Here is a 69,551-nt window from a genome sequence, read left to right as displayed (position 1 = left end):
TAAGGTCTGAGGGCCTGTTATACCACAAGTGCCAGGCACACACAGGGTATATATACATATAGGCAGGCAAAACACTCATATACAAAAATAAATCTATTGAAAAGATTTTGAGCTACCTTGTATCTCATCTCCATCCAGCAAATTATTTGGGGGGGGGATGGTAGGGGGTGGAAGGACACAACAAATGTAGTCTACCATTCCAGAGCTCAGTCTTACCCCTCCAGCAAGGGGTCAGCCACTTTTCTTTGTTCTTTCTTTCAATGGAATTGACTAGTTGGTTGGTTGTTGGGGGCACATGGGTATGAGTCTATGCACACAGGTAGAGGGTATGTACCCATGTGCACGTGGAAGCTGGAAGAAGGCACTGGGTAACCTCAACTGCTATTCTCTACTTACTCCTTGAGGAGGAGTCTTTCTCAGGACCTGGAGCTCCCATTTACTTGGCTAGACCAGAAGCCAGAAAGCCCCAGCAATCAACTGTCTCCACTTCCCTCAGACCAGGGGAGCTGGGTCTGGTGGCTCACACCTCTAATCCCAACACTTGGGAGGCAGAAGCAGGCAGATCTCTGTGAGTTAGAAGCCAGACAAGGGATCCTCAGAGGCATCTTGCTGGCTCCATAATTGGACTCTGTACTTGTGGAATATCTCTTTTGATGGCACACCCAGTTATCACCCAAAGATATCACAGCCTTTGAATTCAGTGAATCATTCCAAAGAGCAAGAAGCTTCCCCCTACCCCTGGAAAGGTCTGTAAGCCTTGAAGATATGACTAGGATCCCAGCTTGGTGGTGCCTCCCAACACTTGGGATGTGGGAGCAGGAGCATCAAGGGTTCAAGGCAAGCCTCCACTTCAAAGTGAGTTTGTTGGCCAGTCTGAGCTTCATGAGACCCTATGGTAAAGGATGACAATGATGATAACCAAGACCTGTGAGATGGCACAGTGGTAAAAGCGCTTGCCATAAAATCTTGATGATTTAAAGTTGATCCCCGGGACCCACAAAATGGAAAGAGAAAAGACTCCATGATGTTTTGTTCTATGATCTCCACAAGAGCACTGTCTCAGTCTCTGCCTGTCTCTGTATATCTCTGTCTCTTTTACACACACACACACACACACACACACACACACACACAAACACACCCCAAAATAAAATAGAACAAAACAAAGCTGGAGAAATGGCTTAGTAGTTATCTTGCGGAAGACCAGAGTTCAGATCCCAGTACCCCATGTGTAATTCCAGTTCGGAGGGACCTGACACCCATTTCTGGCCTCCACGATATGTGCATATACATGCATGCAAGTGAGCACTCAAACACATAAAATTTTTAAAAATATTTTTTAAAACTAAAATTTAAAAAACAAAGAAAAAAAAGCTTCTAGCAAAACAAAATTGTAACCAGCGCGAAGTGAACTTTCCAACCTCCTCTCTGATTCCAGCCTCACCTGCCCCTTGAGGATGCTCTTCCGGTTCTGACCACGTGGAGCGCTATAAGCAGCACTCCCAGAATCCCCCACGGCAGTCCAGGGATGAATGGGAAGACACTCCCGTAGCGCGCGTGCGCACACTCGGGACCTCCTAGCCCCAAACGCAGGCGCGTGCGCACCGTACGCATAAATCCGACGGTGGGCGGCACCGTGCACATCCGTTCACCATGGAGGGCCAACCCGGGGAGCAGCGAGGTAGCCCGGGCCGCGCCGAGAGGCTGAGCGAGCGGATGCTGGACGAGTTCGTGGCGCTGCACGGTCCCGCGCTGCGCGCCTCGGGAGTCCCGGAGCGACTGTGGGGCCGCCTCCTGCACAAGCTAGAGCACGAGGTACGGGGCAGCGCTGGCTGCGAACTGGCTAAGCTAAGCGGACAAGTGGGGATCGCAGCTCAATGGGTCCAAATGGGAGCCACTTACAAGCTCAGGAATGGGGTGTCTCTGGAAATCATAGGAGACCGGCCGAGAGCTGTGCCAATTCCTGCAGGAACAGGGGGCCCTGCCAAGGATGAACTGGGATCTGCAAACTGACATGCACTTGGCTCTCGGCATCCCAGCACTTCGGCTGCGGTGTAGAGAGTAAGAGTTGCTTCCCATGGTTTGAGTCGCCGGTCACACCCTTTGTAGGTTCAGGAGAATAGAGGCCCGAGGAGACGCTAAAAGAGTGTGAAAGGTGGTCATCGTCTTTCACCTAAGCTGGGCCTCTGCGCGGCTTCTGCTTGAAAACGAAAACTGGACCGTGGGTTTAGGTGTTGAAGACAGAGCAGCTGCTGGCCTAGGCAAAGGGCCTTTTCCGAAGCTAGAGCTTGGTTTCACTTCAGGACACCACCTTCCAACTGAGACCCACCAGGACTTTAGGTGACTAGGAGAAGCCTAGAACTAGGAGTCCCCTGAGCCTTGCTATAGAACTAACTCTCTCTCTTTGATCCAGTTGCAACACTATATATGAGCCAGATATTTCCTTCTTAAAGCCTGTACATAGTACTATGGTGCAGCTCTGTGTAGAATGCTCACCCAGGCTTGAGGGGAGTGGGCTCCATCCCTAGCCTTATGGGTTGGGAAGGGAGGTGCGAAGTAGTCAATGGACTAGCGATACAATACAATGTAGATGGTCCTGAGAGGTGTCCTGAGGCTGTAGCTCCTAGTCAGCCCAGACAGCAGGGCAAAGTGAGTGTGATGACCTGTGTGGTATGTCGGGGTATTAAATGTTTCTTTCCACTTTCAGTATGGTTTCAGGCATTACCACATGGTAAATCGAGGCTCACTGTCAGAAGTACATCCTTACAGAATGGTACTTTGTATAACTGGGTTCCCTCTGCGTATGTGGTAGGGCCCTCCCCTGTTCAGCCACTTTTTGCAGACTTGCCTTAATCCTGAGCCAATGCTGAGGTAGAGTCCTGGGCCCCATCTGTTAGTGAAAGGACCGTTTTTTGTTTTTGTTTGTGTGGGAGGGGGTTGGAATATCCTGGTCCAACTCAGCCAGCCTCCCAGGGCACTCTGATTTGGAAAGCAGGGAGAAAGCAGGCACCTGGCTCCCTGGAGGGAAATGATGGCAGGAGGAAGGAACTTCATCATATGTCCTGTCGTTTCTCACTGAGGCTACTATGGCCTAGCCACGAACAGCTATCTCCCCCCTCATTCCCGCAGGCCCTTCTGAGCCATTCCAGACAAAGCTGAGTCACCACAGTGCCACCAAGCCCAGAAGGAGCCCTCAGCTCAGCCTCAGCAGGACGATGTACCTGCCTGCAGAGAGCCACCCTCCCCCACCAGGCAGTCAGCCCTGGTTCCTTACTTGATCAATCCCACAAAAGAGACACTCCCTCCCACTTGGAGGAACATCCACTGCCCATGCCTCCTTAGGGTTACAGCTAAACAGGGCAGGGCTGCCCCCTCCATACCCCAGCACAGGAAGATCTGGGGTGAAAAGCTAGAGGTTGTCGAACCAATTGATACTTGAGTTGTGGGTTCCAGCCCACAAGTCTTCAATGAGGGCAAGCCTCCCCAAGCCCAGGGCATCTTCAGGGATCAAAAGAGGACTTGGTTGAGACTGTCCTTGTTCTCCATTTAGAGCTCCCCTTAGTGATTGCCCTGCCAGTCTCCACTCTGGATTATAGTAATCTTCCTGTTCCCCACACTTTTTCATACATTGATTTATTTTGTATGTGTGAGCTCTGTATATATGTGTACGTGCATGCACACACGTGTGTATGTGGAAGTCAAAGGGCCATTTTCAGATCATCAAGCTGGGTCACAATCACCTTTACCCTGTGAGCCATCTCAGTGGCATCCCCCACCCTTGCCCCTGTGCCCTTCTTTCCTTCTCAGCCTATGGTTACTTCCCTCCACACTCTAGAACTTCAGGCCTGAATCTTTCCCCACGTGTTCCTTCCCGTAGCATAAAGAGTCGCCCCAGCAGAGAGCCCCTTCTCCTCTGGGCTCACAAAGCTTGTCTGCCTGAGCAGGCTGTGCCCAAAGTGGTCAGGATGTGAGGGACAAGCTCACTGTTGAGTCCCATTTCATCGGTTCTTGCAGCTGGCCTATAAAGTGGGCAATAAACCCTTTCACAAGTGAGGAAACTGGGGTCTAAGAAGTGTAATAGTGTGCCTGGCCTGTAAGAGCCTTTGCCATAGCCCAGGCCCCAGTCTGTGCCTTGCTTGTGTTAGTAATTTAAGCATCCCAACAGACCCAGTCTTTCCCACCATACAGATAGGGAAACTGAGTCACAGAGGGGTTGAGTTAACTTTTCCAGGATTACATATGTAAGATGTGGCAAAGCAAAGATCTCACAAGTGGGTCTCAGATTTCAAAGGTCCTCCCACCCCCACTTTCTCGCTTATGAAGGAAGGCCTGAGATGCCTTCATGATGGGAACTGGGAGAGCGTGGGAGAAGAGGCCAGTTGCATCTCCAGCTGTCCTTGACTCCCAATTGTTACTGGCCTGGGAAATCCAAGCCAAGCTCACATCCTACAGTTCCACTCTCCCTGGAGAGTTGCCTCAGCACCCTCAAGCCACACTTTCTGCTGCGCTAGTCTGGTGAGGTGCCTGTGGGCTGCTTCAGCTATCCTGTTATCAGAATAGCTCCCGTGAAAAGGAAGTCAGAGTACTCCCTGCCAACCATCATCCTGGTCCCCCACACATCTGCCTCCAAGGTACCAGAGCCATCCTCTACCTTTGGGGCCTCATTTCCCTTGTAAAGCAAGGGGTGTAGACTAAGAAAATTCTGCCATAGATATCTTGTGCCTTTTTCAAAGTGCTGTCCTATGGATGGTAGCATGGGAGAAGATGGCATAGATGACATCCTGGGAGGTCTCAGTTCTTCTGTCCCATATTGCTAAGGTGCTGTGTAGTAAATAGGGCTTGCTCCTTGGAGGTGACAGGGTTGAGGTGCAGTCTCCTACCCACACCCCTGATTCATTATGCTCTGGCCCTAGGTTTTCGATGCCGGGGACATGTTTGGGATAATGCAAGTGGAGGAGGTGGAGGAGGCTGAGGACGAGACTTCCAGGGAGGCTCAGAGGAAGCAGCCCAACCCTGGGAGCGAGCTGTGCTACAAGGTCATTGTGACCAGTGAGAGTGGCGTCCGGGCTGATGACCCCAACAGGTAGGACCCCATCTGGACATTAGTTTTTTTAAGTTCCTGACTTCATTTTGAGAGATTTCACCCAGACTCTTTCCCTGTGTCGTATGTGGCCAGTGATGTTCCCACAGGCTTTGGGGGAAGTGTGTGAACCTGTGCTGTTGACAGTGCTGGGATCATGCTGAATGCCCCTAGAAAGAACATCCTGGGAAACTCACCACAGGGTGCTCTAGCTCCTGGTTCTGCCGAGGACAAGCAGACTCAGGGGAAGACCTTGCATGAGGTTATCCAGTTAGCTAAAGATGTGGCTGCTGAACCCAGCTAAACCTAACTGAGCCTGGCTTTGCTGAGGGCCCTTGTCCCCTCTCCCCAAAGCCTGCTGACTCAATCCTGGGAAGGTTCCCAAAAAGCAGAAAGACCTAACCAAGCCTGGTGTTGCCCAGAGCCAAATCTAGAGTCAGGATTTCCCATCTCCCAGGGAACCGGGCCTGTGGACTACTCTACTAGAAGCCTTGTCACAACCTTAAGGAACTTCGTGAATTTTCCTTGGCATCTGGTGTCTTGTACCAAGCTTTAGTCTTCTCCTTCACTAGCCCCCAAGTGAGCTGTAAGGGCCACTCCACTGATGACAGAGTAGCACCCCCCACCTGGCACTCAGATCTGCCTACAAGTCACTTAGGTCCAGGACTACCCCCATAGCTGAAGCCTCACTCAGCCTAATGCTGTCCCACACCGCAGCACTAGGAAGTAGCTGGGGATGGACCACCACCCCCACAAACTTTGGAATCTGTCTTAGTCGGGCTTTCTACATTTTATGAAGTCCAAGATTTCTTTCCCAGGGAATGGCCCCTCCTACAATTAAAATATGTCTTCCCACATCCGTTGACATAATCAAGACAGCCTCTCACAAGCTACCCAGAGGCCTGTGTCCCAAGTAACTCTATATTATGTCAAGTTGACAGCTCTGGCCTTCACAGAGCACAAGTGTCCATTTCAGCCCCCTCTACTTTAAGGACCTTGTCTCTTTGAGTAGTCCACATTTGCCAGGCCCCAGTTCTCTGTCCTCTGTACCCACACCCACCTGGGTATGACTGTCACACTTCATGGTAACCCCATGTGCATACCTAGGAGGCATGGCTCTGTACCCCACACTGCATCATTTAGGAACAAACCAGCCTTTGAGGATATGCAAACAGACTGGGAGACTAAGGACATAGTAAAATATTCCTGGACTTGAGGTCTCCTTTCATTTTGTAGGGACTGTGTTCGGGAGAGGGGCCCAGTGAGGAGCTCCTTGTTCATTGGGTACCTGTATGTGTGGATTCCTCTAATCCGGCAAAGCTGGGGCCAGGGTTAGAAAGACAGGCCTGGTTGGGCGGTGGTGATGGCACACGCCTTTAATCCCAGAACTTGGGTGGCAGAGGCAGCTAGATTTCTGTGAGATGTTCCAGGACAGCCAGGACTACAGAGAGAAATCCTGTGTTGAAAAAAAGAGAAAAAAGGAAGGCAGGCCTGACCTCTCCCGTAGGAGGCTCTTGGTGCCCTTGGGTCTTGGGGTACACATGCATGCATGTGCATGTGCCGTGCTGTAGCTCTGTCACTTGCCTACTGCCACTCCCAGTATGTAGAGCCTTTGCTTATGTTGAATGTCTGCCAGTGCTAGATCTGCAGGGAGCAGGGTAGCAGCATGAACCTTCGCCTGTACCTGTAGCCAGTCTCTGACGTTTACCAGAGTGGCTGCAGTGAGCCCAACCACATTTGTTCCATGTGATGCTCATGTCCATCTGGGATTGGAAACGGGGACCTCCCGCTGTCTTCCTGTAGAGTTTGGAGGAGATCTTGCTCCCCAGAGCTACACTGAGGGGGTGGCAGAGCAGTGGCATTGGGCCAGGGCACCATAACTGAAAGCGGGTCTCAGTAGGGCTGGGTACCAGAGCCTGGGCCTTTTCTACATTCTGCTTCTAACCCCCCCTTTCCTTCTTTCCCTGACTGCTTAGTGCAGCAGTTCTCAACCTATATAGATCATGACACCTTTGGGTGCCGGGGCGGGGGTGGTGTGGTGAATGACCTTTTCACAGGGCTCATCTGAGACCATTAGAAAACACAGAAATCTGCATTATGATTCATAACTGTAGCAAAATTATAGTTAAGAAGTTGCAGTGAAAGTAATTTTATGGTTGGGGTCACCACAACATGAGGAGATGTGTTAAAGGGTTGCAGTATTAAGAAGGTTGAGAACCAAGCCTTAGTACTCACGTGAGGTTTGTACCTGCAGCATCTTCCTCATCGACCATGCTTGGACATGCCGTGTGGAGCATGCACGTAAACAGCTGCAGCAGGTACCGGGACTCTTGCACCGTATGGCTAACCTGATGGGCATCGAGTTCCATGGTGAGGTGCCCAGCCCAGAAGTTGTGGCTCTGGTGCTGGAGGAGATGTGGAAGTTCAACCAGACCTATCAGCTGGCCCACGGGGTGAGTAAATTCACTTTCTCCCAGGACTGGTAGGAGCCCTACTTGGTCCCTTGCCTTTACCAGAAGTATGCACTTCTGGTACATAAAGTACTAAAGCAAAGCAGTCGAGTTACAACTAAGTATGGAGGAACACCCCATTATTCCCAGTTCTTAAGGGAAGAGGCAGGTGAGACCCTGTGAGTTCAAGGCCAGCCTGGTCTAGCTAATTGTAGGCCAGCCAAGGCTACATACAAGACTTGGTACCTGGAACCAACCAAGGCTGGGGACTGAGGTACCTCTTCTGCTTTTGCACTTAAAGGACACAGGCCTCACTCAGTCCTCTAAAACTGAGCTCTGGTGACTCAGCTGCTGCTTCTAAACGTGTTGCCCTCCATGGCTCTCGCCACCTTTGATAGGAGAGCAGAACCCCTTGACATACCTTCAGGCCTTCATCCACCACCCTGTCACCCTTCCAGGCTCATCCTCCTGGCTCAAACCCCTCCCTGAAATCAGCTTGGGGAAAGCTATGCTTGTGTCTTACAGTCTGACTCCTTGAGTCTCCCCACTCCAGCATAGCACATGGGACTTGTTCCTGCCATTACTGTGCCTAGTACCTTGTTTCCACAGGCCTGGGCTGGTTAATGGGGTTGGAGGAACCTCCAAGCTCAGAAGTAGGCAGAAGTGAACAGTGGCTGATGTTGGGTGCACAGGTCGGGGAGAGAGAAGGTGGGTGGACATGTGGGCGAGGACTGTTGTATCCCACCCACAGACAGCCGAAGAAAAAGTACCAGTGTGGTACATCATGGATGAGTTTGGCTCGAGGATCCAGCATGCAGACGTGCCGAGCTTTGCCACCGCTCCCTTCTTCTATATGCCCCAGCAGGTGGCCTACACACTGCTGTGGCCCCTAAGGGACCTAGACACTGGCGGTAAGTCAGGTGCACACATACCCCAAAGGATGGGCCTTGGGCGGGCCTCCTGCCACCCCCACTGATGGGCATGCGTGTCTTGGCGCAGAGGAGGTGACCCGGGACTTTGCCTACGGAGAGGCAGACCCTCTGATCCGGAAATGCATGCTGCTGCCCTGGGCCCCTGCCGACATGCTGGACCTCAGCTCCTCTACGCCTGAGCCTCCTGCCAAGTACTATCAGGTGTGGCCCTGGGCCTAGTGTTTGGTGGTTTCTGGACTGTTCTCTATCCATTCACCAAATGTTGATGTCGGCTGGATTCCAGGCTCCAAACCAGCGACTGGGATGGGGGAATCATTTGGGGAACACCTTAGGGACAAGGGGCTTAATGCTCGCCTACCTGAGCCACACAGTTTGTCATATGACCTACCCAGGTAGCCTGGGTTTGGGAAGGGATGACCTATGCAGCAAGATCTGGCTGTACACATTACTCTCCCTTCTCATGTTGCTCCCTCACAGGGTACAGGAAGACACTAGTTGTTTCTTGGTATCCATGGTGATGGTTCACAGGACCACATGGATACTAAAATCTGTGGGTTCTCAGGTGTGTCACAGAATTGCCAGCACTGCCCCCAGAATCCTTATCGCTTCTGCATTGTTTGTAATTCTCCGTACAGTAGCAGTGCTCTGTAGACAGTCATGTGGTTTGGGAATGATGACACAGATATATGCACACATTGACTAGAGGACTTTTTCCCCAGAAAACACTTTTGACCTACTGTTGGTTGAATCTGAAGTAGTGGAGCCCACAGGCACTGAGGGTGGTCTGTATATAGTACATTTCACAACATAGTAGGCTCTCAAGGAATCCTTGCTGTCGCCGGGCAGCCTACAAGTAGGATCCTGTGGGTTCACTCAGAAATTCCTGGCTATGATGAGTCCATGCAGAGGTTCATCACAAATCAGGAACACAGCCCCTAGCAGCTAGAAAGATAGCTTAAGGCCTGGCTATGGTGAGTCCATGCAGAGGCCCAATACCAATCAGGAACACAATGCCTAGCAGCTAGAGAGAGCGCTTAAGTGGTAAAAAGTACTGGCCACTACTACAGTGGTCCTGTATTTGGTGCCCAGCACCCAGGTCAGACAGTTTCACACCATTTGTAGTTCAAGTTCCACGGTCTCCAACACCCTCCTCTGGCCTCTATGGGCACTACACATGTGTGATGCATGTGCAGGTAAACACTCCATGCACATAAAATTAAAAATCTTTGAGAGGGGGATGGGGCCGAAACTTGGCCCCTGCAAGAACCTCTCCCTTTTCCACCAATCTGTACACACAGGAACCTGTGCCTAGTGTTCATAGTTCTGTTGATGGTTCTATTGATGGTAAACACAGTGGGAAGTAGAAAGGTAGAGTTCAAAGCCAAGGAACCACAAGGAGTCAGCAGAGGCCAAAACCCTTGCCCTGCTGTGTCTGAGTCTACTCTGGCATGAAGACAGCTGATACCACTGAATGCCTGTGAGGGTTGAAGAAGGATTAAGCACATTAGCTTGGGTTGTAATGGAAGCTCTGTGAGTTGCTGATTAGCAGAGGCAGACCACAGTCATGGTCTCTTGGCACCTTGCTGAACCCAGCATGACAGAGGGATGCCATCCTGTATGTTGGGATTTCAGAGTTGGCTTCACAGTCTCCTAAGTGCTTGTATCCAGTTTGGTGAACATGGAATTGGATGCTATAAGTGAGGTGTGAGGATTAGGGAAGGATCCACCGGCCTCAGGCTGTCTGTCAGTGGACCATGAAGAATTGGCATGCTCCTTAGGAAGCTGCTGCAGACAGGAAAAAGAGGGCCAGGAGTTCAGACACTCCTTACTTGAAACCTTGTTTGCATAGGACCATGCTCCCAGGCTTCGATCTGGCCTTGTGATGACCTGTGCAGGTGACAAGTGACTCCAACAGCTTAGAACAGCAAATACTTATTGCCTCCTATAGTTTATGGGGGACAGGAACTGGAGACAGTGCTCAGCAAGTGCTTTTGGTTCAATGTTTCCTGGGCACACATACTGTCCCCCAAAGCTAAGGAGTGAGCCTTCCTGAAGCTGAGGTGTTCCTGTGTAGGACCTGGCGAGTCAAGCTGTCTGTCACAGGTGTCAGTCTGCCCACACAGGTGCCTCTCTGTGGGCTCCTGAGTGTTCCAAAGGCATGGCAGCTAGCTTCTCTTCCCAAGAATGATCCAGGAGCAAGAAGGAGGGAGTTGAGGGGCCTGTGATCTGGGCTCAGAAGCTCATTACAAGTAACTCCTTGGGTCTTGACATGGGTGGATTCTGCCTGTCAAGCGAGTGTCAGAGTATGTGGAAATGTTTTAAACTGTTAGCCAGCCTAGTCCAGAAGCCCTTGGGGGCTCCTTTCAGACCAAGTGGCCCCTCCCAGCACAGGTTTGGCGCCTTTCACCACCTGAGTCTGGAAGGAGCATGGAGAATGAGAACAATGTGCATGTTGTTTTTTGCCCAGCCTAGTCTCTTGTAGACTTGGGAGGCCTGACTGTAGAGCCTCAGGTCAAGTAATGGCGGGCTGCCACTCAGAGTAAGGATGTGAAGGGTGTGACCTGACCTGTAGGGCTGGGGAAGCTCTTACCTGCTGCCTTCTTTGAGGTCTGTTTCTGCCTCTGATTCTAGGCCATTTTGGAGGAAAACAAGGAGAAACTGCCGCTCACCATTAGCCCAGTGGCACGTCCCCAAGGCCACATCTTCAGGTACATAGCCCTTGTTCTCTGCTCTCACTGAGACTTTGCTTCAATCACTGCCATTCCCAGGTCCCAGAGCAAGTCAGTAGCCCAGACAGGCCTTGGAACCCAGGCATGTTGGTGATGGTACTGGCTATGGAGCTCTGAGGACCACTGAGGGAAGTGAGAGGGCAGGTGAGGTTGTCCTTGTCCAGAGAGGCAGCTGTTGATTTTGCCTTGAGAAGTTAGAATAAGCCAGGCACGGTGGCATATTCCTATAATCTCAACATGAGAGATGGAAGCAGGAGGATTACCACAACTTCCTGGCCTTGCTGAGCTACAGAGTGAAACCCTGTCTCAAAAAAGAAAAAGGTTGCCAGACAGTGGTGGTGCACGCCTTTAATCCCAGCACTCGGGAGGCAGAGGTAGTCAGGTCTCTGTGAGTTCAAGGCCAGCTTGGTCTACAGAGTGACTTCCAGGACAGCCAGGGCTGTCAAAGCCCCATGTCAAAGGGGGAAAAGGCACCCGTACTTTCAGGAGATCCTGTCCAAGGAGTCCGAGGGTATGAGCAGTGATGGGGAGAAGACACCACTGTACTTCATACCACAGGGCCTGGGTACAGAGCGAAGCCCACCTAGTGCTAACTGAACAGGGCCTCTGCCTTCCCGGGAGCCCTCTCTCCAGGCCCCCAATGCCATAACCATGGCTGCTTAAAGTTGGTTCATCTAGTGGACTCCATTCTGTCCACTTCTGCCAGGTCCTAGAGATGACCTCTCTCTACTGGGTCCTCCTTGCTTGAAGCCAGAGCCCTGGCCCAAGCAAAGGGGGTGTCCTGAGACACAGATCTGGCTGTGAACCCCACTCCTACCACACCTCTACCCTCTCTGGAATGGACTAGATGGGGACCCAGTCAGAGTCACCCTTGCAGCCATCCTTCACACTTGCTGTCCTGACTCGGGCTGGTTTACCTGCCTGGTTCCAGCCCCTTCTCAGAAAGCTAGTGCCTCACTTTGAGCCCTCCCACTGCAGCATCCTCCCCCAGCTGCCACCTACGTCACCCTTATACCCATGTCCTCTTTGCCTTCACACTCTGTTCTTCTGAAATACAGCCACCTGTGGGCCCCATCCTCACGTCTGTGCTGGGTTTGAAGTGTGGCATAAGACCTGTTCCCAGACACTTGTCTTAACAGCACACCCACAGGAGGCCTGAAGATTCAGGAGAGCCCTCTGGGGACACCAGCTCTCCTCACAGGCTAAGAGCAAGGGAGATTGGGAGGTTGGTGGCATCTGCCTAATGGCAGCAACTGAGGTGTTTCCAGGTTTTTTACCTCTTATTAAAGAGGTCAGTGAGAAAGCTTGGCCAGTAAAGACACCAGCTTCCATGTCTGTCAACCTAAAATCAGTTCTTGGGACCCAAATGGTGGAGGGCGAGAACCAACTCCCTATCACAGGTTGTTTTCTGACCTCTGTACATGCATAAATAAATAAATATAAGAAGGGAAGTTCACAGAGGTTATAGAGAGCAAGGAAACATTTAGAACAAAGTGAAAGTAGAGATTAGAAAGGAACATACTCTCAAGACTGATGGAGTGGGCCACAGACTAAAGAAACTCAAGGGTCCCAGTTGTTGTTTGGAGTTCAAGAGAAAGTTTCTAAGGGTATAACTTGGGTGGTTCTCCCTTTGTTTTGTTTGTTGGTTTTTTTGGTTTTGAGACAGGGTTTCTCTGTCTGACCCTGATTGTCCTAGAACGTGATCTATAGACCAAACTGGCCTTGAATTTAGAGACCTGCCTACCTCTGCCTCTGAGAGCTAGAATTAGAGATGTGGGCCACCACTGCCCGGCTTCTCCATTTTGACTAAGAGGCTTAGATTACTCTTTCCTCGATGTGCATGTCTGTTCCCATAATGCATCCAACCATGATTTACATGTTGCCAAATCATGCGTGGGCATACAGTAGTAAATGAAAGAGTCTACCTAAAAGTTGAGGAAAGTTTTGGCTTATTATCCATGTGCCCTAAACCCATTCAGGCCAGATTGACCCTCCCAGGATGTATTTTTGGATAGAAACTATCCAGGTTTGGTGTCATTACGGGGAAGAGAAATTTGCTCCATCAGCCATTGTTCAGAGTAGAGGGATGTAGCCAGGGCCAAGCCAAGTCCCAGGATGCTAAGCTCTTCCTGTGCTGGCCTGCCTCATAAGAAACCAGTGTCTATGGAATACCTAAGCCATCCTGTTGGCCTGATGGCAGATGTGAGGCAGGCTCTATGGTCTTATCTTCTATGGGGCCCTGGAGGCATACATCTGGGCAGGGGAAATGGGATTAGGCCCAGACTGCCAACACCAGGAATTCTCAGGGACTCGCTGACACAGAGCCAGGGTGGGCTAGAGCTCCCCCCTGCGGTTGGCCCACTGCTCACTCAGGTCTCTCCACAGGGTCCACTCCGACATGCAGCAGGTGCTCAGCCACCTCACCCACCCACGTTTCGTCTTCACTGAAAACGAGGCTGACGCCGACATCCTCTACCACTTCTCACACTTCAAGGACTACAGGTGGGTTCTTTCAGCCCACAGAGCCTCATACCTGGTGTCTCTGAGTGCCTGCCACCCTCCCCAGGACCTCAAGCCTTCCTCTTAACTCCCCACACCCCTCTTGGGGATACTAAGCTGACCTGTGAGTTGGCTGTACCCACCTCCACCCACAGGGCGCTCAGTCAGGAGAGGCCAGAGGTGCTACTCAACCAATTCCCCTGTGAGAACCTGCTGACCGTAAAGGACTGCCTGGCCTCCATCGCTCGCCGGGCTGGGGGTCCTGAGGGTCCCCCTTGGCTGCCCCGAACCTTCAACCTGCGCACTGAGCTGCCCCAGTTTGTCAGTTATTTTCAACACCGGGAGAGGCGGTAAGTCCACTAGACTCAAGATAGGACTGGCACTCCTGGGCGCTTCTGTTATAATGCTGCAGGTGTGCTCCTTCCTTATCCCCATCCTTAACCTACTGCCTCTCTTGTTGCTTCTGTGTAGGTAGGGGTGGAAGTGGGGAGTGCAGCTTCCACCCAATACCATTTCTTAGTTTCCAGAAAACTCCTGATTACTCCAGTGCTCTGTGACACCACTGGGTTTCCTGAGAGACGTTAGCTAGCCAGTCTGCCTCTAGATCTGTGGGACACATTGGCTAAAAAAGTAGATATGGCTCAACTAATTCCTCCCCCAGGGGTGAAGACAACCACTGGATCTGCAAGCCCTGGAACCTGGCACGCAGCCTGGACACTCACGTCACCAACAACCTGCACAGCATCATTCGGCACCGAGAGAGCACCCCCAAGGTGGGCTTACAGCTCCCCCTACCTAGGTATTCCAAGCACAGGCAGAGACACCAAAGAGTAGACCTCAGGACCTCTGGTTAGGTCCAAGATTGGAAGAGTCGGCTGTGACTCAGGGTCACCCAGCTTGTGGAGTTCAGAACACGCCAAGGCAGCTGATCACCCATGGAAACCCTGGGTCTGGTAGTGATCCTGTAGGGATGAGCCACCCAGTTACTGTGTGGGAGAGCTGCCTCAGACGCAAGGTTTTCCTGGGCCATGGCTACAATGGTTCATTTCACAGGCTGGAAGGAAATGAACTTTGTCATTGTGGGGACTTGAGGCAGTAGGTGAGAATGGATGGAATTATTGGTGAGAATTCCTTTTAAAACCTGGAAACTAGGGCTAAGAAGATGGCTCAGTGGGCATGAGAGCCGGAGATCAGTCCCTACAATCCATGGAGGGTAGGGGGGACTCAGAGTGCGGGAGTGCCCAGGTACTCTGTCCTGCCCAGGTGAGGTGGGAGCTATTGGCAAGTGCACATCTGTCCTTCAGGTTGTATCCAAGTACATTGAAAGTCCCGTCTTGTTCCTTCGAGAAGATGTGGGGAATGTCAAGTTTGACATCCGCTATGTTGTACTGCTACGCTCAGTGAAGCCACTGAGCTTGTTCGTGTATGACGTGTTCTGGCTACGCTTCTCCAATAGGTAAGCGGGACAGGCGAGGGCCAAGGTGCTGGGGGCAGGGTGGGGAAGGGGCTAGACAAGAAAACCCCTCCTTCACTATGCACCTGAAAGCTTGCGCTGGACTCCGTCCACCACATCAAGTAGCCCACAACTTCTCAAGTGTTCAGTGACTTCATTGCTATAACGAATGTGACACTCTGGTGAGCTGGACATTAACACAGAATCATGATGACGTATGTGGCTTGCAGTGAATCTTCACAGCACACTAGTGGTCTTGACTCCCACTTGGGCTGAGGGGCTGTCCCAGCCCACAGACAAGGGGAGCAATGTACTGTGCCCCAGCCAGCAGTATGGCTGCTCTCCAGGAAGCTTATCTGTCCACTTGTTTCACAGGCCTTTCGCACTCAATGACTTAGACGACTATGAGAAGCATTTCACCGTCATGAACTATGACCCGGATGTGGTGCTGAAGCAGGTAGGGCCTAGTGGGGCCCAAGAGCAAGTCTCGGTTCTGGCTATCACAGTCAGGTCCTGTGTCCTCTCAGGAAGTCTTTCGCACGGTGCTAAAGAACACCTGGAGTAGAAAATGGAGGAACAGGGTTTCCTGGTCCTGAGACTAGTCAGTGCAGTGAGATCTCCATGGGCTCTGCCACACAGTGGGCACAATGGGGGGACGGTGCCATATGCATGCCAAGGCTGAAGAGATTGGGGCAGACAGAGTAGGCAGATGTGCCTGGGACAGTAGGGTGTTGACACCAGGTCCTAACTCTGGGTATGGGGAAGAAAGGGAGATAGAGTGCTGGACTTGTTACATCTGGGACCTCTCTGACCTGGTGACTGGCTAAGGAGTGTAACCTCATAGCCCCTGACCCTGTCTGACAGGAGACCGGGAAACCCTGTACTGTACCTCACTCCCCTCCCTTCCTAGAATATGTGATTTTCTTTTGTAGGCACACCTTGATTCTTTTGTATTTATTTCCAGTTATTTGGGTTTTTTTTTTTTTTTTTTTTTTTTTTGGTGTTTTTGAGACAAGGTCTCATGTATCCTGGGCTGGCCTTGAACTCTCAGTTTCCCTGCCTCATGTGAGTCCTGGGTACGAGGCTGGTGGACTTCATAGTAACCAGGGTCTCACTGCAGATGGCTCTCAGAGGTGCCTCTGTGCCCTGCCCAAGCATCTTCTAAGTGGGTTTGTGAAAAAGGAGCTGCCACAGCAGAATGCCTGTGCTGACTCCACCCTAACTGGCCCTGTTGATTCTTGACCCTTTTGCTTTTGATTGGGTTGAAAGCCAGTACCCAGATTACCCATGAAGGCATTGTTGGAAGCCAGCCCTGGGGACCCTGGGCTCTTTACCTCTGCCTCATAATTGTGTTACCTGAGAAGCCCCTTGTGCAGGGACATGCTGGCTTATCCTCTGGGAGAAATCTGAGCCGCTTCATTCAGAAGTTTGGGGTGCAATCTTGGTCTAGCGATCTTGTCCTAGGGTGCTTGGGAAGGGGGACCCTAATGAATGGGGCTGGGCTCTGCTGCCAATGGGCTGAGCTGAGCTAGCTATGACAGCCGTGCCCGACAGCCTCTTGAGCCCCTGACCCTCTGTTCCTCGCTGGACTGCAGCAGCCCTGCAAAGTCAGTGACCTGAGCAGGGAGTGTCATCTTTTCATAGAAGAAGAAGAAGCTGGAGCTCAGAGTGGTTATTCTGCCTGCCTGGAGCCTAACCTCGGTCTCCTGGCCTCTTCTGTATCCTGTGGGCCAGAGCTGGACTGAATCCTGTCCTCTGAAACTGATGTCCTGCTTCAGTCTAGAGACAGCTGCAGCTCCGTAACTGGCTCTCATCTGTTGCAGGTGCACTATGATGAGTTCATCCCCCAGTTCGAGAAGCAGTACCCAGAGTTTCCTTGGAGTGGTGTCCAAGTGAGTCTTGGGCTCTGCCAGGCTGGGGCTGTGGAAACCACTCCCTTTCCTTATAGATAGAGGAATCACCCTCTCACTGAGGTAGAGATGGCAGGCTAAGACCATTTGGGCTTGTGTACTCTGGGTCTGTGTACAGTGCTTCTGGGAGCTCTTCAGAATGTTCCTCAGCAGGAGAGGGAATTTGGGGCATCCTGAGACAGCCCAAGAGCAATAGTCTCCACCAGCCCCAGAAATCCAAGCCCTTGGAGCCACAGGGAGTGGCAGGGGGCCTAGTTATAGAATAAGAAATCAGCAAATGTGCCCGAGATGGCTTGGTGATGAGTGCTTGTCTAGAGTGCATGACGCTCTGGGTCCCTTTCTTAATGCAAAGCAGAAATGGACTCCAGGAGTATGGGGACAGGCAGACATGGCCGTCTCACCAAGCCTAGAGACAAAGAATATAGGCAGGATGACCTGGATGATGGGGCTCAGGCAAGGACAGTGGGCTTTGTTAGTCCCAAAGTCAGGGTTGAGTCCACACTGTGATGGATCATTCTATGTCCCCAGGCTGAGATCTTCAAGGCCTTCACAGAACTGTTCCAAATGGCATGTGCCAAGCCACCGCCCATGGGCCTCTGCGACTACCCCTCATCTAGAGCTGTATATGCTGTTGACCTCATGCTCAAGTGGGATAGCCATCCAGATGGTAAGGGGGCTCCCCATGCCAAAACCTCCACCCATTCCACCTAAGCCCAGCCCTGCCAGCAGCACCCAGGAATGGGTGGGGTTTTGGTTTTATGTGTTTGAGAATTTTGCGTGCTTGCATGCACTGTGTGCATGCCTGGTATCCCCAGGGTCAGAGGATACAGGACCCCTGGATCGTGAGTTAAGAATGATTGTAAGCCACCATTCAGATTCTAGAAACTGAATCCAAGTCTTCTGCAAAAACATCAGATGCTCTTAACTGCTGAGCCATCTCTCCAGCCCCGTGGCTGTCTTTTCACGGAACAATTTCTCAGGTGGTCCAGCTTGGGTACCCTGGCCTGGTCCACTGAGAAAGGGAACACCTGCATCAGAGTGCAAGGGGAAGGTGGCAGACTGGGAACCCCGAGAACTCATAGGACAGGAGAGCTGGAGCCGCCCTCCCAGCCCTGCATGCTGCTCCCTCTGACCAAACTGGTCACTGAAGCTTGAAGCCATGTGCCCTCTCTGCCCTAAGTAATGAGGTTAGAGGCAGCTCAAGTCTTTCTTTGGGGAACAGGTGTCGAGCCAGGAAATCCATACTCTAAATCATACCCTGTACCCACACACTGAGAACTGGGGCCTAAGTCTGTGCCCCACATCACAGTCCCCATCCCACAGTTTTCCCAAGACAGATGTGTACCCTGCTTGCTTGCTGCCATCAGTCTTCCTACCTCTCGGTTTTGCCAACAGGAAAGCGGGTGATGCAGCCCCAGATCCTGGAGGTGAACTTTAACCCTGACTGTGAGCGAGCCTGCAGATACCACCCCACATTCTTTAATGATGTCTTCAGCACCTTGTTTCTGGACGAGACCAACGGCTGTCACGTCACCCGCATCATCTAGGTGCACAAAGCCCTCCTGCCTGTGCTCATAGCTGGTTCCCAAGTCCCAGCCTTCTCCCTCCTCCCCTCTCGTCCTCCCCCTCCCCTTGACCTAAGTTAAGCTCTGCCCTCCTGAGCCATGTTCCTGCGTCATATATAGGACATCAGGTCCATACCATGTGGCAGAGCTGAACAGTAAGTGGTGTCCCCAAGGGTGGGTACTACCCCAGACATTCTGCACACCTCCCAACACTCTCTGTCCTCTGAGGAGCCTCCAGCTCAGCCAAGGACTTTTACTCCTGGCATCCAGAGAGTTTGTACAGAGGAAGAGATGTTCTCCAGAAATAGGGTTCCCCAGGGTTTGGGAACCTTGTATCCAGCAGGGCCAGAGAGTTCTCCCCCAGAGTCTCTGTCCTTCTTTCCCATGGCTGGTGTTATCAGGGTGTCAGCACCCTGTGTTGTACCACCGGCCCCAGAACAGCCAGGGGAAGACATTTGCCAACCCAGCCTTATGCCTAGGCATCCTCCACCAGAGCCTTCCTTCACCAGCAAACCCCCCAGCCATGCCTGCCCTTGATGTTTCCCTTCTGGGAAGCTGGACTGTTAGAGCCCCATGGTCTCTGCTCTGCAAGCTGGCATCTCACTGGGTTGCACTGTCCTCTTGAAGTGCTCAGGGGACTCTGGGGTTGTGAGGCTCCCTGGCAGAGTCCAGGCAGAGGTGACAGTGGAAATGCCGAGGCTGCTAACATGGCTGTGGCTCTGAGGAGAGCTTCATGTGCAAGTCAGGCTGCCTCTTGCCAAGGCCTAGAGTCAAAATGTTGAGAGAGGGTGTGTGTGTGTGTGTGTGTGTGTGTGTGTGTTAACCTACAGAAAAAAAAATGTAAAATCTAGTTCTTAAATTTTGTTGCTGGAATGCTGGAATTTGAAGTCAGTTGTCATTGTTTCTGTAAGTGCCGGGTACCTGGCTCCAGCCCACTAGTAAGTGGGTCTGGTTAGAGTGGGTGGGACTGCTTCCAGGGTGATCTGCTGCTCAGGAGGGTGGAGCACGGTGGTGGCTGTTGTACTTTTGAAGATAAGACTGGATATGGTTCTTCCTGCCTATCTCTGAGCTACTAGTGAGCCTGATCATCCATGTTGGGTCTAGCCACTGCCAGGTGTAGGAGAGACACTTGTGGTTTTTGTCTCTGAAAAGCTGCTGGCCTCCCTGCCCTTTTATACTGCAATAAAATATGCCTCCTTTTCACCTGGTCTTTTCTCTTTGGGGCCTTAGAGGCCTGGGCTGGTATGGCAGGTCTGTTTCCCCACTGTATGGGCAGAACCCAACATGTCACCATGTGTGCTTTTGAGAAATGGGAGAAAACAGAGAAAGCCAGTAGACCTCCAAGCTCCCTAACCCAGTTTGACTTCTAGTGACAGTCCCAGTTCCAAGCTGTAGAAAAGCTGTGACCTGTGCTGTCTTCACTTCTGATCCTTTGGAGCTTTGGGGTTCATGGGTCCTGAGGCTTGGCCCCAACTGGTGGTCTTGGAAAATGGCATTTTTCTCTGTGTTGTCTACTTGTTCTGGGATGGGAATGAGAGGCCCAAACTTATGGATGTCCAGAGGGTATGGGGGCTAGTGAAGGACACAGGCCCTACTGAGTGGCACCACGATAAAATGCATAAGTCAGAGCTGTCCCAAGAATAAGACTGAGCCCAGATCCAATGGCACACTGCTTCTGAGAAGCCACCCTACAAGGCATCATCTGCCCTTAAGGGCAGAATGCTTGAGATGCCAGGACATTTGTTGAGCATTCTTACAGAGGTGGCATTGAATAGAGGACCAGCAATGTAACAGCACCTGCTGCCAAGCCTGAGGACCTCTCTAGGACCTACATGATGGAAAGAACCAACTCCCACAGGTTGTCTTCTGGCCTCCATGTGTATACCATGGTACATATGTGAGTAGGCATGTATGCGTGTATGTACACACAAAAATATAATTTAAAAATTTTCTAAAGCAAAAGGGTTCTCTCCCCACATGTTCCAGTTGGCACAGCAACGCTCAGGCTTAACCATCAGCCAGCTGTAGAGACATCCACACCCTAGCACTCTGATTAAGGGCTCATTGAAGACCGGCGCATGCCCACCTTGGGCATATGGAGTTGGCTGGGAAGCCCAGGCAGCCACAGCAGTGCTGCAGATGAAGGAAACAGGAACTCTGGAGGCCTTGCTCAGGCTCCAGGGAGATGCCAGTTGCTGACCACAAACCAAAGTCTACCAACCTTCTCTTATCCTACATCAGCGTGGCTTCCCACCAGCCCCTCTCTAGTCAGGTGGCAGGAGACATAAGCCAGAAGTTTTCAGGCCTCTACTGCAGGAAGGAACACAGACCAGAGAGTGATTTAAACCAGCAGATGCGGTCCTTCTCATTAAAGGCTGCAGAAAGCTACTGTGATGACAGCATACAAGAGAGGCACCTCTCGTGGACAGGGGAAGCACATATGTAGGTGGCAGATGACCCCCATTTGAGCAGAACTGCTTTGTGGCTGGCAGGTACCTTGCTGTGGAGCACTGCTGATGCTGTATGACCTGCATGCATGACAAAGCACTGCCAAGGAGCCCCTCCGTCTCAGGGGCATTGTCCCTAAAAGTGTCCAGCATGGTGCCCTGTAGGGACCATATATACTCATGAGGGGCTGAGACACTGCCTGTGGGAAAGGCACCTTGTCCTGCCTCCCAACTTCTGCATAAAGAGGTTATAGGTCACCCAAATGGAGCCCTGGGTATGGGTAGGTAACAGCTCCTGATCTGGACCGGCAAGATGACTCTGTCTGCTGGTCCTAGGACTCAACACCCTCTTCTGCCAGTTGAGTGTTAGAGAGAGCTACCCTAGGTGTAGAAGCTGGGTGATACAGCCCAGACAGGCCCAGCCTCAGCAGCAGAGCCATGCTGCATGGCCATAGCCTCTGCTGTCCCGCAGACCAAGTGTTCCCCTATGTACACAGTCTGTTACACATGAAGTTTAATGACTTTATTTAGCTTTAAAAGCCCATGCTTGTAGGGCATTCCTGGAGCAGTGCAGAAAGGCAGATACAACTGTCCCTGGATGGGACTTGGCACTGACCACCTTGACCAGTCTGGTGGCTCTCTGGGCCAAGACCCAGGTAGACCAGCAGGCCCAATGGTCATGAAAGCATGATGGCCACCATCCATGGTGCCTGACTGGCAGTGCTGTGTCCTGATGGACAGGGTGTGATCACTCTGGGAACCGTGAGCCACCTCGCTGACCAGGGTTATCACGCCATACATAGTAGTTGAGCATGGTTGCAAAGGCCAACCAGGCCAGGTAGGGGTAGAGCAGGCGGGCAGCTGGCGGGCTCACTCGGTGCCAGGCTAGGGTCGTGGCTGTTGCTACCCCACTGACAAGTAGAAGGTCTGCCAAGGCCTGCAGAGACAGAAAGTGGGGAGACTAAGGTCCTGCAGGGTCTAGAGGATGGAAGTCTCGATTCGCCCTACTGCACCCCTGAGGTGTGATGGCTCACCTGCTTTCTGTTCTCAGCCTCAGTTGTTAAGTCCCTGCCTAACTGTGCCATGTATGGAGACAGCCCCAAGGGGACGTAGCATGTTAAAGAGTAAAGCAGCAACTGGAAGGCCTCAGACCTGAAGATACCAAGTTGTCAAGTGTTGCCGCAATAGGCCAGTGTGAGGGGTTAAGCTGTTGTAGTGTGCACACCCCAGGTTCAGCAGTAACTTTTTTTCAAGATGGTCTCACTATGTGGTCTTAGCTGACTTTGAATTAGCTTTGTAAACCAGGCTGTCAGACTTAAAGCAATCCTCTAGCCTCTGCTGGGATTACAGGCCAGGCATGTATCACAAATCCTGAACAAGAACATTTTAAAGAAGTTTTGTCCCCGTGTCAGCATGCACAGCCCCAGATGTAATGCTGGTATCTCACATCGTGGGTTCTATACCCAAGATCACAGCCCCACCCACTTCAACCTGGCCTTCTGAACTTTCTTCATGGAGGGAAGATGGATTGAGGCTGTGTTAGTGTACAGGTCACTGTCACCTAGGCTGGCCTAGCCCTTTCCTGGGCTCAACTGATCCTCTCATTTCAACCTCCAGAGAGCTGGGGCTCCAGGGACCCCACTGCACTTGACTCATGGAACTTCTAAAGGGGCAACAAGCCACAGGCCTCCCCCGCCACTTGGGATTGAATTTCACCTGCTCTCCCAGGGCCATCACCAATGACCCAAGGGTCAAGCTACGGCCATACTTACCCAGCCCATCTGCCGGGCACCAAAGAAGATGGGGGGCCATGCCCAGTTCAGAGCCAGCTGACCAGTGTAGAGACCCAAGGGAACCACGGCCTCTTCTGTGAAGCCTCCCAGCTCTTTCCAGATCATGTAGGAGCCATACCTGAAACAGACAATGGGTCACTGGGCAAGGCCAAGTCCCTCCCAAGTCCTCCCAAGGCTCCCCTCCCAAGTCCACTCGGTGATGGCTCAGGTATGCCCTGCCACTGACTTCTGTGTGATCTCGGGACACTGCTTGCCCTCTCTGGACCTTGGTTTCTTCTAAGATTGCTATGGAGATTTGAATTGAGACCCTGAGTCAGTGTGTGGTTACAGGATGAAGGCTGGAGGTAAGGCCACAAGCAAGTGGCAGCTTGGTCATGCAGGCTCTTGGGGCCATGAGGCAATGACTGCAGAGGGCTTCTGGGAATGAATCACACCAGGCTCTGCTGTCGTACAGACAAACCAAAGGATGTGGCTGCCACCTATTTTTCTTGGCACGTGTTGCTGTTGTCCACACTGACCTTTATACATGGGGCAGCCTCAGCAGTGTGTAACCAGGCAGGGTTCCCAGAGGCAAGCAGGAAAAAGTTCAATCTTGCAATGCATAGGTTGGCAGCCTCGCCACCCTCCCTTTCCCAAGAGGGAAATGATGCTACTCTGTCCTGGGGCCTCCCTCTGCTTGGGGGCTCAATGCCTAGCCTGATTCCATGGGGAACAGGACACTCACTGCAAGGTAGTGCCTGCAACCACCTACCCCATGGCTGAATACAGCGTGCCCCAGATAGGAGCCAGTGTCCAGCGAGGGGGATGCCAGGAGGGTTTCTGGAGTCTAGCATACCAGCGGAGGCCCTCACCACGCACAAAGTAGGCACCCATGAAGCCCCCAAGGCTGGGTGCGAGAGTGAGACCTACGGCAGGCACCCAGGATGGAGCCATAGCTACTGCAACTGCTGTTCTGGAATGATCTGAAAGAGAACACAGGGCAAGTGAGAGAAGTTCTAAATCATTGCCTTCAGCATCTCTGGAGTCCTGTACCCCAGGATCAGCTAGCCCACCTGTTCCTGATGGGTGAGACAGGAGCGCAGAGTCCACACTCCACATTCATACCCTGGCCCAGAGATGTCCCCAGCACGAAAGGCCAGCCTCTGCCCTGCTCACAAAGCTATGCTCACATGAATGCTTAAGAAAAAGTTTATGGCTGGTCTTACAGCTGGTCTCAGGCCCTCTGCAGACAATCTCTAGGCTAGAGTCAAGACCCTGTGAGCTAGAAAATGGGGGCCCCTACTGTGGACATCCAGGGTCCACTCTGCCTCTGCTTGCTATGGGAGTACTAAGCAGTCAGTACCCTGATTTGAACTCGGTTTCCCCATCAAAAAATGGTTCCCAAGAACATTCAACACTGATAGTAGCTAGAGAATTAGAGGTGTCTGCATTAGATAAGCCATGCTAGGGAAATGTTTCAGTGGATCAAGCATTTGCTGGGCAAGTGTGAAAAGTGGAGTCTGGATCCCTGATATCCGTATGAATTCTGGGTGGGTATGGTGATCTACCTATAATTCCAGTGCTGTGGAAGTAGAGATAGGATCCCCAGAACAAGGCAGCCAGACTTGCTGGAATTGGCAACCTCTGTGTTCAGCAAGATTCTACCTCAGAAAATCAAGTATACAGCTATTGAGGAAGACATTGTCAACCTCTGGTCTCACTTCCATACACCAACATATACAACACACACACACACACACACACACACACACACACACACACGGGGGGGGGGGGCTTCTAAAGGCTGGAGATATAGCTTGGTGGTAGGTAGACTGAAGTGGTTTTAATGAGAATATCCCCCATAGGCTTAGATATTTGAATATTTGGCTCCCGGTTGGTGCTGCTGTTTGGGGAGGCTTCGGAGATGTGGCCTTGCTGGAGGAAGTACATCACCAAAAGCCTCTCCTACTTCAGTGTGCTTTCTCTGCCCCATGCTTGCATCTGAAGATGTGAGCCCTTAGCTTCCTGCTCCTTCCACCATGCCTGCCTGCTGTCATGCCTCCCCACCAGGATGGACTCTTACCACTCTTAGAAGCCAAATTACTTGCCTTGGAGATGGTGTTTTATCATAGCAACAGAAAAGTAGCTAGTCCTGTGCCCAACAACAGGGGAGTCTCAAGCAGTCCCTCCATCAAGCTTCAGAGGACTTTCATTTATTCATTTGTTTATAAGTGCCAGGGATCCAAGCCAGGGCCTCTCTTTTTAGGTGTACGAAGATACTGTGTAGCCCAGACTACCCTCAAACTGAAACTCCTGCCTCAACTTCCCAATCGCTTAGTTAGATTACAGGCAAGTACCACCACCACCACCACCAGCAGCAGCAGCAGCATGTCTCATTAGCTGAGGTGAAACTCCCCAAATTTAAACTGACAATCTGCCCGGCCAACACCAAGTTCACACCAAGTTCCAAACATGTCCATCTCCCACAAAAAAAAAAAAAAAAAAACTCCTGCTGGCAGTTGCTCCTTGTTCCAAGCCAGCCCTGCCCATCCCCACAACCAAGAACCCCCCTTAAGTCCCCCAGCACCTTCTATGAACATTCCCTACCAGGTCAGAGTCTGTGTAGCTGGCTTCCTTCCTGATACACCCTGCCTACCCTGCCTGCCCCGCCTTAGAGGTTTGCCAGCCTTAACACCCGCCCCATCCCACCCCTGCAGCAGCACCTCTCCCCTCCTTCCCTCTTTGCAGGCAAAAGTGCTCCTGTCACAGCGCCCAGTGGGAGTAGGGGACGGTAACAGGTCCATACTCTGTGCCCAGGAAGTCTCCAAACAGGATCAACCAGTGTCTCTATTGATGGGTTTCAGAGTCCATCAAGTCTCCCATTATTTGTCCATTATATAGAAAAGGGTGGTGGCTATCCCAAGGACATACCATGAGGACAAGATCTGGGGACAGAACGCTGAACCCTAGGCTCCTGCTGCCACCTTTAACTGTCCCCAAAAGGCCAGGCAGGGTTTATACTCTTCTGCGCTGAGATCAGCGGGAGGACCCCTATTCCCATCCAAGGTCACAAAACAGGACAGTTGCCCACCCCACTTGAAACTACAGGAGAAATCTGGGCTAGGGACCTTCCAGGGGCCTCTTGAAGACTGCCCAGTTCCTGAGTCACCCGCCTGGAGGGGTGGCAGACGGGTGGGGCCCATGAAGCTGAGTCACCCTGGGCTAGGCTGAGCTGGGTAGAAGCCCAGGGTGGAGTGCCAGAAGGTATAGAGGGTCTGCTCAACCCTTTATTTCAGTCTCTTCCAGAAGACACAGAACATCCAAAGCTTCACCCTGCCACCAGCTTGCTAGGGAGCCTTGGGATGTTCAGGAAAAAAGACGGGGAGGGGGGAGACAGGACACCAAGATCTCCCCAGAAAACTCCACACATGGCTGTGACTATCAATTTCTTCCTCTTGGAGAGGAGGTAGCCACCTCTCCACTTCTGGAGAACACCTTGGTCAGAGGACAATAGAGAGCAGACCATGGTTGTAAGCCTTCTCCACTTTTGCTACTCCAGGACTCCTGGGAAGGAACCAAGGCATCACTCATGTTCAGTGGCCTAGGGCTCTTCCTTCATCCTGTCAAAGGTCTGTATTCCTCACAGTGGCCACAAAGCAGGGGTCAGCCGCCTCTCTTTGATCTACACAACCTGCTCAGTACCTCGTGGGGGCTCATTGCTAGTGCCACTTTCCCGGTGAAGAAACTGAGGCCCAAGAGATTGTAGACCATTCTAGGTCTGTGCCCCTAAAGGCCACAAGGACGCACAGCCACTCTGGGATAGCTCTGCTTGGGATATTGTGCCCTGGGCAAGGATCAAGCCCACAGGCTGACACTACCCTCTTCCCAGTGTCAGAAAGGTCTCAGACCACCAGCTCCACCCTCTCCAACCTTGGTACCATCACTCCATGGAGCCCCAGCTCAGGCATCCTATCTGGTTGTGCCAGAGGGCTCAGCCAGATAGGATGCCTGAGCCCTCTGGCACTGAGGCTGGAGTCAGCAGCCTCCGCAGTGTTTCACTTCTGGCTAGACAACCCCAGACTCAGGGCATCAGTGTCCCAGTCTGTGAAGCTAGGACAGGGCCAGTGCCTCTGGAGCACCTGTTGCTCTGGGGACTCCCGAGAGACTGTGACCCAGAAACAGAAAGGAGCCAGCGATCTTCCTTCCACTCCCTGAAGCTCCTCCCCATCCCTGAGCTTTCCTTCCAGCCATCCATTGCTGTCCCGAGGAGTTTTACGGCTTTTTATTCTTAACGAACCCGGAAATCCTCATTATACCCTTTACCAGCCTTTCTCGTTCTGAAAGTAAACACAGTGCCAAGAGCGGGTCGGTTAGGACTGGCACGAACTGGTCATCTTGAGGCGTGGGGTGTTGGGAAATGGCGTTGCCGAGTGGCAACTTTTTCAAACAAAGCAGGCTTTTAGGAGCCGCTTGCACAACACCTAACAAGGGGACCGCGAACAGAAGAAGCTGAAAAGTCCAATCAGGGAAAAACGGAAGGATAAAGTAAAAAGCAAGCCTAATGTCTGTTGGTCCCACCCCTCAGGAACTCACTGTCAGGAGTTTCTGAACCCCAGCGGATCTCAGTTCAGCCATGGCCAGGCACAGATGGGCAAACGCAATGCCCGAGTGCACACATCACTGCGCAGGAGAGGTGGCCACACCATGTATGTGTGTGTGTGTGTAGGGGAAGGAGGCTTTGGCGGCAGAAAACCGGGGCGCAAGTCCTGACTCCCACACACTGCCGGTGTGAACCTTGGCACAACTTCAGTTTCCAACGGATCCCAGTATTCCCCTGCAAGGGAGGCAGGATTGCCAGCAGCCAGAGGCCCCCTCCCTTCTGAGCCCAGATGCCACCAGCAGCAACCTACCGGGTCCCCACCGAGGTGCAGGACCTTGGCTGCCGTCCCCAGGCTGCCAACCACCCCGAGCTGCACACTCTCTCAGGAAAAGTTCCTCCCTCTCGGTGCCGGCCTCAGTTTCCTTTTTGTCTCCCCGCTCTCGGGGTCTCACCCATCCGTAGCCCCACTCACGCGGTTGCTGGCTGCTCCGCAAAGGACACTACGCACAGAGGTGGTGGCTGCTGACCCCGCCCCGCCCCGCCCCACCCCGCACCCGGAGGGCACCCTGGCTTCCCAAGTCCGCCCTCTGCCAGGCATCCCTCTCTTTTTCTCACCCCATAGTGGGCCTGACACAGAGGGGAGAGATCCCTGCTCGGGGCATCGCAGGCAGACCATTGTTCTCAAATAACGAAAATCAGGATGTGGTGACACATGCTTGTAATCCCACCACCGGAGGCTCAGACAGGAGGATGACAGTGAGCTCGCAGCCAGTCTGGGCTGCGTATTATGATTTATTCTTTTTCGACTGTGCCTGGCTGAATTCTACCTATCACCTTACTCTGATTTTTTTTTTTTTTTAATGAGGGACTGGGGATATAGTTCTGTGGTGGATTGCATTCTTTGCATGCACTGGCCCTTGAGTTCAATCCCTAGCACCATCCAAAACAAAACAAACTCTTTCTGCCCCTTGTGGTAGTAAGGCCCTAGGCATTATGCTTTGCCACACCCACTCGCTGGCAGCCCTCAACCTCTTCCTGTGAGTCATTTAGAGTAGGCTGGCTGGCCAAAGAGCTCCACCGGGATCCGCCTATTTCAACTTCTGGGCCCTGGGATTATAACTGTGTACCAACGATTTAAACACAGGTTCTCAGATTCAGGTGGTTACAAGGTGAGCATGTGACCCACTAAAGCATCGTCTCAGTCCCGGGCCTCTCGTTCATATACAGCAGCACAATAGGAGGGGTGGTTGTGACATCTCCCAGCACACCTCTGTTCTCTTGCCAATCCCTGTGGCAATGACTGTACATGCCTCGCGCATGCCCATCACCTTTCAGTCTTTCTGTGCCTCTCTGGGATACCCTTGTCTCCCTCCTGGGTGGGTTTCACGTCCTACTGTGTGTTTGCCAAGGAATGAATGTCCCCTGGGGGAAATCTCTTGTGGAAGTTTAGTCCCCTTGGTGAAGAATAAAAAGGTGGGATCAGGTGGGCCTTGAATAGAGGATTAAGTCCCACAGACTCACTGTGGGGCCCCATCCAGTAGTGACTGGCGCAGGAATAGATCCATTATCCCTAGTGTGGGTCTGTTATCTAAGCCAGCTGCTGCTAGTTCTTGGATGTGGCCCCTCTTGCCAGATGATTCCCTGCATCCAGTCTACAGAGTCCTGACCAGCAAGGAGGCCCTTGTCAGACACAGCCTATGACCTTGAACTTTCCAACCTGAGGACTAACTTCTGTGGAATAACTTCTACTCTATATAAATGACCCAGTGTGTGGCATTCAGTGATAGCAACAGAAAACAGACCAAAGCATCTTCTCCCTGAGGGGCCCCTCTTTGTCTGGGTTGAGCCAGCCCTCCTAGACCTCTTCTGGTGTGCTTGCAAGGTGACCTTAAATATAAATCTGTCCTCCCTGGCCTGGAGAGATGGCTCAGCCATTAAAGGCTAGGCTCACAACCAAAACCATAAATCTGTCCTCCCTGTTGTGGACTGATGCCTCACTAGGAAGGCCACTGTCCTTCAGAACCCTGACAGTATGTTGTGATCTACAGGCTATGACATCAGTCTGCAACTGTACAGGTTGTTGGTCTGCTCAGCTATTGATGCCACCTTATTGCTATAGGCTTTGGATGCAATCTATCTGGTTCTTTATTGGAAAGCTACAAAATTTTGGAATTTTGCAAATGCAATCTTCTATGTGAATTTAAATTTAGCACATTGAGCCATCGCCCAAAGGGTCTGCTCTTTCTTACTCTTGTTTTATTTATTTATTTATTTATTTATTTACTTGCTTACTTATTGGTTTTTCAAAGCAAGGTTTCTCTATGTAGCCTTGGCTGTCCTGGAACTCCCTCTGTAGACCAGGCTAGCTTCGAACTCACAGAGATCTACTTGCTTCTGCCTCCCAAGTGCTTTTTTTTTTTTTTAAATTTTATGTGTATGGGTTATCTTACTGCATGTATGCTTGTTCATCATATTATGCCTGGTGCCTACAGAGGCCAGAAGAGGGCATTGGACACCCTGGCACTGGAGTTAACAGATGGTTGTGAGCCTCCATGTGGTTGCTGAAAATTAAACCCAGGTCCTCTGGAAGAGCAGTCAGTGCTCTTAACCTCTGTGCCATCACTCCAGCCCCCATTTTTTTTTAAAATATAGCCTTGGCTGTCCTGGAACTCACTCTGTAGATCAGGCTGGCCTCAAACTCACGGAGATCCACCTGCCTCTGTCTCCTCCTGAGTGCTGGGATTAAAAGTGTGTGTCACCACTTCCTGGCTCATCTTTTAATCTTTATTTTGGTGTCTCCTGTGTAATTCAAGCAGGCCTTGAACTCATGGTCCTCCATCCTGGCCTCTCAAGTGCTGGGGCTCCTGGTGTGCAACACCAGGCCTGGGTCTCAACAGCCCCTGTCATTGTGGAAAGGCCTGGTCATTTCTTGTCAGGAATGAATTGCTCACCCGCTGCCTGATGGTTTCCTGCCCTCTGTTTCCTCACTTCTCTTTCTGGAACACCTGTCACTCAGGGCCCTGGACTTCCTGTGCTGACTCCTCACTCCCTGCAGGGTCTTGCTTTAGTCCTTATGTTTTATTTGTTTGGTACCACCCCCACTTCTGAGACAGTGGTTTCTTCTGAGTGTTTCAGTTCTGCTTTGCTATTTTTTCCCTGTACACGATTATATCATTGCCCATTTGTCTTATAAGCATACTGTCTTACCTCGTGAAGAGGTCAATTATAATTTTCTTTTTAAAATTTTTTACGTATATTTATTTTGTTTGTGATGTCTGTGGAGAGCCTGCAAAAATTGGGTCTCTTTTTTTATCATGTGGGTTCTGGGGACCAAACTCAGTTTTTAGGCTTAGTAGCAAGCATTCTTATCCACTGAGCCATCTCATTGGCCACCAAGTTAATTTTTAAAAAAACAATTACTTTCTTCTGTCCTCAGTTTCCAAATTCTATATGTTGGCTTTCTTTTCTATCCATAACAGGCTTTCCTTGGATGCCCATGAATCACTGGATGTCTCCTCACAACAGAAGAAATGAACAAGGCTGGACAGTGGTGGCACATGCCTTTAATCCCAGCATTCAGGAGGCAGAGGCAGGTAGATCTCTGTGAGTTCAAGGCCAGCCTAGTCTATAGAGTGAGTTCCAGGATAACCAGGACTGTTACACAGAGAAACCCTGTTTTGAAAAAAAAATGAGAGCAAGAGGTAGAGACAGAGAGAGAGAAGAAAGGAAGGAATGGAGGGAGGAAAGAAGAAAGGAAGGAAGAAAGATGTCTGTGGGTGACAGTTTGTTAGTTTAGGTTCAGTATTCCTTCACTATCGATGACTTCAGGATTTTCCTTTTGGAATGGCCAGCATATAATTGTAATGACTTACAGGCAACAGTCTAACTAATACAACAATGGCTAGTTGTGAATAGAAAGTCCAAGAATCAGTAGTTGCCCAGTCCCACAAGGCTGCATGTCTCAGCTGGTCTTCTATATATACTAGAATCCTGAAGAAATATGCTCCAATGAAGGAATAGATGTACTAGCAAGGCAAGGGCAAGCAGGCAAAGAGCAAAAGCTTCATTCTTCTATGTTATTATATAGGCAACCAGCAGAAGATGTAGCCCACCTCAAGATCCATATCAGAGGTGTGTCTTCCTACCTCAAAGGTCCAGGTTAGAAGCAGATTCACTCACTTCAAACTAAGCAGAAAAATCTCTCACAGAAGTGCCCTGCATTTCTGGACTGTTGTTACAGATATAGTCAAGTTGACAACCAAGAGTAGCCATCTCAAGACTGATAGAGACAATCAACACTGACTCCTTGCATACACACACACACACACACACACACACACACACACACACGCATGGTGTACACATACCCACATGTGCACAGAGATTCCACTCAATCATACACATACAAGTACATGTGCAAACAAAGCATTCCTTTGCTGTGTGTTTCTGGGTCCTGTGTTGAAGCACACTCACCATTTATGACCACACCACTGGATGCACTGGTCATGTTTCACCTGGCAAATTCCCTCTAGTGGGATATGCACTTGTCTAAATTACCATTTCTATTGCTGTGAAGATACACCATTACCATGGCAACTCTTATAAGGAAAACATTTAATTGGGGCTGGCTTACAGTTTCAGAGGTTTAGTCCATTATCATCATGATAGGAAGCATGGTGGCATGCTGGAGAAGGAGCTGAGAGTTCTATACCTGGATCTGTAGGCAGCAGGAAGGGAATGTCACACTGGACATGGCTTGAGCATCTGAGATCTCAAAGCCTGCCCCCCCAGTGACACACTTCCTCCAACAAGGCCAAACCTTGTAATGTGCCACTTCCTATGGGCCTGTGGGGGCCATTTTTATTTAAACCACCACAAAAGTTTTCCTAGCCAAAGGTGGCTCAGCAATTAAGAGTACATATTGCTCTCAAAGAGGACCTGAACTCCATTCCCAGCACCCTCTCAAGTGGCTCACAACCACCTATAACTTTAGCTCCAAATGACTCAACACCTTCTTCTGGGCTCCATAGCAGCCATACTCATATACAGACAATTAAAATTAAAAAATAGCTAAGTGTAGTGGCACACACCCTTAGTCCCAGCACCCAGGAGTCAAAGACAGGCAGATCTCTGTGAGTTACAGGCCAGCTACATAGTGGGGTTATCTATCTATCTATCTATCTATCTATCTATCTATCATCTATCTATCTATCTATCTCATATATATGAAAACATAAAATAACAAAACAAGATGAGCACCCTGAAATGCTCATTTGAGTTTTTCAAACTCAGTGAAATAGATGGTCAGATGTGGATTACTGTGGACTGACTGATATATCCTCTCAAAATTCATATATTGAACCTTAATCCCCAATGTGATGATTTTAGAGATAAGACCCTGGAGGGTTGGAGTGATTAGGTCATGAGGTAGAACCTTCATAAATTAGATTGTTACCCTTCAAAGAAGATACTCCCCATCTATCATGTGGGGACAGGAAAAGCTAGTCTGAAAACCAGGAAACAGATTTCCCAGACACTGTATCTGCAAGTGTCTTGCTTGACCCTGAACTTTTTAGCCTTCAAAATTCTAAGATATAATTTCTATTATTTAGGTCCCGAAGTCTGTGGCATTAATATGCCAGTCACAGTACACTGAAACATACTGAAAGACCTAAAAAGTAATGTTAATGATGGACTAACCTAAAAACCAATATCTGTTCCTTGGAATTTGCTAGCTTCCTCTCACAAGGCCCTGAGATAAGAAGAATTCACACTGCCCCTCCTTTCCTGTGAGTCAACAGGTGGTAAATAGGGTCAAGAGATAGCTGTAACTCTGGTTTGCCCAGACAAGATTAATTAGCACACCTGAAGCCCTAAGGTCTGCTGACCCTAATAGCAGACCATCCGGCCTCCAAGGGTCACGTAGTACTCAATGGACAGAGGGTCCCACCCCCTCCCTAAGCTTGTGGGTTTGCCTTTAAAAACACCTGGGCCCAGGGGAGGGGGCTTCTCCCTAGCCTGCGTGCTGGAGGAGCCCGTTTGCGCAAACGTTTCCTGATCATTAAAGCCTCTTGCGTTTTGCATCAACTGGACTGGACATTGAGTTCTTGGGGGTATCGACCAAACCTGGAAGACTCCTCATTCTGAGGGTCTTACAATACCTCACATACAGTGAAATACTGTAGTGTGTGTATGCATGTCCTGGGCGCCTTAGCAAAGACTGGCAGGAAATGAGAACAGATCATAGTTCCAGAAACGGAATGTAGGGGGTCTGGCCCAGACTAATTAAAAAAAAAAAATCTAAAAAAGAGAACCTGAAAAGGATCCTGGACTTGGTTCTACGACACGAAGATGTATTGGCTGCTTATGAGCTGGGCATCTAGTTGTGTTTTGTAGGAAACACGGAACTGCTTGCTTAATACACTTGACAGAATCATGGGCTAAAAAGAGGGGAGGGGTTTCACCGTACTCTTTCACGTTCTACTGGATCACTCTGGAATGCTGTCTGTGGTTCCTGGATGGAGAAGTTTAAGGAAACTCACAGACCGAGACACACTTGCAAATTGTTTGAGAGCTGGAGAGCTGGGGTGGATCAGTACATAGGAATTTTTTTTTTCCTGTCTGCTTGGGCGACCCGACCGGAAATACGCGTAGGACCGTGCCGCTGCGCAATCGCAGTGCTCCTCCGTCACCGCGGTAAAGAAAACCCCTGTGTTTCGCTATGAGCGCCCGGGTAGCTCGGGCCGGATGGGCCTGGGGGTCCTGGGGACGCCGCGCCGCCTCGAGCCTCCGGGAGCCGCCGCCGGATGCCGTGGACGTGGCGGAGCTGCTGCGAAACGCCAGCTCGGCTGAGGAGGGGGCCCAGGAGGCGGTGGCGCGGCGGCCGCCCTCACGCTGCTCAGTGCTGCTCTTTCCCGGACAGGGTAGCCAGATGGTCGGCATGGGTGGCGGCCTGCTCGCCTTCCCGCGCGTGCGCCAGCTCTACGAAGCGGCTCACCGGGTGCTGGGCTACGATCTGCTAGAGCTGTGCCTGCGCGGGCCTCAGGAGGACCTGGACCGCACCGTGCACTGCCAACCCGCCATCTTTGTGGCCTCACTGGCCGCCGTAGAGAAGCTTCATCACCTGCAACCGGCGGTGAGCCGAGGAGAGTCTGCTGGGTCTGCAGGGTCCTCAGTGTGGTTCCTGTTGTTCGCCATTCTGATCATTATTTAGTATTCTAGACCTCCTGCACGAAACAAGGATCCCTGCTCCAAGGGTGTTTGCATCTTAGAAGAGACACAGTTCACACTTAATGCACCGAGTTAATATAGTACATTAAAGATGAATGTGTTGGGCTGGAGAGGTGGCTCTGAAGTTAAGAGGACCTGGGTTAGGTTCCCAGCACCCATGTGGCGGGTCACAATCATCCATAATTCCAGTTCCATGGGATCCAACACCATTTTATGGCTTCTGCAGGTACCAAATATGTGTATCACGTGCACATAACACTCAAGCAAGCAAAACATTCATACACATAAATCTTTTTTTAAATTTTATTTATTTATTGAGGTTCTGGAGAGAACACTGGTTAAGAACACTAACTGCTCTTCCAGAAGCTGCATTCAATTCCCAGCACCCACATGGCAGCTCATAACTGTAACTCCAGGGATTTGACCAGCTTGGGCTACATAGCATGTTCTAGTCAATCAGGGCTACATAGTGAGACCCTGTCTTAAAAAGACAGAAAATGGCATGGCAGATATTATATTATGTGGCTTCACTTGCTGTTGAAGTAGAGTAATACCAGGACAATACATGTTAACTGGTGCTGAGACCCTCTGTTTTACCACCTCGTAAGATGGAATGACAGGAGGCTCAAAGTTACAGGAATGAGTATGGTCCTATGGCACATTTTACTAAGTGCTTACTTTGAGCCAAGCCTATGCTGAGATTTTTATAGAGATTAGCATTACCTACTTACCTTAGTAGTAGTGTAAAGTAGATCTGGGGGGACTGAAATCCAGTTCCCTGTAGCCTGAAAAGTCATATTTTTAATGCCTGTACTTTTGTTTTGGTTGGGAGCATGGGAAGGATGAACTGTAATATGTTGTTGAACTCAAAATCCTCTAGCTTCAGTCTCCCCCAGGGCAGTGATTATAGCCATGAGTTGTCATAGGCAGTGTGCATGTGACTTCTGGACCCCATATGCCCAAGAAACTGCTCTTGGCAGAGGCAAGAGGATCCAGAGCTCTGGGTCATGGTGTGACTAGGATTGGTGCTAGCCTACTTTTCTAAGGAAGGCCCTCATCAAGAAAGGGCTAAACTCAGGGGTTGCTGGCCTAGCTCTGTGTGCTCTCTTCTAGCTGGAGTACCAGACCAATAGAATCAGCTCATGGTGACACTTAACTGCCCTGCCAATTCCCAGGTGCATAACCTAGGACTGAATGCTCGGTACCCACAGGTTCAGACTCATGTCCTGCTCTGTCACCACAGGTCATTGAGAACTGTGTTGCTGCAGCTGGATTCAGCGTGGGAGAGTTTGCAGCCCTTGTGTTTGCTGGAGCCATGGAGTTTTCTGAAGGTACACGGGAGTTTGGCTTGTGTTCTTGCTGGGTTCAGTGGGGACAGGGAACTCTGGACAGTGTTGCTAGACCCACTCCAAGATTGTCAGAAAGGGAACACAGGGCTGCAGAGGACCCTGGAGCTCAAGGACCAGATTCCGTTGATCCTCTCTAAAGTCTAAAGGACTCAATGCAGGTTTCCTGTATCATCTCATGAAGTCTATTCCCCTGGTCACCTTCCCTCACTGCCCTCAGCATTCCTTTTTAAATTATATAAAATTGTGTGTGTGTATGTATATGTGTATGCATGCACATGCCACAGTGTCTGTGAGGCAGAGGACAATTTTTAGGAAGTAGTCTATTCTCCCTTCCAACATGTGCATTTTTAGGGTTGAACTCGGGTTATTAGGTTTGGCTGTAGCCACTGAGCCCTCTTGCTGGCTCTCCCTTTGCATCCTTAAGGCATTCACTCTCTGCCTATCACACCTGGAAGGTGCTCAGTAGATGTTACATGAAAGAGTCAATAAATACTTGATTATTGCCTAGTGTATTATGCAAAGCCCATTCCCAGCATCCAGACTGCAGAGAACTGAACTTGGATTCTCTACAAGAGTGGTTAGTACTCTAAAATGATGAGTCTTCTTTCTAGACTTTTTCCTGATTTTTTTTTCCCCCCTAAAGCTGGGCATAGTAGCATGTGCTTGTAGTTTGGCTACTCTGGAAGTTGTGGCAAGATCTCTTGAGCTGAGTCTGGAGCTTATGCCCTTAATCCCAGCACTTGAAAATTATAAAGAGGTAGATGGATCTATGTGAGTTCAAAGTCAGCCTCGTCTACATATCGAGTTCCAGACCCACCAGGGCTGCATAGTGAGACCTTGTCTGAAAAAGGGAAGGAGAGGCAGGCAGGCAGACATACAGAGCAAGAAAGCAAGAGCACACACAAGTGTCTGATAAGTTCATTGATGTTCAAGTCTGTTTTATAGTTCAATACAGGGAAGGGACTTGAATGTTCATATCTTAAGAGATGAGACCCAGATGGCCAACAAGCACATTTAACAACAGTGGTCATCAAAGAAACTCAAGTCAGCCCATGTGAATAGCATTTCATACCGTGTGGGAGAGGAGGGTTGAGGATGTGCAGAAATCAGTTCAGGTTCCAGCTTTTGGGAATATAAATAGTACAGTGTGTAGTTAAATTGTAATATCAAATGTCCATAATACATGAATCCAGTTGGTAGAAGGGGCAGATGCTACTGGGGTTGGAGGAGGAAAAAATGGGAATGAGGTATTCTTGAGGGAGTGATGCTGGGCAATGAACCTATGGCCTTGATCACGTTAGGCAAGCAGTCTGCCACCGAGCTCATCTCCGTCCCCAATGCTGGGTTTTGTTTTGTTTTTGAGACAGCATTTTTCTGTGTATCCCTGGATGTCCTGGAACTCACTCCTGTAGACCAGGCTGCCCTTTAATTCAAGAGATCCATCTGCCTCTGCCTCCCCAAGTACTGGGATTAAAGGCATGTGCCGCCAACACCTGGCTTCTCAATGCTGTTTTAAAAGCATATTACTATTATAAAAGGGATGGCAATGTTTCCAGGTCCTACTGAAAGTACCAGCTTTGTGGCTTATGCAGTTTACAGGATGACACCACATTCACAGGTGCACGCTAAATGTCTTTGTGTGGCATCTGCCATAGTTACTACTTTACCACACACATGGGAGTGAGGTGTTCACACTTGCCCTCACCTTGCTTTAGCTTTTCTCTTGCTTCCCATCAGCAGTTCTATATGTGTGCCCCACAGTTTACCCAGGCCCATGGAGCTGTAAATCTCACACAAATATACCCATTCCTGAGTGAGTGCATAGAGAAGGGTGTGACACTGGCCCCGTGGCAGTTCCTGTGTCTCTCCTCATTCTGGTCAGCCTATGGTCAGCCTAAGGAACAGACATTGGGAGTGGACAGAGATGCTGTCATAGCCCTTCCTCTCTGTCTCAGTCTTAGAGCAGCATGCCTGGGTGCAGCCCTGTCATCACTTTTCCCTGAGCCCATTTTTACTCTCCTGCCTTGGCAGTGTTGGGTTCTTGGGCTCTGCATGAATTACTCATGCCTGGTTTATGACAGTCATGTTTCATGAAATTCATGTACTTTTTGTAGTTTTACAGCCACCTGTGTGTCTGATGGTCTTTGTTGCTGTTCCTTTTCAGTTTTTCTTAAACAATAGCTTTCATTTTCTATAACAGCCCAGACAGAGTGGATGTTATTGTCCTGGTTTGCTAGCAGAAAGATGAACCTGAAGGTGTGACTTGCCTGACACTGAGTGATCCAAGTCTGTTCTTGTCCCCCTCCCTGGACTCCAAAGCAACCACATAGATGTTTGATACCAGGAGATTTTAGGGACTTTCTTGAGAATTGTAGTGTACTTGTAGCAAGACCCCTGGTTTGCCCATCACTGTCTGTAGAATCTCTCACAGTTGTGACAACCAAAGAGTCTCCTATCCCCCTTGAGTTAAAGATATTTCTATTTTTTGTGTATGTGCTTGCATGAGTTTGTGTGCACCATGTGTATGCAGTACCCAGGGCACTGGATTCCCTGGGACTGGAGTTGCAGGCTGTTGTGAGATGCCTGCTGTGGGTGATGGGAATGGAACCTTAACCCTATGCAAGAACATAAGCAATCTTAACTGCTGAGCCATTTTTCTAGCCCTAGTTATTTATGTTAATACAGTGGGCATGCTGCTTTTCAGTTGTTTCCTCCTCCATCCTGTGGTTGTGTATGCAGATATGCAGACCTATGTATATGCACTAACAGGATACAGAAGAACACTGTGTTTCTTATCATTTATTTCTCTGAGTCAGGGTCTCTCCCTGAACCTAGAGCCCAGCTGGCAGTCTCTGCCTCTGTCTAACCCTCCCTCTTTGCTGGGTTATAGGCTTACATAGCCATACTTGATTTAATGTGGGTGTGAGGGATTTGAACTCAGGTCAGTAAGTGCTCTTCTATGCTGGATGTGACTACTCAGCACAGCAGATAAAGATGATTAGAACTGTGGCCCTGGGATTGGCAGTCAGCACCACTGTTAGTATTTCCCTTGATGATGGCTCACCCTCCATTTCACAGTTAGACTTCCAAACACACTTCTATCTGGATAGGTTTGTATGCAGTGAAGGTCCGAGCTGAAGCTATGCAAGAAGCATCTGAAGCTGTCCCCAGTGGGATGCTGTCTGTTCTCGGCCAGCGTCAGTCCAACTTCTCCCTTGCCTGCATGGAAGCCCAGGAGCACTGCAGATCCTTAGGCATAGAGAACCCGGTGTGCCAGGTGTCCAACTACCTCTTTCCTGACTGCAGGGTCATCTCAGGAAACTTTGAGGTTAGTGTTGATGGGAGCCACCCTCAGACTCCAGTCTGCTGTGGACCAGGGAGTCTGAATACCTCTGAGGTCCCAGTGGAAGAGCCAGTGCCTTGCTGAGCATGGCCTGGAGAAAATGGTCAAGGGCTGAGGGCATGTGTGGCAGTGTGAGTGCTGCAGAGGGGAGCAGAAGCCAGGCTATCACCTGCTTGTTTCTGAACCAGTTGCCTGGCTCAGGTCAAAGGACCAGACCACGCCATGTCCAGGCCTTTCCATGCTATGCCTGCAATCTGGCTGCTTGCTTTGAAAGAGGAGCAGTTTTCTGTAGCTTTGTCTGGCTTTTTTACCTGGTGTTTTCATTTATTTGTTTACCTATTTATTTATTGGATTTTTGAGACAGGCTGTCCTGAAACTCACTCTGTAGACCAGGCTAGCCTCAAACTCCCAGAGATCGGCCTGCCTCTGCTTCCTGAGTGCTGGGATTAAAGGATGCCACCACTACATGTGCACGGGCATCTGGCTTTTTCTTAAGTGTCTGATTTTTGCATTCAAGTACTCAGTCCTCTGCTGTCTGCTGCTTCTCCAAGTGTCACCTACCAAGCTATTCTGTGTACTAGCACTAGGGACACAACACCCATTAGAGTTCCTGTTGTCAAAGGAGGAGCAGTGTGACAAAGTGACACCAGTCCAGGGACACAGTAAGGGGCAGGTCAGGCACTAAGTAAAGGGGCAGGAGCCCTATGGAAGTGGCAGCTGGGACCAGTGCTACCTTGAGATGCCAAGAAAGTACAGCTAGAAGCCTTGTTAAGGGCCAGTTGTCCTGTGTCTAACTCCCTCACTGCCAGTCCACCATCTAGAAGGTGTCTTTTTCCCATGTCACAGTAAAGGAAGCTGAGATGGGAAAACAAGAACCAGAAGTTTAAGAGTCTTTCTTTGGAGCCTGTGCTGCTCTTGAACTCACAATCTAGGCTGCCTCAAGCATGTGCCACTGAAGGCCAAATTTGAGCTCCAGTACCTGGGCTGAAGGCACATACTTATAAACCCAGCCCTTGGGAGGTGAAGGCAAAACGATGTGGCCACAGAATGAGTTCAAGGCCAGCCTGGACTACCTACAACCCTGCCTCAAAAATAACATATAACCGGGTGTGATGGTTTGCATCTTTAATCCCAGCATTCGGGGAGGAGGATCTCTGAGTTCAAGTCCAGTCTGGTCTACAGAGTGAGTTCCAGGACAGCCAGGACTTCATAGTAAGACCCTGATTCAACAAAAGAAAACTGCACACACATAGTTCTCACCCTGGTGGTTTCCTTCCATTATCCAGGTCACCTTTGCTAGGAGTCTTCAGATGCCACCTCTAAAGTGTCAACTCCCTACAGAAAGACCGTTAGGACTGGGAGATGATGGTGCAAAGGTTAGGAGCACTGTTCTTGCAGAGGACCCACGTATGGTTTTCAGAACCCATATGATAGTTACCATCATCCCTAACTCCAGTTCCAGGGGATCAGGCATTCTCTTCTGTTGTCCTCAAGCACCAGCCGTGTGTGTGACATACATGCAGGCAAAACACTGGTGTACACAAAAATTAAATAAATCTTTAAAAAGAGGACATACCGCTGAGCATTGACTCTATAACCAAGTTAACTAGAACTGAAAAAGTGGACTAAGGTTGGAGCTGAAGAGTTTGTGGGCTACATGTAGTAAGGCACACTTGTAATCTTAGCACTCAGGAAGCTTAGGGAGCTTAGGAGGATTGAGAGTACAAAGCTAGCCTGACCTCTGTACAATGGCCTTGTCTCAAAAGCCAGGCAAGGGCTGAGAGTGGTAGAAGTCTTGCTTGACACACAGATCCTTGGGTTCCATCCCAGCACACCCCCTGACCCCACCCCCACATACGATGCCAGCAACAGTTGAAACCTTTGCATCTGTGAGATTCCTCCTGTTTTTCCCATCAGGCCCTGCAGTTTCTCCGGAAGAATTCTGCTAAGTATCACTTCAGGCGCACCAAAATGTTGCCAGTGAGTGGTGGCTTCCATACTTGCCTCATGGAGCCAGCCGTGGAGCCCCTGGTGAAAATTCTAGGCACCATTAACATCAAGAAGCCACTGGTTGCTGTCCACTCCAATGTCAGTGGGCATAAATACAAGGATCCCCAACACATCCGGAGGCTGCTGGGGCAGCAGGTGGTATCTCCAGTGAAGTGGGAACAAACGATGCACTCTATCTACAAGCGGAAGAAGGGCACTGAATTCCCCAGCACCTTTGAGGTGGGTCCTGGGCGGCAGCTGGGAAGCATCCTGAAGAACTGCAATGGACAGGCATGGAAGTCCTACAGCCACGTGGATGTGATGCAGACCAACACCGATCCTGACCACCGAGGGTCTTGAATGAATGGCCTCAGGGTGAGTCTCTGTACCTGCCCCTTTTCCTCAGACTGGAGGATAGTGGTCACTGCAGCCTCAGTTGTGGCTAAGGCTTCCCTCAGAGCATCGCTCTTGAGTGCCACATCGCATGACTCGACCCATCCCTACACCTGACAATATATGCTGCTGGGGGAAAGAATTCCTATGCAGATGATCTGCCTCTGCACACAACCATGCCCTTCAGTGAATCCAGGAAGGGCTAGCCTGGGGCAGCCTTAGACTTGCCATGTTGGTGCTGTGGACGCGCTGCTTGGCTTCAAACCAGGCCTGGTGCCAGGGGGACATATCATCCTCTCCCCATGTCCTGCTGTTCACCCAGGGCCCAGGTCATAGCTTCTTTGGCCTTCAATCTGTCTGATGGCCTTGGCAACCACTTTGTCCTCTCCTCACTAGCCAGCTGGGAGATTGAGTGCCGTATACAGTAGATATCCAAGAAGCACTTATTAAGTGCCTCCTGTATGCTCTAGAGTGGGTGGTCCCTCATAGAAGAAACTTGGAGCATGATGTAAGGTATGGAATGTATCTGGGCAAGAAGGATGGCCTGAGACCCTGACTGCACCAGGCCAGCCCAGTTTATCCATGGAGAAACCCCCACCACCAAGTCATCCATGGGACAGTGGTGGCTGCAGAATCAGGTGTCTATGGTTTCCCTCACAGCACAGCTGCTCCGCAGCAGGAGTGGAGAGAAGCTCCTGAGAGGACACAAAATAAATGTGAGCCTTTCTAAGCTGCTGGCTGGCTTTGTCATTCACTGATGCTGGGGTATCTTGGGAATGGAGCCCAGGAACCTGTTTTGTTGTTAGGAAGACCTGTACCTAATCTGGGTAGCTTTCACAGCAGGGCTCTTGTCAGACTCTGGACAGGACCTGTCCTATTGCCCAACTGTCCCATTCTTGTGCAGCTGTGCCAGTGGCCCTTGCAGGCCTTGTGACCTAGATGGCCTGTGGATTTCAACATGAGTGCAGTTGTAGTTTCACCACCCTGAGTGAGCACATCTATCCCAGCTGAGGCTTTAGCTCCTGAGTTTGACGTCAAGCAGGCAGAATAGCCTGTCTGTAAATGAGTAGGATTCTGGAAAGCTGTCAACATTTGCTTGTAGGGAATTGGCTCCTGTGGTTGCCTCTTTGGGCCCCAGGTCTGGAGCATTGTGGTCTGCCTGTCCTCAGGGCAGGTGTCACCTTTCCCAAGCCCAGCATGGGGTCAACCTGAACCAGGGCATCCCATCCAATGTGGTCACATGACAGACCCCAGGTGCTCCCACAGCCTAGTCACCTGAGGGAAGTTGCTCTACTGTCCCAGAACCCTCCATCCCTCCTTGGGCCTGCTACAGGGGAGTTTGCATGTGAAGATTCTCAGACCAAAGCTGCTGTGGCAAACATGACAAGTGTCCATCCCCACTCTTGAGCACTGAGGGGCAATCCTAGTTCTACTGTTAACAAGGACTGATTTCACTGAAGACTGAACCTGGCGCAGCTTGTGGTTGGGCTCTGGTGTTTAGTTTTGTGTCTTGAAAGAGGAGTACCCAAAGTAGGTGTCCTTTGTTCTCTGAGCAACATTCATAGACACTTTATGAAGCCTGGGGCAATGTGACAGGATGGAAGGTGACACTTACTGGGCTGATGCCAACTCACAGAAGTAACGAAGGCTTTGGAGCTGAGGGAAGTCCAGAGAAGCTAGCTTTGGTCTGCATCCTGAGAAGGGAGTGGGGTTGTTCTGGGTGTGGCCTCAGGTTACCACTGCCTGGAGTGAGGTTCCAGCCTGAGGATCATAACTGCCTTGCTAAAGAGAGGGTCTAAAACCTGTGGCCACAGACAAGAGGCTCGCTGAGGCCCAGGGGGCATAAGTAGTCTGTGGGAAACCTGGTGGGAACTGGCACTTGTGATGTCCACCACCTTTGCCCAGTCCAGGAAGGTGCTTTCCTCCCGTGTCTAGTACAGAGCTCATCCTGCTGCTGCCATCTCTCCAACCCTGCTGGGGGACTCCCAGCCACAGTAGAGTTAGCTCCTGTCCCAGCAATAAGCCAGCCCTGACGGCCACCCCTGCGTGGTCACTGCCCTGTTGGCTGAGATCCCACCAACTAGTCCCCTGACCCTTGGTCTGGATGCCAGGTTGCCCCATCCCCCAAACTGACTTCCCAGGAAGGTTTTGCTCTGTGTTACTATACTCCCCGGAAGGACACTGAGGCTTCAAGGTAAGGCCAAGATGGTAACGGGCACACAAGACTGCAGAGGGACTCAAAATCACCCCACCCACACCTGGAAAATTTGGGACAACTCAAGCCCCCTGAATCACTGTTTGGTGTCTGATGGGAACAGGCAAAGTTCCAGGTGGAGGTCCTGGCTGATCTAGAAAGAGAATGGGCCAGGCCAGGGGGAGGTACTAAACCCATGATGGGAGTCTGGCCCTCCTCCCCCTGCTCCTTGTGCAGCACACCCCAACACCACAGCTTTCTGTGAGACCTGCACCCCTCCCCCACCTCCCCATACACACGGAGGTGAGCAGACTTCCCCATTAGGATTACAGGCAGAAGGGGACAAAATGGTGCTGAGGATCTGGGCATGGTGGCACAGAGGCAGGGGCAGGCAGAGCTCTGAGTTCGATGCCAGCCTGGTCCACATAGTGAGTTCCAGAACAGCCAGAGCTACACAGAGAAACCGTATGGGGATGGGATACTTATGGCCCTTTGGTGCAGGCAGGTTGCAGAGGACTGGGGCAGAGGCCACCCCTCTCCCTCCCCCATCTATATCCAGTGTTGTGACAGTCCCCAGAGGACCTAAGGGGAGGGTGGCTGCAAATAACACTTTATTGAATGCTTCTGAAAACAACACTTGATTCACTTTATTGAACTCTCCACCCCAAGGAATCTAATCCAGTAGATTCTGTGCCTCAAGGCTTCCCAAACAGGGGTGTGGCCAGCACTCCCCCTACTGGTGGCCACAGGACCAGCCTGCAGAGAGAAAGGCAGGCAGGGGTCAAGAGAGGGGCCAGCCAGGCCTCAAGGGCATTTAGCCAGTAATGCCCCTGAGATATAGTGAATTCATTTGCCTTACAAAAAAAAAAAAAAAAAAAACAGAAAACCTGTATGAAATCTCAGCACTATCCTGAGTTAAATATAAAAAAGGGGACAGTTAGAAAACACCACAGTTAGGGTGCCGGCACCTCTAGGGGGTGATTGAGGGGCAGGGACCGGCCCTGACCCTGCTGGGCTTCACTGAAGCTGCAAATGTAAAGCCTCCCCCAGCAGCAAGAGGACCAACAGCACCATGGGAAACAGCTGTCCTCGGGCCTGGTCAGGTGACACCTGTGAGACCAAGAGGGAAGGCAGAGTGAGGACCAGGGACCACCTGGGGTGAGGAGACAGCTCCTGGGGACTGGGAACAAACACCTATGCACAAGTGGGGGATCTGGGACACAGGTGAACATGGCATCAGCCAGAGGGGATGAGCTGGGAGGTGGCCCTGAAACCATGGCTGAGAGAGGGTTCTGTCTGCCAGAGGACAATCTGCAGCAGAGACCAGAAGGCGCTATTGAGTGTGTACTGGAACCTTGTTGAGTTTGAGGCTAGTCAAGTGGCTGTTGCACACACTAAGGCTTCTGAGATGGGGCAGAAGTGCAAAGAGGTGGGGAAGATGCTATAGAGAGGGGTGGAGACTGTGGCAAACCAGGCAGCACAGCTAAGGAGCTGCTGGCTGCCCTACGGGCAGGGTAATGTAGACTAGAGGTGTCAAGGCTCTTACCCAGGTGCCAGGAGTCAGGACTCTCCAGGACCAGATGTTTTCCCTGAGGTTGGTGAGGCCTCGAATCAGGCTTCTGAAAATCCCCCTCACACCCACCTGGCTGTAGGAGACAGCGAGTCTGTAAGATATGGGATGGGCAAGGTGGTTACTGTAGCAGTAGACACTGGACACCTACAATGTGTGACTTGTTACAGCATGGTGCACAGAGCCTCTGCGCCTCTTAGACACCCTGCTCTCTCCACTAAGAAAGCCATCTCTTCCCAGACTGCCTTCTGGGTCTCTACCCAGAGCAGGCCACAAGGAATATCCACTCTGAAGGCCCCTGAGTAAGTCGTTACCTACATCTGTCTTCTTGGGAGACCAAGTGAGGGGCTGCCTCTGGGGCCAAGCCCACACTGCCCTGGCAGTTGGGACCTCTCAGGACTGTCCAGCTTGATGAAGGTCAGCAGAAAGACCCTGGGTGATGCTTGATCTACTGCTAAGGCCAGAGGGAAGGTTTGGGGACCCAGGTGGGTGCAGGGAAGCAATGGGTTTCAAGCTTGCCTGGGAACTCCCACACTTCTTCAAGGTTTGCAAGGTGCCCTTATACTGGTTCTGGCTCCACCTGTCTCCCTGGGCAGCTGGTTACCTGTGCATGGCAATCCCAGGCAGCTGGGCCAGGCGGGGCCCCTGAAGACACAGGTCCATCTCATCACCAATGTAGGCCAGCCTCAGGGCCACCTGGTCTCTGCAGGAAGACACCAGGAAGTTTGGTGGGGTTGTGCTGAGGGGCCATGCCACCCACCCAGCCCAGCCCAAATCCTGTGGGACCCACGGCCCAGACAGAGGAGGCAGTGGAATACTGGGGCCAGCAGCAAACCTTGGTGTCTCTCTCATCCATGAGTACACTTTTGAGTAAAGACCACTTCAAATGTGCTCCTACAGGACAGTCCACAGTCTACTAAGACATCAGCCTGAGGGGCCGACAGGGGATCTACCCCAGCCTGTACCACATGTCCACCTCTTGTGGAACTCAACCACGCATTAATGCTAGGAGTGTCTCATGAACCTGCCTGGTAACCAGGGACAACGTAGCCCAGAAAGACCATCACCTGACCTTCCCCCATAGAGGACCTGGGGGAGAGGGCTACATGTTGGCACATGGTAAGGAGGAGCACTGGAGATGCTCTGAGCCCTCTTCAGTTGGCTTCCTACAGGCTCTCAGTTTATCTTCTGGCTCCAAGACCTGCCCCCGGTTCCCAGGCCTGAAACACTTGTATCCTTACTCTTTGGTCATGGTGTTTTGTCACAGCATTAGAAACCCTGACAAAGACACAGACACACTGAAACCAGCCAGATTAAGCCCTTTCTGGGGTTGGCCTGAACATTCCATACCAGTGACTCAATAGCTCACTGGAAAGTCCCTGCAGAGGCTATCTCGGGCTATCTGGCCTGCCCAGCCCAGCCCTGGCCACCTGCACCACTGACCCAGTGTCCCAGGTCTATTCCTGGTTCTAATGGTGACAAGAGTGTGACAAGCCTGAAAGGTCATCTGACAACCGGGTTGGGAAGTTTTGGTCCCACCTATGCTCTGGGAGACCCCAGGAAAATACTGTCCCAGGTTTCACCTCACTCAGGAATGGAGTAGGAAGTGAGGAAACAGGCATCCAAACAGCCCCATCCTAACTCCACAATCAGAGTGACAGAGAACCTTGAAGCTGAGAATACACATGGAGAGACTGCTGACGTGCCTGTGTGCAAGACTCACCATGGCCAGTATGGCTGTTCTTTTTCTGCTGGCAGGTGAGCGTGGTCTCATGGCCTGAGCAGGAAGGGATGTTGCCTTCTCTATCTGGACACAGTGGCAACAACAAACATGCCAGCTACTAGTGAAACTAGATGGCCCAGATTGCAGTGTGCTGGTCAGGAACACTGTGGGGTGCTGAACCTCCTCAACCCCCACCCCACTCCAGCTCTATATATAAGGTGCTGTTTCAAACCATGTCCAGAGGAGGGCACTGGTCAGTGTCCCTACCTGGCCTCCAGGCACTCCACGAGGTCCAAGTCTCTCATGGGACTGTTTTCTTCTTCCACAGGCTCCTTCATGTTGGGAGTCCCAGGAGCCACTGGAGGTCGGGGAACCTGGTCATGCAGGACAGTCTTGATGAGGTCTCTGGCCATGAGTCTTGTCTCTGACATGTTCTCTGTGGTATAAAATAGGCTAGTGTGACTAGAGTGCTTAGAACCATGCAGTGGGAGCTCCTGGGGCTCAGAACACCAGACCAAAATAGGTACTTGGAATGGAGGGTACAATGGAGTTCATGCAAGGACTTAAAATTTCAATGTTCCTGACCCTCCTCTGCCCTCAGAATGAGCTGCCATCACCAAGGCCCTTCACACAAGCTGGACTACCTCTCCCAAAGCAAGCCATAAAACTTCTAGTCCCTCTGTCCCTGACCCTTGAAGATCAGGAAGCTCAAAGAATCTAAACAGACTCCTAATTGCCCCCACCCAAGTCTGTCCAAGAGCTGGGAGAAAGTTTGCAAGGACCTGACTTAGGATCTCCAGAACTCAAGGCTGAGCACAGTGCCACATGCCTAGAACCCAGTGCTGGCGAGCTGGAAATAGGAGGCTCCCTGGGGCTTCACTCTGTAGATCAGGCTGGTCTTGAATTCACCCAGATCAGCCTGCCTCTGCCTCCTGGGTGCCAGAATTAAAGGCGTATGCCACTACCACCTGGCTTGTTGATAAACTTAATGAGCAAAAAATTGCTCAACTAGAAGTAAAGCAGTCGACCATCAAACAAATCCAAGATGCAGTTTACATGGAAAAGGCACACCAGGCACTTGTTCTGAAGCTCCATTACCTCTTTGACATTCAGAGGAGTAATACTGCCTTGGCCCTGGAAGTTACTTACCGGGAACAGCTATATAGAATGTGTAAGGAGGTAGAATGAACTGGACTATTGTATTTCTGCACAGGACATGATGTGTTGCAAGGGGCAAGACAACATGATAAACTGGGTGGAGAAGCATGTGTTGCAGAGCATCTCTGTGCACGGCAGGTATGGAGACAACTACCAAGTGCATTATGGATCTAAAGCCACTTGTAAAGAGGGCTCAAGCTCAACATGTTATATGAATATATCTATCTTAATTGAGGCAGGGAAAGTTAACTAAAGGAGAACGAGTGTGATAACTCTTCCTGTATGCTGTCTCTTGCAATTACAGTGTACCCTTCCTAAGAAGTGATCACGGCTCATTTAGTGGCTTAAACACACTGGCCGGTTGGCAGGTGTTGCTGATCCTTGCTCTGCATCTGAAATTGTCTGGTGATCACTTTTGAATATGCAATTTGCAGCAACTTCTGCTGCTTGCCTAAAATGAACACATTATTAACTTGTAAGTAGTTAATATCATCTTACAATAAAGTGACAATTCAAACAAACAAAACAAAAAAGGAAAGGAACAGTCCAGGACAGGGCAGCTCCCCTCCTGACTGTCATGAATGTAGGGGTGAGGGCCCAAGCTGCAGTAGCCAGTCAGAGACAGTAGACAGGTGGTAGAGAAAGCCTGGCCCAAGGAGCAATTATAGGACCACCACCTGCCTATGGTTCAAATTCCCAGTTACCAATTCCTGTGGTCAGAAGCTTCTGGAACCCCCACAGTGATGACTCACACTTCAGTAATGGTTCCATCTCCACTGAGGCAGGCTAGGTGGGACTCTGTTACTGACTCACCATAGTGAACCCCACACAGGACCAGGTGGCCTTGGGTCCATGGCATCAAGGCAATGATAAGTGTGGATCTGGACTAACAGCCCAACTCCAGTGCTGGTGTACAAGCAGGAGTGCAAGGCCAGTCTAGGAGATACAGACAGTTCCAATGCAGCCAAACCTTAGTGTGACACAGAGACCTTGTTTAAAAAAAAAAATGCTGGTTGGTAGTGACACACACCTTTAATCCCAACACTTGGAGGCAGAGGCAGGTGGATCTCTGTGAGTTTGAGGCCAGCCTGGTCTACAGAGTGAGTTCCAAGACAACAAAGACTACACAGAGAAACCCTGTCTTGAAAATCCACAAAAAAGTGGGTAGCATTGAGCAGCTCCACATAAGAAGCCAAAATTCAAAACTTTGAGCCCCAATATCACACTACATGTATGAGTTTAGAGTATAGAAACTTTCACTTAATATTCCATATAAATTAGCTTCACCTCTTATGTGAAAGGGCATAGGAGAGATACCTGAATTTCATGAGTAGAGTCTGACCTCATCTCCAAGACAGTTAGTGTGTGTGTGTGTGTGTGTATGTGTGTGTGTGTGTGTGTGTGTGTGTGTGTACAAGTGTGCATGAAAAGATTAGAGGTCAATGTTGGTGACTTCCTTGATTGTCCTCCACCTTGTTTTTTTAAAACAGGGTCCTTCACTTAGACCTGGAGTCATTTCTGCTAGCCTGACTGGACAGTTAAGTCCCAGAGAGCCTCCTGTCTCGGCTGCCCCTTATCCATGGTTGCAGGCAAGCACAGCCGCCTTGACTTTCTGTGTCAGTGTTGAGGATACCAACAGCCATATCTGCACCCCAGCCCTCAATGTATTTTATTATATATAAGCAGATGGTATCTCAAATCCAAAACACTCTGGCACCCACCCTGAGACTGTACAAAGGTCATGCTGGCTTGAGCCTGCTTCCCTACACTGCACTAGGCTATGTTCAGAGTGTGTGTAGATTCCTTTATTTCTCACCTCCCAACAACTAGGTGGCGGGTAGTGCACTTGTCTGGCATGCACAAGACCCTGGTTTCATCCCTAGCGACACACACTGACACACAAGAACCAACCTAGACGTGATTTTCTGTTCAAAGAGAACACCAGGTTTTGGGAAAGTTCATGCCTGAGCTAAGAATGGACAGTGACCCAAGATTTCTTGTTCCTAGGACAAGACAGATCAATGACCATTGTCAAATGACCACTGACTGCAGGTACCCTGCACAAAACCGTCCTCCCGAGGACACCCAAGGCTAAACACTGAAGTGTCCCACTGATCATTCATTCCCTGTGCTAAAGAAAGATGGCACTCGGGGGATTAAAACATAAGCTGGGACTCTCCAGGTGTCTCAGGGCTGACTTGAGACAGACGACTGTCAGCAGTGCACCCCAAATGGTCATGATCAAGGAGCCGAGTGCACACGAGGTGACATCATCAGCTACCACAGGAGGTATGGGGGTGTGGTGAACACCAGGTTTTGCGAAGCCATATAAGGACAGCATTGTTCTTCCTTCCAGAAGTGGAAAAAGAATACCCGTCCAGAGTTTCTGTCTCAACAAAGAGGTGGCTGTCTCCCCTCCTAAGAGGAAGGCACAGGGGAGGTTGACATCTGTTCCCAACAAAGACAGCTCAAGTCTCACAGGAGCCGGGCTGCAAGGATGAGAAGCATAAACAGCCACAGCAGCCGCACCTGCCAGGCAACACCTTTGCCTGGAGCCAGAAGCTGTGGGCTGCAGCAGGAGGGAAGAGGGTTCCACCTGCTCAGCACACCTGCAGGCAGAGCTGCAAAGCTATAAGGTGGGAACAAGCGCCCCCCACCCTGCAGGCTATTACCTGGTGAAGAAGCCAGGCAGAGTCACTTGGCATCACCCGTGTGCTCACACAGACTCCTCAAAACTCTTGACATATTTGTTCCAAGGAGTGCTTGGCAGCAGTTAAAAAACAAAAAGGGAGATCAAGGATTTGCAATATAGAGATACCAACAGGTCTTTAGCCAGCTTGCCTGGAAGCCACTCAGCCGGGATGGGTCACAACAGGCCCTTTCCCAGCCTGAACTTGCATTTCATAGGAGCCATTCCCAACACTGGCCAGCAGCCAGCAATGCCACCATCTCCTAGGGGCAGCCTGACTTCACTGACCATGTCAATGTATTGCCAATTTACTGAGAAGCAGAGAGAAGAATACAGGGCTCACAGAGAAGGGAGGATGCAGAAGCCACAGATGTCCTACACTGAGGTCTCTGACGCAAGGGCAATGCTCAGCATGAACACCCAGGGAGCACCTTCCTTCCCCCTAAGCCTCCTCCAACAAGTCAGCAGGTATGTGTGTCTATGCAACATCACAAGACACCCACTCATGGTATTGTGGAATGTCAGAGTGGACCGACAGAGGTCATACACAAAAGTCACTAGCTCCACACACCAGGCAAAAATGATGTCACTGACCATGGTGGCATTCACCTTTAATCCCAGCACTCAGGAGGCAGAGGTAGAAAGATCTCTGTGAATTGAGTCTGGCCAGCCTGTTCTACATAGTGAGTTCCAGGCCAGCCAGGGCTACAGAGTAAGATCTTGTCTCAAAATAAATAAATAAATAAATAAATAAATAAATAAATAAATAAATAAAATACAGTTGAACATGAGAACATTTTTACAGTAACAACAACCAAAGTAAATAAATAAATACATTTTTTTAAAAGGAGGTTTCAGGTCAAGTTATCCTTGTAAAAGCTTCAAAGAGAAACCCTAAAACTCATACCTAAAGGGTGTGAAAGAAGAGGCAGGGCGATGGCACAAGTTGTAATCCCCCCACTCAGGAGGTGGAAGCAGGAAGATCCAGAGGTGAAGGCCAGCCTGGTCTACACAGCAAGTTAAAGGACATTGTGAGCTACCTGAGGCTTCATCTCAAAACACTAAAAATAAAATAATAAACAACATTAAAGATGCAGATAAAGAGAGAGACAGACTTCCTTATGGCCAAGATGTCTTGGCATGGTACAGACTAAAAGCAGTATGCATGTGCGTGCGTGCGTGCGTGCGTGCGTGTGCCTGCACTTATGTGAGTGGGCATGCGCACGCATGCCTATTAGGTGGTCCTTATAAAATTGTGTCCAGAACCTCTCCTGCCCAGAGGCTCAGGGCAGTGGTGACTCAACATGCAAAGCCATTTCCCTGAGAAAGCAGACCAGGCCCTCATTTGCATCTGTCCCCTCCTCTTCCTTGTCTCCCCAAACCCAGCCTCAACCTCTGCACTTTCGCCTCCACACTGGGCTTTTACCACCTCAGAGCAGACCCTGTTCCCAAGCTACTCCCAGGCCAGGGCCACAGTGGGATGGAACTTCAGCCTGGAAGCTGGACACTGGCCTTCACCTTGATCCTTGGTTCTGAAAGCCTGAATTCTCAGGATCCCTGGCACCAGATGGCTGCTGACACCAGAGGCCTGAGAGGGCAGGCCCTGCTGGAGGGTCAGGCACCCATCTGTCTTCCTTAGAATCCTCTTGGACTCCACTGTTAATCCATCTTGATGGGCCTGGGACAGACCCCACTCTTATCTCAGGTTACCATCCTAACCCCAACATTCATCTTTCCCATTCCTGAGACTCAGTTTCCCCACCTGCCATTGAGTGGAGATAATGCAGCCACACTGCTGGGGCTCCTTATTCAGCCAAGAGTCCCACAGCTTGCCCCTGTTAGAAGTTGACGGGTAAGCAAGGCTTAGTTCTGTGTGCAGATTAGCTCCCTCTGTGTCTAGTGTAACCCTTCCACCACCATCAGAAATCAGCTTATGTAAGGAGTACAGGTTTTCCCACCTGCCGCCGCTGGTCTTGTCCTGCCGCCATGCCGCCAGCCCCAAATAATGCACAGAGACTCTGTATTAAGATATAATCCTGTTGGCCAGTTACTACTTTCTTATCGGCTAGCTCTGTCTTAAGTATTAACCCATTTGTGTTAATCTATGTATTTCCACGTGGTCTTTTTACCCGGAGCCGGCTGCCGCTCTCCAGACCCTCCATGTTGACTCCTCCTTACTACTTCTTTCCTCCTTGTCTCCTAGTCCCTCCTATCTTCCTTTCCTATTGGCCAACAGTCTTTATTATTATTACCCAGTATGAGAAACAAGCTTATCTAAGCCTTTTCCATGAGCCTCTTTGTCTATCTAAGGTCAAGAATCAAAATGGAGAGGGTAAACACATGTGGCTCTGGGGCTGAGTAGAGTCCCCTGGGAGGGTCCATGCAGCAGCAATGCCTGGCTGTCAGGCATTCTGCCAGCCCCATCCCTATCCTGGCCACGATGTCTCTAGTAGATCTCTACCAAGCAAAAGCCTCAGGGCTGACCTGCTGCAACTGTGCAGATTCCCCAGACCCTGAGTACCATGCTGTAACCACCAGAGGGGCTTTCTTCCAGCCCCTTTTCTGACCACAACCAGAAACCACAAACTGGGACATGCTATAACCTATGTGAAGGCAGTGCCCATCACCTGGGCATTCTCAGGAAACTGGACATTCCTATGGGTCCTGAAGAGCTCAGCCCAGGCATCACAGTCCCAGACACTAGGAGGCCTCAGAGTTCACAGCCATTCTCTGTCTCCCTTTACGTCCACCCAACTGTACTGGATATTGTTGTTTCCTTGGTAGTTTAGATCATGGAACTGGGCTGCTGGGTGTCCTTGGGCAGACTAGTAAACTTGTCTGAGCCTTGTGTCTTCTCATTTCTAGACTGGAGATACTGTTGTGGGGGCCAGTGATACAATCCATGTTGATGGACCTGGCAGAGGATGAGCAGCTGAAAAACAGGACTGCTATTAGTTTCTGTGTCCCACTTCCAACACCGAACCTGGCAGGGAGCAGGTGTTTGTTGAGTGAGTAAATGAAGGCCAGGTATTCCCAGAAGACCCAGTGTGTCCCCAGGAAACTGCACTGGTTTTTATCATCTAGGTTGTTTGTTTGCTTGCTTTTTTCTCCCAACAGATTTACAGGTGAGTACTGGAATCCTTTTGTGAAAGGAGAACACACTTATCTATGTCCCCACCTAAGCTGCAGCACAAATGACCTTACTACACACTCATAGTAGAAGAAACTTCTGCCATGAGTGTGTCAGGATGCAAATTTAAGTTCTGACCATGCCATGCCACAGCTTAGATGGATGAAGAACTTCATGGGCCAGTCTGTGTTCGGTGACCCCCCCCCCCGTGCCCTCAACTGTGTGACCACAGGCTCCCAGAAGCAAAGACAGATCTAGCCAGTGTGGCCTGCAGGCACTGGGGCTTCAGTCCTGGCAGACACTCCCATGCAATATCTTATCTAGTGCCCCTGACACCAAGCAGGCAGGACCAAATGTTCAAACCAGGCTGGGACCTCAAATCACCTGGGTGGATGTAGCTGGGTGGCAGCAGCTCCCAGACACTGCTCCAGCCCTGAACCATGAAGCTGTAATGTCACAAAGTGTCAGTAGCATACCCAGCTTAGGAAAAGTCCTGAACTTATGGACAGAGAGACCCAGTCTCCAGTTCCTACTCTGCCCTTGTTTTGTGACTGCAGACCAGTCACCTAAACTCTCTGGACCCAGCTGACACCAGGATCACCCCAGGGCCACGAAGAAGATGACACACACACTTTTGCTCACTTTCTGTCACCTTGCAGGGCCTTCATTAAAGCTGGACTATTGAATTGGCAGACTCATCAAGCAGCTAGAAACATAGCCAGTGAATGGCCAGAGCCCCCATACTCTCTGAACAGGTATGTTCCCTCTCTCAGAAGGGAATCCGTCGACAGCTACCAAAGTTACACACCCACTTTCTGAATTGTGGGTATGTGTGCCATGTGATCCTGGAAACACCCAGCAGCCTCGGGGGAACTGAGTGGGCAATGAGTTCCAATTCTCAGCATCCATATGAAAGCCTTGTATGATGGTGCTTAGTGTAACTCTTGACAGAGACAGAAGGATCCCTGGGGCTCATTGCCCAGCTAGTCTAGCCAAATTGGTGAACTCCATGTTCAGTGAGAGACTGTGTCCCTGAAACTATAGGAAATGACTGAGGAAGACACTCATCACTGACCTCCACACACCTGCCTGTTCACATACACACCCAGGACACATCCATACAACTACTAGCACAAACTCCTCTCTCAAAAGAGGAGGGATAGCATGATGGAAGAGCAGTGTAGTAATAAGAAGGACATGGCTTTTTTTTTTTTTTAACCACAGATGTGTCTGTCATCTTGCATTCTGACTCCATGCCTGTAGCTGGCAACACCAACCCAAAGAAAAATGAACTCTTTTTAATGGCTCAAACTGGTAGAAAATAGAGATGTTTGTCTTAAAGATTTTTTTTCAAGGACATCAGTGCAAGCCCCCAATCCTTCTGTAGGGGAAGCCACAGGACCTCCTTTTCCCAGGAACTTGCAGATGTCCAAAACAGCTTGGGGGGGGGAGGGGCTGGGCTGGGCTCCCTTCCCAGTGGTGACAAAGGAGCAGTGGAAAAAGGAAGGAAGGCAGGGAGGAGAGAGAAAGGAAGGTACATAAAAAGTGACATTTATGGCTGTGGATGTTGTCCAACAAGTTGGAAAGTGGTGGCCTGGAAGTAACCCTGCAGGTTCAGTCCTGGTCTTGCCTGCACATGTTGCTACCAACCTCAGTGCTATCCCTGAGCAAAGATGCTGTTAAATTTATTTTAGCCTGTGTGTTTTGCCTCCATGTATGTGCACCCTGCAGGTGCAATGTCCTTGTAGGTCAGAAGAGGGCATTGTCCCCCCACCCTCCACCCCTCCACCCCCGGAACTGCAGTTACAGGTAGTTGTGAGTTGCCTGCCATGGATACAGATATTCACATTTCACAGATCACAGAGATGTTCATCATTATCTGTAAATGAAATCTCATGGAAGAAATATCTAGAAGCAAACATTTGAAGAAGGCAATGGGAGTTATACATATGATTGGCAGGGGATGGGGAGCAGTCTGGAGCTTATATAGATAACGTAAACTTTTTTTTCAAGACAAAGTACCCTATGTTTCCAGGCTGGCTTTGAACTCCAAATATAACTTAGGATGACTTTGAACTTCTGATCGTCTGCCTCCTGAGTGCTGGGATTCCAGTCACACCCTACTATGTCCAGTTTGATTCACAGATGCTAGGCAAGCACTCTACCAGATGAGCCACATCCCCAGCCCCAAGTTTAAATGTTTGACAACTGCATATCAGCCCTGATCCCAGCACCTAGCTGCTCTCAGATCTTTAGTTTGCTCCTGAGAAGTGCAGGAAGGAAAATTCAGCTGTGTATAGGGGGAAATGTCCACCTGGGTTCTGTTTCCTTCTCTATCCTTCTTGCTGGGCACGTGACAGGAGACCCACAAGTGTTCTGTTTAACGTGTGTTTCTCTGGTGGAAACTCCCTTGTCACAACTGGGCTGGCCCTCTAGACCCCCAGGCTCTGTGTGACTTTGGACAGATTCCTTAGGCCTCTTGGACCCCTAATTCTTCATTAGGGGAGAGAGAGAGGCTCGGGCATGTTTGCCTGGTTAACCATCCCTTAGAGTACTGCAGTCTGAGGCTCCAACCCCATGGCAGAGCACCTGGGCCAGGAAAGGCAAGGCCCTGAGTTCCACCCCCAGCTCCACCACAGAAAAATTCTAAAACGTACTCCAACTGGCAGAGGAACTATGATGACATAACAATTCTCCTGACAGAGTCTGGAATCAGCAAAAAGCAAAACACACACACACACACACACACACACACACACACACACACACACACACACACACAAAACCAACCCAGAATTCTATGCTTTTCTGTCTCTATTAGAGAAGGACAGAGTGACAAGCTACCATCTCCCACTTCAGCTTCTAAATTCTTTGTATGTTTTGGAATGTTCAAGCCCGAGCATGAAGCACCAGACCCTACTGGGCTCCTCTGGGAAGCAGACACTATCCTCCCCCTTCCTTCTGATGGGTGTTGGGCTTTTACCCAGACCCTTTTTCCCAAGCCTTCAGCATCCCATGCTCCAGGTAGGCCAGGAAACCCACTTGCTCCTCAGCCCTCCCATCTCCAGGACAGAATTCAACTTCTCCTCACCCTGCTATCCCAGCACCTTGGGTCAGCTGGCCTGGATTGGGTACTTGGCCCTCTATGGCCACAATAAATGTTTACTTGTCTGTCTGCCCAGAGAGAAACATGGCATGCGGCAGCAGAGAAAGTTCTCTGCAAAACAGGGAGAATGAGTAGTACACAGGGACAGGGCAGACAATTGCCCTTGTGTGGAGGACCCTAGAGCAGACATACACCCATGCTGGGTCATGGGTCACCTGTCAGGACAGGAGACCTCACTGGAGGTGTGCCCTAAGAAGGAGTATGCACTCATTAATGGCCCCCAGGAGTAATGTCCTGTCCATACTGACAGCCTCTTGCCAACTGGGTCTAGTTACCATGCATCATTTGTCCACACCTGAGGACTGATTTGGCCATCTCAGTGCATAGCTGGCCTTTCCCTGGTCCCCATAAGCGAGCTGCTCCATTCCAGTCCCCTCCTCATGAATGTTTCCTCTTCTGGAGAAAAAAAAATCACTTGATCAACACCCCAAATTACACCTTCTCCAGCACATAGCCTTTCACCGAATAGTCAGGTAGGTTCTTCTCTGCCCTTTCCCGAGTGGTAAGCCTCCTTCCAGGTAGAGTAACTGGCCACCAAGTTTTCTCCCATCTCCAGAAAAACAGGTTTGCTTGGCAGTGCCCAGAGGGTGTTTTGTATTGTCACAACCTAATGTTGACACTAGGTAAATCAGCTGCCCTCTCCATGCCGCCCCATGCACTGGCCACCTTGCCCGCCCTTCTCCTGCCTGCCTCGAGGCCAACAAGAAATGAGCCAGGAATGTATTTGCTGATACCGTTCCCCCAAGGCTTGGCTTCAGCTAACCAAGTGTAGGACAAAGGAAGCAGCCACACACATCCAGTCCAGGCCCACTGCTGGCTTCCTGGTGGCCACTACCAACAAAAGCCGGGCATCGTTCAGAACTTCCTTGAAACAGTTTCTGAATTGTTCTAGGCAGACAGCAAAACAGTGACTCTCTCGTGGGATCCACTCCGTCAGCCGCCGGGGAAGCAAGAGCCATCAATTGTCCATGAATGCAACTGACTCACTAAAAACAGGATGCTTTCCAGGGAGAGGAGGAAATACTGTCTGTGGCAGGGACAGCTTGAAGTCTCACAGGCCAATATGTCCTTCCAGCTATCCCCTCCCTGCCACTAAGACAGAGGTGATGGGAAGAGAGCATAAGACAGGATGGCTAGCTGTACTGTTTCTCTTCTTTCAAAACAAAACAGGGTCTCCTGTATTCCAGGAGACCTCCAACTTAATATGCAGCCAAGAATGAATGAACCTGAACTCTGCCCCTCCTGTTTCTTCCCAAGTGCTAGCCTAGCATAGCTGATGGTGGTGCACACCTTTAACCCCAGCACTCAGGAGGCAGGGGCAGGCAGATCTCTGTATGTTCAAGGCCAGCCTGGTGTACAGAGTGAGTTCCAGGATGCTAGCATTACAGATGTTCACTGTTATCCCAGCTTTATTCAGTGTTGGGAGTTGAACTCCCAGTGTATTATCCAGCCACTCTACCAACTGAGGTACATCTCCAGTCCAGAGTGTCTGGTTTCTTTGTTTTCAATGACTCCAGCAGAAATTTCATTTACTGTATGTCAACCTCCCTACAGTTGGCCTGCAGCCAACCCCTCCATTCAAAGTTACTTATTCCAAGTGTCCAGGCTATGACAGGCACCAGGAACTTACCATTTGATGTTCCTTGTTTCACAGAGCCTGCAGGCTACCATAAGTCAGGACACAAATATATTAATTAGGTCATTTTAGCCAGCCAAGGGTTTAGGACAGAGCAACTAACCAGTGAGATGACAGGAAGGGTAGGCATGGAGGCTTCTCAGAGTAGGTGTCAAAAATGGAGATCCAGCTAGACACCCACAGGGACTGATGATCTCTTATAAACCTCCCAGTGGTTGGGCAGTGGTGGAGGAGTATGCCTTTAGTGCTAGCACTTGGAAGGCAGAGGCAGGTGTATCTCTGTGTTACTTAAAACACACAAAGCTCAGGGTCCCAGCCCCAGGACTATAAACAAAACAAAAGGAAACTTTCAATACTAACTAGGGGGCAGCTTAGAATATTAGTTAAATGAGCTTGTCACCAAGTTGGAAAATGACACTCTGCATTTCCAAGTTTGGGCTGGAAGCCAGCATCCTCTGGCAAGGTACACATTTTGAGTGAAGAAAAATAAGAAATAATGGTGCCATAGGTCCATAACCCCAGCATCTCAAAGATAGCCTGAACTATAAAGTGTGGGACTCTGTCTCCAAAATATAAAAAAGCAAAACCAAAGACAAGCTTTAAAACCTAACTGGAGAAACAACAACCAAAGTCAGCATCAGCCCTGTGCCCTTGAAGCTCAGAAGGTGAAGGTGCTGTGGTTAGGTGTGGCCTGAGGGTCCCCGAAGCCTGTAGTGTTGAAATTAATCCCCCACTCGACCTCACTGTGGTATTTAGAGGTGGCAGGTGACTAAAATGAGACAAGGTTGTGAATGTACATCAGCACCTTTATAAGGAAACCTAGAAATGTCACATATACAGACACAATGTGTGTCTGCTGCCAGCAAGACAGCCATTAGCTAATGTGACTCCTCAACCCCACATGAACCCAGAATATGAGTCAAAACAAATTTCATTTCTTTATAATTCTGACTCCATCTGAGGCATTGTGTTATTAGCAACAGAAAACAGACTAAGGGTCAACACTCAAGAGACAGAGACTAGAGGATCAAAAATGCAAGGCTAGCCTCTACTACACAGTGAGCCTTAATTAAGCTTTAATTAAGCCTTAATTAAGAAAGATGTTCGATAGTGGCACACACTTTTAATCTCAGCACTTGGGGGAGGCAGAGGTAGCTGGATCTCTGTGAGTTTGAGGCCAGTCTGGTTGGTCTACAGAACTAGTTCCAGGGCAGCCAAGGCTACACAAAGAAACCCTGTCTAGAAAAATAAAAAATAAATAAGGGGTTCAGTTAGTGGGGCTGGCCTAGTATGCACAGAACCCTGAGTTCCACCCCTAGCTCCAAATAAACTAAACACACCTGGAATCCTAGGATTCAAGAGGTGAGGGTAAGAGGACCAGGTGTTCAAGACCATCCTTGGCTACACAATGAGTTCATGAGACACTGACTTGAAAGAAACAAAAAAGAATGCCTCAAACCTGGATAATAGAGGGAGAAAAATAGAGAAGTAGGGAAAAGTGAGAAGGAGGGAAGGAGCACAATGGAGGCCGTAAGTACACACCTGCCCCATGAAGGACGCTACATCTGAAACCGGCCCACTGCCCCAGATGACCCTTCAGTGGATACTTGTAAAACAGCAACAATAAACATACAGAAAGCATACCGGAAGGCCTCCTCCAAAACATGCCCAAATGGAGTGGAAATCAAGGTGGCAGCAGCATTACTGAGTAGCTCAGCAACCTCTTGGGTGGGGTTCCCTCCCACCAGGCTAGATGGGAATTCATTTAACAAACTCAACAAACTGAGGTGCAGAATGATGGAGGAGCCTGTAGAAAGCCACATAGCCAGGAAGTTACTGGTGGGACACAAACCTCAGTTTCTCTATCTGAAATGAGACCTCCTGCTTCCCAGAGATTAGGTGATTCTTCAGCCTAGAGCAAGGTTCACTGCCCTCTTCCCAAAATAGGAATGAGACTGGCCTTCTAGGAAGCTGCAGCTGGCTCCAGGCCACAGTAACAGTGTTTCGAACCACAGTGACAACAACAACAAACAACAACACCTTGCATAATGACCCAGTGCACTTCACAGCAGCAATTAACAATTTGCAAAGCTACATGTATCTACAAGACCACAAGACTGGAGAGGACAGCAAAAGTGATACAAGCGCTGAACCCCCAGTGCTGGTTGTGGCTTGTGACCCAGGCAAGTGCAGGGAGGACGACCTTCCTTAAAACCCCCCACTACCACCTCCCAATGTACGGAGCAAGGCAGGAGCCTCTGCGGTATCCAGCCCGCCAAGCCCCTGTGCCTGGGCGTGGGCAGGTGGCGGGGAGCTTCGGGGAAATGCTGGTTTTCACTGATGGAGTAGCCTAGGAAGACCCTTCTGTCTCCCCCTCGAAGACATGCGTCCACGGGTCCCAGCAGCGGCAGATGAGAAACCTGAATTCTGTCGGGGACAGGTGTGAACCAACAGGTCGCCGTTGGGACGGTGTGAATCACAAGATCCCCGAGGGAGAGACAGATGCGAACTCCCAGGTCCTCGCAAGGACAGGTGCCGACGCCATCTTTCGCCTGAGGCCCGGGCTGAGCCTGGCCGCCCTACACTGGCAGTGCCGCGCCCAGATCGTGGCCGCAAAGTGCAGAGTCCCGATTCGCTCCCCCTAAGGTTTCGACATCAAGGGAGCAACAACGGCGATGGGCACTTGCTCACCATGTTCTAGAGCTGAGATGCAGGGACCCACCCCATTGCACCGACGTGCCGCGAGGCACGCGGATGCGGCTAGCACTCTCTGTGGTGGCAGCCAGGAAAGGGACATTTCGGAGCCGGGGCCATCGAGAGACCTGGACACCGGTCCCCAACCTTCCAGCCGCTTAGCCTGGGGCTGCCCAGCGCTTACCTGCCCCGCTGTGCTGGCGTAGCGGCGGGCGAGCTGCCCGAACACCTCTCAGTCCGGACCGCGGTGGCAGAGTCGGGGGCGCCGGCCGGAGGCGGGTTAATGTGAGCGGCGGGCTGGGCCCTGATAGGTGGCCATGCCCGCCCCGCCCCCCTTCCCTCCCGACCTGACTCGGGATTCCCAACCCGACCAAATGGCTTACAGAACCACTGTAAAAGCACCGTTAGCTTGCCGACGCCCCTCCGGCGCCTACGGACCTGCCACGATGTCCAAGCCAGATCGTTTGCGAGCGCGCGCTCAGTCCCGGAATATCCACATACATTGCCGCTGGCCAGGTCTGCTTGTACCATCCAAGCCCTAGCAAGGGCTGCCTGCTTGGTCTTCACAGTACTCCTAGGGACTCGGTGTTTTTTACCCTGATCTCTTACCCAAGTAGAAACCGAGGCTCATAACAGATGACAGCTTGATTGATAAACAAGTGTGAAGCCAGTCTTTACAACTCTGAGCTCTTTAGGTTGCAATTCGCCTAGCCCTCCTGTGAAGGTTTAGGGTGAAGGGGGATCACTGGGAGGAGAACTCTAGAATTACAGACAGGTGGGAGGAGTTGAGTCTTCAGTTCCCTAGATCCGGAGTGCCAAGGTGTGTTGACCCAATTACAAAGTAACCATTATCTAGACAACAACAAAGCTTGTTTACCCTGGGTCAGCTCTTCTGGGGTAGCAGAGGTCAGGGTCTGTGGCAGGTGCTTCCTACTGGGTGGTTCACAAAACTCTTCTCTTTCCTCTCAGGAGAGAAGTGATACTTGGGGCCCCCTAAATGTTCTTCTGACATGGGACAACAGCCCCCACCATATTTAGAGGGTCCCAAGCAGACTTTAATCTCAGAGGCTTTCTTAATCTGCCACTCTGACCCTTTCAGGTCTGTCGTTCTTCCATCACCTCCAAACTCAGAAATGAATTTAACCCTGACCTTTGCTCACAGTCACCAGGGATTGCCACAGCCTGGAGTATGTGTGTGTGGGGGGGTCATTTTACAGATGAGCAGACTGAGACCCTGAGAAGGAACTGACAAGAGGTCTTACATGCCACAAAGGCCTGATAATGTTTGAAAATGAGTGCAAGGGCATCTGGAGGCACAATGCCAGGCACATAGTAAGTGTTCTGTAAACATTAGCAGAGGAGATGGAGAAAGGAGACCAGTTTGAAGTTAGATGGGGACTTAAGGGCTCGGGGGAGGGTTGAGTGAAAATATTTAGAACATATTTAGCCTGCAAGATCTGCAAGACAACATACTGGTCAAACAGAGAGGGTAGGCAGATGCACTGGCTCATCCCTGCACACTCTGCCACTGGGCAGGCTGGGAAGTTGGGTAGGTTCTGAACAATACAATGAGAAACCATTTCTTAAGTTAGAAAGAAAAGCTGGCTGTGTTGATATGCACCTGTAATCCCAGGACTTGGAAAGTGGAAGCAGAAGGGTCAAGGAGTTCAAGACCATCCTCAGTTATATGGTGAGTTCCCAGGTCAGCCTGGATACATGAAACCCTGTCTAAAATGAATTTTAAAAAGAAAAGGAAACAAATGAAGGAAAATGAGGCAAAACTTCTTAAGAGTGTAGCTCCCAGCACTCAGGAAGCAGAGGCAGGTGGATATCTTTGAGTTCCAGGCCAGCCTGAACTACAGAGCAAGTCCCTGGAAAGCAAGGGCTACATAGAGAAACCCTGTCTCAAAAAAATGTAGGAGGGGGAAAGAATGTGGCTCCCTGTTAGTGCCCCAGAGGCCCTGGGTTATCTGCAAGAAATAGTAAAAGTGATAATAATGGAGGCTGCCACAGGGTTCAGCACTTCCCGGGAGACAGAGGCAGGCAGATCTACAGAGCAAGTTCCAGGACAGACTCCAAAGCTACAGAGAAGCCCTGTCTTGAGGGGGGAAAAGTCAGTGCTTTTCCAATGAGTTTTGGCCTTGAGCTGACTTTGGATCCTTTGATTAACAAATGCTGGTAGTGTGTCTAGTGCAGTGGCACCTGCAATCCACATTTTACGAATTGAGACAGAAGGATTGAGAGTTTCAGGCTAGCCTGGGCTACATAGTGAGACCCTGCCTCAAAAAACAACTACAACAACAAAAATAGGTGTTGGGTTGGTAGAGTGCTGTCATAACATGCCTTTTACTGGACCTGCCATTCACCAATAGGGCTAGACTGGTTAGCCAGCCATGCCCAGGGATCCCTCTGTCTCTGTGTTCCCAACACTGGGATCGAGCCAGCATTAACACACCCAGATCTTTAGATAGATGCTGGGATTGAACCCAGCAACGTCTTTTCCAACTGAGCTGTCTCCCTAGACCTGTGGTTGCTCTTACATGAAACTTGTAGCAAGGCAAAGCTCATCTATGGACAGAGGGGAAAATAACAGAGACAGGAATTGGTGATAAGAGGGTACAAGAGCACTTCTTTGGTGACATAGGTGAGGCTGTTCTACACACGCACAGCCCGCCATGCACTGCATCAAACGTTTATCATTGTACGTGTTTTTGTAGGAAAATGAAAAGCCAATACTCAATAGAAGCCAAGCCCACAAAGGACAACAGATCATACTCAATATGTTAAAAGATGAGGATTTTCCACCAAGATCCAGATTGATAGCTGCCAGGGAGACTCAGCCAGCTGAGTTCATGGTGGTCCTGGCAAGGTTAGATTCACTGATGACAAAAAGAACATCACAACTGAAAACAGTCCCAGCAGAATAGGCACTGTGGCTTGTTCAGCCATGGCTACTTAATAGCAATTTAATATAGATATGCATCAGGCCAAAAGCCAGTGGCTGGAGTGACCGAAATAACCTGTTTTGGCGTGCATGGCCTGTCGGGGGATGGAGAACAGGCCTCTGCTCTGTCAGACAATTCCAGGAATCCAGGGTCCTGTGATAGCTGGCCCAGCAGCATTGTGGAGGCCTTGAGCAATAGGCTGTGGATGCCCCCTGGTTATCATTCAAGTCAGGTCTGGTAGGAGGCAATGTACCCATATGGTGCAGACAGGAAGGAGCCCCAGCACTGCGGAATCTCCTCCCATCCAGAAATAACATCCTTTGACAGGCAGCTTATCGACGTGATAGCAGGTTTTCTCAAAACAATTACAGCCCCAGAAATTCACCATGCACCTTCAGAAAGCATGGGGAGTAAGGGCTGTCCACATTTTTGCACTCAGGGCACCCCTGAAACAGGCCTCTTCTGGACAAGCTCCCCTCCCCTCTGCCTAGTCAGGCAGGGCCTGAGAATATGTTTGCTTTCCAGCATTCACAAAAGCCCTAGGCAGAGATCTATCTCATAATGAGAGACTTTCTCCCATCCTCCCAGCCCTGCTATCCCTGTGTCATGGAGGAAGACCAGATCAGGCAGGTCACCCACAAGGGCTCACAGGAGGCAGGAACCAGCTTGTCATCCCTAGGCCATGGGCCTCCCTTTCTCAGCCTTTCTCGGTTGCTGCTTCTCCTGCATCAAAGAACGAAGACCAAGAGGAATGGAAACATTTCTGGACTTTCCATCTCACATGGAAATCATCTATTTGTCTTTTAAGTTCTGGCAAGTGTGTCTTTTCAAACTCTGGGGAAGTTTATATGTTACTGTGTTCCCCAGAATTTTGAAAGAAATGTAGATAGAGCATTATTATATATTTTGAGTGTGTGCATATGTGCAGGCCAGTGTGCATACAAATCAGAGTGGGATTTCACATGTCCTGTTCAATCACTCTGCCTTATTCCTTTGAATCAAGGACTCTCACAGAACCAGGGACTAGGCTAGTGACCAGCAAGCCCCAGAAATGCTCCTGTCTCCACTCACCACAGCACTAGGGCTACAGGTGCATGGGTAACTGTGTCCAACTCTCCATATGGCACTGGGATCTAAACTTGGGCCCTCATCCCTGCACAGCAAGCATTCTTTCCCACTGAGCCGTCTCCCCAGTCCAAAGCAATGTAAATAAGGCAGGAGTGGTGCCAGCCAGTGTGGATGACACAGGATGGGCAAGGCAGGGCACAGCCACAGCCTGTTCTCTAAGAGGATGCGGGTGCCACCTTTAGTTTGGGTATTCAGAGATCATCTGAAACATTTGGAATGTTTGTGTGTGTGTGTGTGTGTGTGTGTGTGTGTGTGTGTGTGTGTATGTGTGTGTGTGTGTTTTGTTTGTTTTTTGAGACAGGATTTCTCTGTGTAGCTCTGGCTCTCCTGGAACTCACTCTGTAGACCAAGCTGGTCCCAAACTCTGCCTGTCTCTGCCCACTTAAGGGGCAAAAGTTGCTCACAATTACAGAGGGACAGAGTTGGGTGGGGGCACAGGGACATGGCAGCAGGCAGGGAAGGCAAGGTGGCAAGAGCAGGAAGACGGCTCCTCCTGCATCTGCACTCAGGAAGAGACTACAATGAAGACTGTTTTGCTATCCAGCTCCCATTCTCTATTTATACAGCCCAGGACCCCTGCTTGGGAGTGATGCCACCCCCCATAGATCTACTTAAGATAATGCCTCAGGGGCGTGCCCAGGGACCCATCTTCCAGGTGATTGTCAATTCTGTAAAACTGACATTTAATACTATCAGACTAGACATTTCAGGTCAGGACATGGAAAGAAGTCATGTGAGCAAGGATAAGAATGTTAGAACTCCCAAGTGTGGGCAGGCACTCCTCAGGAAATGCTAATCTCAAACTTGGAGAGTAGATGAAGCAGTTAGAACTGCTGCTCTTGCAGAGGCTCTGAGTTTGGTTCTCACCACCTGGTTCCCAACTACCTATAGTTCCAATTTCAGGGAATCTGGTGCTCTTTTCTGGCCTCTGAGAATACATTCACACACATACACACACATACACACACGAGAACACACACGCATGCACATGCACACACAGGCACACACACACACACACACACACACACACGCGCGCGCGCGGGGGGCAGGGAAGTGTTCCAAGACAGGGTTTCTCTGTGTAGCCTTGGCTGTCCTGGAACTCACTCTGTTACCAGAGAGATCTGTGTGCCTCTTCGTCCTGAGTGCTGACATTGAAGGTATGCACCACCTCCCTGCTGGAATATATGTTTTAAAGAAAGAAAGAAAAGGATGACCTGGTACTTTGCCTGAGATGGAAGCCACTGTCAAGCACAGTATTGTCTATCCATGGCGAGGCCTGGGTCAGCATGAGCATGTGGCATTGGGGGCTCTAGCAGGATAGTCCTAAGGAGACTTGTGTTAGCACCTGTGCTGGCTGGTTTTATATCAGCTAGACAAAAGATAGAGTCATTTTGGAAGGCTCCTATCAGAATACCTTGTGGACAAGCCTATGGTGCATTTTCTTGATTGACAATGTGGGAGCAGCCAGTTCACTATGGGTGGTGCCACCCTTGGGCTAGTGGTCCTGGGTACTATAAGAAAGCAGGCTGAGCAAGCCATGAGGAACAAGCCAGTACACAGCACTCCTCCATAGACTCTGCATCAGCTCCTGCCTCCAGGTTTGGCTTGAGCTCCTGCCCTGACTTCCATGGATTATGGACTTAGTAAGTTAAACCATTTCCTCCCCAAGTCGACTTTGCCCCCCCTCACCAATCACAGCAGTAGAAACCCTAACTAACTCAGGCCACAACAGGTTGGAAACTGCCAGCCTGCCTGGCCTTCTGCCTTCAGGTGCTGAGTTCAGTTGCAAGGCCTGATGGTGTTACATTTCTTTCTCTGTCTCCACACCTTGCCTTAAGTCATGTCACAGCCTAATTTCAGAGGTGAGGAAGTTGATGTCAGAATAGTTCAGTTTTCTTACACAGCTCTCATCTGAATTAATCAGTTTGTGACTTCCAACATCTAGGTCCCTCACTGGAGAGCATCCTCAAAGCTCCTTCCACTTCCTTAGTGTGACTCTGGGAACACATGAAAGACCCATCACTCTTATGCCCAGGGAACTCCTGATCTAGAGGAGCAATTGCAACTGGTAAAGCAAGTCCAACAAGCAGTATAGGGGCCAGGGCCCTTTTTACTTTACTTTTAGATTTATTTTATGTCTGTAAGTACATATGTATGCCTGGTGCCCACAGAGGTCAGAAGAGGACGTTACATTCCCTGGAGCTGCAATTACAGGTGGTTGGGAGCTGTCATGTAGGTGCTGGGAACAGACACTGGGTCCTCTGCAAGGACAACAAGAGCTCTTACCCACTGAGCCATCCCTCCAGCCTCCTGTGTTCTGTTTATTTGTTTTTGTTTTTTGTTTTTTCTTCCTTTGGGGCTGGACCAGAGTTTTGAGAGACGGAACAAAATGGAGATGCAGCCTGTTAAATAGAGGACACCTTAACTGCAACCCCTAGCCAAAGTTTTCCATGGGCCCTGAGTCTAATCATGTGGGGCTCTGGGGAGCTGACCCAACCTCCCAACCCCTGGGTGGTTCCTCCACATTCCACAGGGCTGGGGCATGGAGCTTGGAGTGCCATGGGGAGGCCCTGTGGAGAAGGTTCAGCTCTTGTCTCACACTTGCTTCCCAGGCCTCATGGCTTACTCGATGGCAAGATGGCAAAGATCACCTGCCCAGCTGCCTGGTCTATAAGGGCTTTGGGTGCTGTCTGCAGACAGGAGATGTGAAAAGTAAAGGTGCTGAGCAGAGGACAAGGCTTGTCACAAGCCAGGGCCATATGTCCCACATGGCTTGTAGTGGTAAAAGTCTGTCTGCTCCACAGCACACACTGCCAGATGTAAAACTTCCCTAAGACAGCCCAAGGCTCAGGATCCTGGAGGACATGGTCCATGGGATTCAGAGAGGGTCTCACTGCATCCTGGGTGGGACCATGGAACTGAGAGAAGAGAGTTGGGTGGTATCCCTGCATACCCCTTCCAGGAAGCCAGCCTTCCTTGGACCTTCACAGTCTTCTATTGTAACTCTCTAGGACACAGGTGAACAGCCTTGGGCAGGCTGGGGGGGGGGGAAACATGTGACAGGCTGGCTCCAGATGACATGCTTGGTGATACCTAGACTTCCAGGGTCTCTGTGGTCTGCATCCCCACTCAACCACCCGCTTGCCTCTACCTTCTATAGAAGAAAGGACATCAAAATGGAGCCTGCTACTGGCCAGGCTTAAATTTCCTCTGGTACCTGCTGCATCTCTTGGCTTGCAGCAGTCCAACTACAGGCAATATGAAAAAAAAAAAAAAAAAAAAAAAAAAAAAAAAAAGACAGAACAGGAGGCCTGGGCTGTAGGTGAGGTGGGTAGCAGCCCCAGGCTTTTGGGAAGATCTGCTTCATCTCTCACAGCTGGCTCCTACTAGCTATGCTGAAGGCTATAGGCTGGGGTGGGTGTGGTGAGGGGGGCTAAACTGTAAGGAGTTAGGTCAGGTTTCCCAGGCTGATAGGAGGATCTAGGCTCTAGGTTCTCCCCTTCCAACCCTTTGCCCCATCTCCACTCAGTAGGGAACCTGAACCTTGAACCATGGTCTTGCTCTTGAATGAAGAGACATGCTCTGGGCAGTGGTCCACAATTGAGGTTACTCTTGCATTAACAATGAATGGTGTGTAGCTGGGCCTTTAATCCCAGTACTTGGGAGGCAGAGGCAGGTGGATCTCTGAGTTTAAGACGAGACTGGTCTACAGAGTGAGTTCCAGGACAGCCTCCATAGCCACAGAGAAACCCTGTCTGAAAAAAAAGAAAAGAAAAG

At 50.4% G+C, this 69,551-nt stretch overlaps 4 protein-coding genes across 4 annotated transcripts; 2 read left to right on the top strand and 2 right to left on the bottom strand.

Moving 5' to 3' along the window:
• Nucleotides 1-1,567: 1,567 nt before the first annotated feature.
• On the top strand, nt 1,568-19,819 carry Ttll12 (tubulin tyrosine ligase like 12). Its single transcript, XM_051189515.1, has 14 exons — nt 1,568-1,815; nt 4,914-5,083; nt 7,335-7,533; nt 8,282-8,441; nt 8,530-8,663; nt 11,094-11,170; nt 13,577-13,693; nt 13,846-14,040; nt 14,352-14,463; nt 14,995-15,146; nt 15,519-15,600; nt 16,967-17,035; nt 17,582-17,720; nt 18,449-19,819. Exons 1-14 carry the CDS (start codon nt 1,654-1,656, stop codon nt 18,598-18,600), a joined length of 1,920 nt encoding a protein of 639 aa, XP_051045472.1. The 5' UTR covers nt 1,568-1,653; the 3' UTR covers nt 18,601-19,819.
• A 1,754-nt stretch (nt 19,820-21,573) lies between these two features.
• Tspo (translocator protein) lies at nt 21,574-27,927 on the bottom strand. Its single transcript, XM_051189514.1, has 4 exons — nt 27,748-27,927; nt 23,610-23,820; nt 22,838-22,976; nt 21,574-22,002 (listed from the first exon to the last, which is right to left on the bottom strand). Exons 2-4 carry the CDS (start codon nt 23,789-23,791, stop codon nt 21,814-21,816), a joined length of 510 nt encoding a protein of 169 aa, XP_051045471.1. The 5' UTR covers nt 23,792-23,820; nt 27,748-27,927; the 3' UTR covers nt 21,574-21,813.
• A 6,203-nt stretch (nt 27,928-34,130) lies between these two features.
• On the top strand, nt 34,131-42,471 carry Mcat (malonyl-CoA-acyl carrier protein transacylase). Its single transcript, XM_051189513.1, has 4 exons — nt 34,131-34,572; nt 35,911-35,998; nt 39,127-39,344; nt 41,277-42,471. Exons 1-4 carry the CDS (start codon nt 34,159-34,161, stop codon nt 41,706-41,708), a joined length of 1,152 nt encoding a protein of 383 aa, XP_051045470.1. The 5' UTR covers nt 34,131-34,158; the 3' UTR covers nt 41,709-42,471.
• Nucleotides 42,472-44,558: 2,087 nt separating this feature from the next.
• On the bottom strand, nt 44,559-61,967 carry Bik (BCL2 interacting killer). The gene is made up of 5 exons (XM_051189068.1): nt 61,886-61,967; nt 47,496-47,664; nt 46,110-46,208; nt 45,482-45,599; nt 44,559-45,045 (listed from the first exon to the last, which is right to left on the bottom strand). The coding sequence occupies exons 2-5, from the start codon at nt 47,657-47,659 to the stop codon at nt 44,953-44,955; spliced, it is 474 nt and encodes a 157-aa protein (XP_051045025.1). The 5' UTR covers nt 47,660-47,664; nt 61,886-61,967; the 3' UTR covers nt 44,559-44,952.
• Between the last annotated feature and the right edge of the window lie 7,584 nt (nt 61,968-69,551).

Source organism: Phodopus roborovskii, unplaced genomic scaffold (genome assembly GCF_943737965.1).
Source record: "Phodopus roborovskii unplaced genomic scaffold, PHOROB, whole genome shotgun sequence".
In the NCBI taxonomy this organism is placed as follows: Eukaryota; Metazoa; Chordata; class Mammalia; order Rodentia; family Cricetidae; genus Phodopus; species Phodopus roborovskii.
Note: the sequence above shows the minus strand (reverse complement) of the source record. Positions and strands in the feature narration are given on the sequence as shown.

Bases quoted from the DNA above. Each gene is read 5' to 3' on its own strand.
- Ttll12 (XM_051189515.1), top strand. From the start codon at position 1,654: ATGGAGGGCCAACCCGGGGAGCAGCGAGGTAGCCCGGGCCGCGCCGAG. The intron at 5,084-7,334 runs GTAGGACCCCAT...TTGTACCTGCAG, and splicing joins CGGGCTGATGACCCCAACAG to CATCTTCCTCATCGACCATG. The intron at 17,036-17,581 runs GTGAGTCTTGGG...CTATGTCCCCAG, and splicing joins TTCCTTGGAGTGGTGTCCAA to GCTGAGATCTTCAAGGCCTT.
- Bik (XM_051189068.1), bottom strand. From the start codon at position 47,659: ATGTCAGAGACAAGACTCATGGCCAGAGACCTCATCAAGACTGTCCTG. The intron at 45,600-46,109 runs GTAACCAGCTGC...CATATCTTACAG, and splicing joins CCTGGGATTGCCATGCACAG to ACTCGCTGTCTCCTACAGCC. The intron at 45,046-45,481 runs GTAAGAGCCTTG...TTGGTCTCACAG, and splicing joins TCCTGACTCCTGGCACCTGG to GTGTCACCTGACCAGGCCCG.
- Tspo (XM_051189514.1), bottom strand. From the start codon at position 23,791: ATGGCTCCATCCTGGGTGCCTGCCGTAGGTCTCACTCTCGCACCCAGC. The intron at 22,977-23,609 runs GTAGGTGGTTGC...TGTCTGTTTCAG, and splicing joins ACGCTGTATTCAGCCATGGG to GTATGGCTCCTACATGATCT. The intron at 22,003-22,837 runs GTAAGTATGGCC...CTGTCTCTGCAG, and splicing joins GTGCCCGGCAGATGGGCTGG to GCCTTGGCAGACCTTCTACT.
- Mcat (XM_051189513.1), top strand. From the start codon at position 34,159: ATGAGCGCCCGGGTAGCTCGGGCCGGATGGGCCTGGGGGTCCTGGGGA. The intron at 35,999-39,126 runs GTACACGGGAGT...CTATCTGGATAG, and splicing joins AGCCATGGAGTTTTCTGAAG to GTTTGTATGCAGTGAAGGTC. The intron at 39,345-41,276 runs GTTAGTGTTGAT...TTTTCCCATCAG, and splicing joins TCATCTCAGGAAACTTTGAG to GCCCTGCAGTTTCTCCGGAA.